Source organism: Schistocerca piceifrons, chromosome X (genome assembly GCF_021461385.2).
Source record: "Schistocerca piceifrons isolate TAMUIC-IGC-003096 chromosome X, iqSchPice1.1, whole genome shotgun sequence".
Taxonomy (NCBI): domain Eukaryota; kingdom Metazoa; phylum Arthropoda; class Insecta; order Orthoptera; family Acrididae; genus Schistocerca; species Schistocerca piceifrons.
In genome coordinates this window covers 183,818,485-183,890,573 of record NC_060149.1, presented here as the reverse complement: position 1 = coordinate 183,890,573, position 72,089 = coordinate 183,818,485, and positions in this window count along the sequence as shown.

The window sequence follows — 72,089 nt, the reverse complement described above, 5'->3', positions numbered from 1 at the left end:
TACGGTGATGCATGCGGATGTACAGGAGATGTATGGATAGATACATACCACGAAATGTGTTACGCATTCATTGCTGTGCACTTTTGTTTATCGAGATTAGGCGCTGCGAAATATTCTGAGAGGTCAAAAATCTAGGACATTTATCAAGAACTAAATCAACAAACATTAGTTAACTAACTGACAGTATATCCGAGGATTTTAATAAGATCCTTTCAGAATTGTGCGTGCATTATACACGTTTTGAACACAGTTCTGAAACACGTTTCGATCACAATTATTTGATACATGAGTTTGTAGAGGTTTATCCCACGACTGATGCTGCCAAAGATACTGTCCGTTTCATGAAGAAACTCAATACGTGAACTCGGTACAGAAAAGTTTTAAGCAATAAACGGAGACTGAAATAGCTTTCTAAGCATAGTATAGTATGTAGATAGGTTGAACGACAAAAATCACGGAAATGCTTGGACAACACAGAAAAGAACCCGTGACATTTTTAGAGCCATTCAAAGACGCAATGGAAGTGATGGAAGTTGAGAAGCTTCCTGCAATTTATTTTCTTTTTTCATGGGTGCACAAATTGAAAAGTCAGTCCAACAGGGTCCAGGAGATACAAAGGTACGTTTAAATTACAGTAGACCCCGTTTTCTGCACTTAGCTGCCATCGGTGTTTTGATGATACAGTACAGCTCTCACCGTCTATTAAATGTAGAAATTACGAGTGTTGAAAGAACGCTGTCTCCGTCTCACAGAGGAGAAAACCGAAATTCGGACGTTGCACATAATAGTCCCACTTCTATGGTCGCCCTTCCGATTTTTGAAAATTATTTCTGTCTCTGACAGAGTTAGGACCTTAAATACTGTGCGTCAAGTGTGTGATAAACTATCAGTTCCTGATAAGCTAGAGCAAAATTACAATGTGCCAGTAACATTTTACTGTATTTTTGTACTAGTTGTAAATAATATTTAGGGCCGTTGAGAGAACGTCAGCCGTGGCCAGCAGCCGAAACAGGAAATCTCTGTTTTCTGAGTGACTAGACTGTGGGCCGTTTCATACAATGATGATCCACTTGTGATGTAAGAGGGTAAAAGTAGTCTCTTTCCCAGGCTATCTAATTTAGTGAGATGGCTGTTTTGGGGATACAGCCTTAAATGTGACTAGTGAAAGAAATTTTAGTGCAGCAGGGAACATTATCACGGATGGACGAAGCAGAGAAGAAAGGAGTCGATTGATTGTAATTACGCTAACAAGGACTAATTTTGATACAATTAGGCTGTCAAGTTTACGTTATGAACATCTGGATCAATGTAGCAGAGGATGTTATAAGAAACACCAATGTCATCCTTCATTGAGAGACCAGCCATCGTTAAAAAAGTGGTTAGCTACATAGTTGTCCTGTGAAACTTTAAACTGTCCCTAATGTCCTTTACTGCACGAAAGTAGTTATACTGCTGGCCACCGTAAATGCAACACCCTGAAGGAAGCATCCGAATCAAGTGAAATTTACACCATGGGTTTGCAGCGATGAGATATGCAACTGATTAGAATTTCAGCGCAGACGCACATCACGCGCGCCTGTGGCGCCACCTCATAGCGCCATTTAAGGCTTGGCGATTTCGACGAGTGTACGTTCGGCACGTGTGTTTACCTTGTGGTTGTTTCACAAGACGATCAGTTATGCCTCGTAGACAACAGCGAACATCTTTTGATCAAGTATCCGAGTTCGACAGAGGAAGGATAGTGGCTTACCGAGATTGTAGATTATCATACAGAGAAATCGCTAGTCGTGTTGGACGAAACCAAACAACTGTAATGCGGATATGTGACCGTTGGATGCAGGAGGGTACGACGGACCGACGTGGTCGATCGCATTCACTTCGGTGCACCACTGCACGTGCTGATAGGGAAATTGTGCGCATGGTAGTGACAGATCGCTCAGTGACATCCCGAACCATAGCACAGCATATTGCGTCTGTAACGCATCATCCAGTGTCTGCGCGTACCATTCGACGCCGTTTACAGCAGAGTGGTCTGTCCGCAAGACGTCCATTGCTTCGTCTACCATTGACGCAGAACCACAGACGTCTCCGTCGCCAATGGTGTGATGACAGACGGATGTGGACGGCAGAATGGAATGACGTTGTCTTTACTGACGAGGCACGCTTCTGTCTGCAGCACCACGATGGTCGGATTCGAGTGTGGAGACACCGTGGAGAGAGGATGCTGGACAGCTGCATTATGCACCGCCACACTGGTTTTGCACCGGGTATTATGGTATGGGGCGGTATTGGATATTACTCTCGCATGCCTCTAGTACGCATTGCCGGTACTTTAAATAGCCGGCGCTACATATCCGAGGTGCTGGAGCCAGTTGTCCTTCCTTACCTTCAGGGCTCGGCCACAACCATATTTCAACAGGATAATGCGCGACCACACGTGGCACGCATTGTCCAAAGGTTCTTCGTCAATAACCAGATTGAATTGCATCCCTGGCCGGCTCGCTCTCTGGATCTTTCGCCGATAGAAAACATGTGGTCCATGGTTGCTCAACGAGTGACCCAGATTACATCCCCAGCTGCCACATCAGATGATCTTTGGCAACGTGTGGAAGCTGCTTGGGCTGCTGTACCCCAGGAACACATCCAACGTCTCTTTGACTCAATGCCGAGACGTGTGGCAGCGGTGATCTCCAACAATGGCGGCTACTCTGGCTACTGATTCTGGCAGGAACCACCTGTCACAGACGTCTGTAAACGTAATCAGTTGATACTTGGTCAACATGTTATCTACAAAATAAATCTTGTTGTGCTACCTTTTGTCTTTCTTGGTGTTGCATTTACGGTGGCCAGCAGTGTACTTTCTCGTGTGGATCACAATGACGTGGCCAGTAGGTACTACTGTACCACCAAATACATCTACACCGCAACTAAATTCATCTGAGTGTAGTTTCATCAGCTGGTGGAAGTATGAGTGAGGCGGAACCAGCCTGCAGACACACAAGCTGCTACTAAAACGATCGCAACACAAACGCGGCGAGTGCGCCGTTAGGGCGGCCTCTGACACCCCCTTCCCCTCCCCCGCCCCCTGCGTTCGGCCACAGGCTGCCCGCCTGCTTCGAGCATGCACGCGTACTCGGGCAAACCATGGCCGAGCGCGGTGGGCTGGAGCGCGTGTGAGTGAGCAAAACGCCCAATTAGCAGACTTCTAACAAGGGGATTGTACGAACTTTCCGCTACCGATTTCAGTCATTCTGACAGGACGAGTAGTGCACGAGTAGCAGTTGATCATTTGTAAACAGCAAGATGGAACTCTCAACTGTTTCCGAGAAAATCTGGTTAGAAAATTTTAGATTTGCTTGTATTCTCTGTAAGGTCACTGCTATTCAGGGGGTCCGCACCTGAGCGAGTAAGCGGTCAGTTTCGTAAGCGCAAGGTCCCTGGATCGAATCCGACTACTGGTATTTTGTTTTCATTGCCACGTTATTTTGCCAACGTACAGAGTTAAAATCTATGAAAAGATGCTGGAGAAGAGAATAAGAAGCAGTATTGAAAGTAGACTGCAAGAGGAGCAGTACGGTTTCAGACCGGGAAGATCAACAACGGACCTCATATTTGCGGTAAGGCAACTGCAGGAAAGGCACTATGAGTACGGGAAGGACTTAATCATGGCCTTTTTGGATATTGAGAAGGCGTATGACAGTATCTGTAGGGACAAGCTCTGGGATGTGCTGAACGCAAAAGGGATAGATGAAGAGATAACACGAAAAGTCAGAAAAATGTATGAGGGAAGTGAGAGTTGTGTGAAAGTTGGGAGGGAACGTACTGCATGGTTCAAGCTGGAAAATGGGCTGCGACAGGGAAGTGCACTTTCGCCTTTATTGTTTATTATTGTTATGGATGAAATCCTACAGCAAGTATCAGATGCAATTGGAGATCATAAAATGAAAGCAGTGCTTTTTGCCGATGACCTGATGTTATGGGGAAATTGCGTGAAGGAGGTGCAAGAGCAGTTAGATGCATGGGAGGCAACGGCAGCACAGTATGGAATGCATTTCTCTGCAAAGAAAAGTGAAATAATCGTCACAACAAGGAAGAAGAATAGGCCAAATGTGGATATAACTTGTGGAGGGGAAAAACTACAAGTGGTAGAGAACTTCAAGTACCTGGGAAGCGTGATTGAAAGTAAGGGGGGAAACGCAATGGAAATAAATGAAAGGTGCAGAAAAGCAGGGCAGTTCTACAAATGCATTAGGGGGCTTATTTGGAGCAAGGAGGTGCCACAGAAATCCAAGGGAATTATATACCGAACCTACTTTGTCCCCATATTGACATACGGAAGTGAGACATGGGTAATGCACAAAAGCGACAAAAGTAGAATACAGGCTAGTGAAATGAAGTTCCAGAGGAGCAGATTGGGTGTAACAAGACGAGACAGATTGCGAAATTTGTATGTGAGGGAAAGACTAAAGGAGGAACCAGTACAGGACAGGATAGAAAAATCAAGACTGCAGTGGTATGGACACATGAAGAGAATGGATGAGGGAAGAATTCCAAAGAGGATGTTTGATCTGCAACTGGAGGGGAAGAGGCCCAGAGGAAGGCCAAGAGATAGATGGGTGAAGGGAGTGAAGGAATGTGTGATGAGAAGAGGAGAGAACTGGACGAAGGTGGAAGAAGGGGAATGGTGGAAAGACAGAACACGATGGAGAGGCTTGTGTTCCCGACAGACCCAGCCAGTGGCTGGAAACTGTCCAAGATGATGATGATGACAGAGTTAAAGCAATTCCTCGCAAATGTTCTCCACTTGTGCAGCCTTGAGGCGTTTATTTTTACATGCAGGCGAAGTGTGGCGTAATGGGACTGCGACGTGACGCGCTCTTTCACACATCGACGGCGGTTCTGCTACATAAATTGTCCACCTACCTCGATACTGCTGCAGATCTGCACACGTAACTCCTGACTGCAGCTACGTAAGAAATCTCAGAAAAGCAGTGTTGAAGAAACTGAGATTTCATAACTATACGTCGGAGGCCTCTATAAGTCCAAAAAGCTGGAAATAGTCTTGTGAACTCTAAATAATAAATCGGAAATGGGTTTCTGTTCAAATTTCTAAGTTCAAAGGTCTTTTTAAACTTGCATTAGGATTTTTTTATTGCTATTAAGCAGGATCATCAAACCATATGTGTTCAAATCATTAAAGTTCCTGTTCACAGTCCTCGTCACACTCAAACAGCGAGAACTTTTCATATCCAAATCCGAAATCATTTACGAGAATAACGCAGTCAATAAACTGCTATGTACTTTAGCACTCTTCATTCAGTGGTTGTCTTTAAATAAAGTTTTTGCTCGCCATAAATACTCATTAAAAAAAAATAACTTAGTACCGCCACGCCTTTAGTTCAAAGTTTACACACGCGATTTTCTCCAGAACAAAATGTCTCTTGACTCTTAAAATTTCACACATAGTTAATGGTATACACCAGCTACCTTTTTCACTGTACCGAAACGCGAAAGTAACAATAACACTTCAGCATGACCAGCTCCTTCGAAAGCTAGTCCACCACTTCCTTCTTCTATCTCTGCCTCTACAAGCCCCTCTGTCTCAAGCGTTAAGTGGAAAACCGTCTCAATTCTTATTGGCTGTACAGAATTCATGCCAATCCGAACTGATTTTCAGGGAGCGGCTCGCGCCAAAATCTAGCAAGAACCAACCACTGCTCTCAGATCATTGACGTCATTACAATAAGCAACTCAAAACTCTCTTGTCAAACAAATAAAATGAAATAAACTTTAAGCTTTACTTTACGTCTGGAATTTAACTATATAGTCGCGAACGTTCTGGCTCTCTCTTACATAGTCGAACATGCTTTGACATCCGTCATCCACTAGTAGGGGAACCACTGGTGGATTCCTTCCCACGATACAAAGCTGGAACACTTGCAAGTTCCTATAGAGAATTACAAACTGAAAATTAAATATTGGCGAATGTCCCACATACACTCACACAAGTACTCTCTTTCACAATCACCCTAAAACAAAACATAAATATCTACTTGAAATTCTTAAAGTTATTACTACAGCAAAATTACGAAAGGTTTTCTAAAATGAGAACTTTCCAAATTTGACTCTAAACACTGAAGGTGTTATCATATCTTTTCAAATAGTCACAGTTGGTAAACTATTAGCAAATATATATATATATATATATATATATATATATATATATATATAGTTTTTAAGTGTCGGATAATAACGTTTTTTACTGACTGTCCTTTTTTTTGTAACTTCCAAATTGTGACAGTTATTGAATTCAGATTTTGGCAGATTGTTCCTTTACACAACAGAAGGTTATGTACCTAATATGAAGTTCCTCAGGCTGTTTCTAGATCAGTTATTAATTTTTATAGTTCCAGATACTAACTACTCTGTAAGCGCCTGTCCGCTACTTTCACACGCTGCAGTTACGCCATATGGTCATGACGCACGTCTGCAGGACACAGCTCGCCGTTGCAGATCGTATAAGATTCTGACTGCTTACACTGGAGCCCACGTACATTCATACAAAAAAGCTTTAATAGACAAATTGGCGATCGCCCCCTAACTGCGACACCTCCGGACTATGGAATTGTGCGTACATCATTGAAGGGATTACAGCAATAGCTTCTAGAAAGATTGCATAAAAATTATACTTATCGTACACCGTCAGTCGTATGCGTGGCACGCCGCTAAATTTTCTGATGAGCGAGAACCGTTCATGAATTTAATCCAAGTTTATTTTGTAATATACACATAAAAATCACCTACATGCAAAATTCTGTGTTGATCACACGTGCTGCATGTCGTAATAATTATTGTTTTACATGTTTCTGCGATCAGTATCATTCTGATTGGCGCAGTGCTTCACCTCCTTACGAAAAGAGTTTTCTCTCCTCTTTTGAACACAAATATTATGCACAGTCTTGTATAGCAAGTAAGCAAGGCAGAGGATGTTGTTATAGATGGTCGTTATCCTCTTTCTACAACACAAATGCACACTTGGATTAATACGGTTCTTTATTTACATGAACAGTTACTTAACTGGAAAAGAATCCATGTGTTCTGGTGCAAGCTCATCAGTAATATTCCTCTTGTAGACAGTATCGGTGATCTTGTTATTGCAACTTTAGTCTCACAGCTAGTCCTGCTATAGTCTCTAATCTGGTCGCTACGCATTGCCGTAGCCTATCATGAACTCAGCCCGCTCTGCAGATGTACTGACAGACGCCGAACTGGAAGAGTGAGTCAGTGAGTGAGGCCCTCTGGTCAGCGGCGGCGGCCTAAATATTTGCTGTCGAGATATAGTTGGTGGCCTGTTGCTTGCGGTGTGTCTCTGGCCTCCCTCGTGATAGGCACACTTGATCCAGCACCTACCATCGATCTTAGCTTCATCTTTGCCAACCGGTGTGCTGGCGACAGCTTACGCCAGCGTATATTAAATGAATCATTACATACTGATAATTTTCACAGTTATAATAAATCTGTTTTTATAATTATGTGGGAAGGAAGAAAAGTACCAGAAGCGAGATTCGTTCCAGAGACTTCACGTTTATTAAACTTCGCAATTACCCGCTTGGCTGCGGACTGTTTGAGTATTTGAGACCACACAAAATATTTAAGCAAGTACAAAGTTTTCAAACTGAATCTTCTCGGAAGGGCTGAGAGTTGCGTCTTCCAGTATACATACGTTGACGTCCTAGTCGTGTCCGACACATCCTGTCAATATGTATCAAACCGGTGGGGGTAAGTTCATACAGTGCCCTTCTAAGCCGAGGACCTGCGTACCGCTCGCGATTAGGCAGCCGCTTTTTGCCCTCTCAGAGAGCAGCTCACCAAGTACGAGCAGTGTTTGTAAGTGAGGGTTGTTCCCTGAAAGCTGTGCCTTAAAAGGTGCCCAAACAGCGGTTACCCGAAGAAATTGTGGAACTGATAGCAATTTATTAAGCTAATGAATGCTTGTGGAATATGAAATGTGTCGAATACAGCACCAAAGAAGAAACACAAGCTTTTCGAGCCCCAAACGGGAGTGACTTATTTTCAGTTACTGTACCTGTGTGGTTACCAGTTTAATTCTTAAATTTCTTACTTGTTTGTGTGCTTACTGGCCACAGTCTATCGTTTTAATAAATGTGTAGTGTAAAGTTCCGCCGTGTTTAGTAGGGATTAGGATTGGCATTTCTGTGTTCGGATGCAGTCTGAGTTGGTGACCCTTCACTTACACCTCCAGGGAATTCTGGCTTCGGTCACGCAGTTTAACGCTGTCGTCAATGCTCATCACTATGGGGGTCCAGATTTCGGACTCCGAGTGAGTCCAGAGCATCCCACGTGTACCCCCATCGGTCGGCTGTTGTTGATGTCCCATTAAAAAATGGTTGAAATGGCTCTGAGGACTATGGGACTTACCATCAATGGTCATCAGTCCCATAGAACTTCGAACTACTTAAACCTAACTAACCTAAGGACATCATACAACACCCGGTCATCACGAGGCAGAGAAAATCCCTGACCCCGCCGGGAATCGAAACCGGGAACCCGGGTGCGGGAAGCGAGAACGCTACCGCACGACCACGAGCTGCGGACTGCCCCATTAAAACCCGCACTGATATTGACCCTCCTCTGATAACCGACCTTCTCTAGGACTTGCTGTTCAAGTTATAAATTTATTGTGCCATTCAAATTATGTGTGCTTATACTGATTTCTGCGTTCTGTCTAAGCATCTACTTGTTCATCGGCACCAACATGTGGCGGATCCAACACAAACCCACGTAAAATATTTCTACTTAAAAAAAAGCAGATAAAAATTCGCTTGACGTACCCTAAGAGACAGCCAGCCTCCATTCCTTCCGAACTAACTACGAAAGTGTAGACCAGCTGTGGCTTGAATTCGACCGCAGTTAAGAAATTTACACCACATATATTAATAGGAGACAGAACTGACTTCCCATGATATACAAAAGTGGTCAGAATATTGTTGCAGAAGCAACGAAAGAGAAAGCCAAATTAAAAAAAAAAGAGACGCAAAATCCCCAAGATGGGCATAGTTTTACAGAAGCTCGAATTTTATCGCAAACTTCGGTGCAAGATGGTTTTAATAGTTTCCTCAACGAAATTTTGCCTCGACATGTGGCAGAAAATCCAAAGTTGTATGTGAAAAACGGCAGTGACAACAGACAATCGATTGCTTCAATGCGGCATAGCGACGGTAATGTTACTGATGACAGTGAAACGGAAGTGGAGTCACTTAATGAGGTTTTTCTGAAATCCCTTCACGAAAGATCATGAAGGAAGTAATTTATAATTCGAATCAATAACATCTGTCAACATTAGTAACTTAGAAGTGGATATCCTAGGTGTAGCAAAGAAGCTTAAATAACTTAATAAAGGCAAGTCATTCAGTCCAGATTGTGTAACAGTTAGATTCCTTTCAGAATATGCCGATATATCATTCATATACGACCGATTGCTCGACTGAAAACCCATACCTAGAGACTGGAAAGCTGCACAGGTCACACAAACACTCAAGAAAGGATGTAGAAGTACTCTGATCAATTACAGACAAACGTCGAATTGCAGTAGGATTCTGGAACATGTACTGAGTTCGAATATTATGAACTACCTCGAGGAAAACGATCTACTGACATACAGTAATCACGGATTCAGAAAATGTCGTTCTTGTGAAACGCAACTAGCTCTTAACGTATTATCACAAAGTAATGAGTGCTATGGAAAGGGATCTAAAATTATTCAATATTTCTAGATTTCCAGGAGGCTTTTGATACCGATCCTCAAAAGCAGTTTCAAATTAAATTTCAAACTTCCCCTTTGAATGTAAAGAATGACTGTGCTGGTAAAACTTCTACGTTACTTGATTTTCAAACTCCCGAGTGAAACGTACTGAGACTGTTTTCTCTTTACTTATTCTCAGCATTTCTAAACTGATACACAATATTTTAGCGCAACGCAATCTGACTTTAAATAATCCCTACAAAAGAATAGCCCTGACTAACAATAACCTATACCCTTTATGAATCACTTACCTCACAAAAATCTTAGTTACTCGAACTACCGCAATACAGCGGACGCCAGTATTGCCAGCTAAATAAAAGATTCTAACTACTGAAGGCACTAACTACTGATACTCGTATAGTTAGCAATAGAAGATTTTGCTAGAGAAGAAATATGTATTTACCTTAATAGTGTTGTACGGTGATTATATATATTCTTGACATCCAGTTTAACAGATTTCCTTTTTCTGACGGACACACGTCCAGATCGTCCGCTCATATTAACATCTCAAAACTCTGGGATTTCTCTACCCACATCCATCAGTCCTGGCGGCTCACCTGCAACTGCCCAACACAACACTGGTGAATAACTTCCATCAACGATTCCAACCAGCCACAGACTGCACACAGCGCAGTCAGCGATTTGAATAGAGAGCGCTACGTGGCGTTACCAATATAAAAACCTAAACAGCCTACTTACAAATTGAATTCCAATGGAGTATCATGTTAGTTGATCGAATGGATTCGTGATTTCCTGCCGGAAAGGTCACAGTTCGAAGTAACTGACGGAAATTTATCGAATAGCACAGAAGTAATGAAGGGTCTTCTCGCTGGGAAGAACACAGGCCCATTGCTGTTCGTAATCCATTTAAACGATGTAGGAGACAAGGTGAGCAGCCATTTAAATTGTTTTCAGATGATGCTGTCAGTTTCTATCTTATAAAGTCATCAAAAGATCAAAACCTAATGCAAAATCATTTAGGCAAGATACACTCCTGGAAATGGAAAAAAGAACACATTGACACCGGTATGTCAGACCCACCATACTTGCTCCGGGCACTGCGAGAGGGCTGTACAAGCAATGATCACACGCACGGCACAGCGGACACACCAGGAACCGCGGTGTTGGCCGTCGAATGGCGCTAGCTGCGCAGCATTTGTGCACCGCCGCCGTCAGTGTCAGCCAGTTTGCCGTGGCATACGGAGCTCCATCGCAGTCTTTAACACTGGTAGCATGCCGCGACAGCGTGGACGTGAACCGTATGTGCAGTTGACGGACTTTGAGCGAGGGCGTATAGTGGGCATGCGGGAGGCTGGGTGGACGTACCGCCGAATTGCTCAACACGTGGGGCGTGAGGTCTCCACAGCACATCGATGTTGTCGCCAGTGGTCGGCGGAAGGTGCACGTGCCCGTCGACCTGGGACCGGACCGAAGCGACGCACGGATGCACGCCAAGACCGTAGGATCCTACGCAGTGCCGTAGGGGACCGCACCGCCACTTCCCAGCAAATTAGGGACACTGTTGCTCCTGGGGTATCGGCGAGGACCATTCGCAACCGTCTCCATGAAGCTGGGCTACGGTCCCGCACACCGTTAGGCCGTCTTCCGCTCACGCCCCAACATCGTGCAGCCCGCCTCCAGTGGTGTCGCGACAGGCGTGAATGGAGGGACGAATGGAGACGTGTCGTCTTCAGCGATGAGAGTCGCTTCTGCCTTGGTGCCAATGATGGTCGTATGCGTGTTTGGCGCCGTGCAGGTGAGCGCCACAATCAGGACTGCATACGACCGAGACACACAGGGCCAACACCCGGCATCATGGTGTGGGGAGCGATCTCCTACATTGGCCGTACACCACTGGTGATCGTCGAGGGGACACTGAATAGTGTACGGTACATCCAAACCGTCATCGAACCCATCGTTCTACCATTCCTAGACCGGCAAGGGAACTTGCTGTTCCAACAGGACAATGCACGTCCGCATGTATCCCGTGCCACCCAACGTGCTCTAGAAGGTGTAAGTCAACTACCCTGGCCAGCAAGATCTCCGGATCTGTCCCCCATTGAGCATGTTTGGGACTGGATGAAGCGTCGTCTCACGCGGTCTGCACGTCCAGCACGAACGCTGGTCCAACTGAGGCGCCAGGTGGAAATGGCATGGCAAGCCGTTCCACAGGACTACATCCAGCATCTCTACGATCGTCTCCATGGGAGAATAGCAGCCTGCATTGCTGCGAAAGGTGGATATACACTGTACTAGTGCCGACATTGTGCATGCTCTGTTGCCTGTGTCTATGTGCCTGTGGTTCTGTCAGTGTGATCATGTGATTTATCTGACCCCAGGAATGTGTCAATAAAGTTTCCTCTTCCTGGGACAATGAATTCACGGTGTTCTTATTTCAATTTCCAGGAGTGTATATGAATTGTGCGATAAGTACCAGTCGCCCCTAACTAATGGAATGTCGAGGTCATCCAGATGAGTACTAAAAGGACTCCGTTAAATTGCGGCTACACAATAAATCAAACAATTCTAAAGGCTATCAATTGTACAAAATACCTAGCTATTATAATTACGAACACCTTTAATGGAAACTATCACATAGATAATATTTTGTGGAAGGAAAATCAAAGATTGCGTTTTGTTGACAGAACGCTTACCATAGAAGATTCAGCAGGTATACTAAAGACTGCCTACACTATGCTTGTCCGTACTCTGCCAGAATATTGTTGTGCAGTATGGGATCCTTACCAGAAGGATTGACGGAGGACATCGAAATAGTTGAAACAAATGGCAATTCGTTTTGTATTATGTCAAAATAGTGGAGAATGTGCCATGGATAAGACATGCGAGTTGAGGTGGCAATCACTGAAGCAAAGGCGTTTTTCGTTGCGGTGATATATTTTCGCGAAAGTTCAGACTCCAGCGTTTTCCACTGAATGCGAAAATATTTTGTTGAGACTTACCTACATGGGCAGGAATGATCACTGTAATAAAATAACAGAAATTAGAACTCCCACGGAAAGCATTCAGTGTTCATTCATCCCACACTTACAGAGAGGAACGGTAGAAAAAACAGTGTAAAATTGGTTCGCCGAACCCAGTTCCAGACATTTAAGTGTAATATGCAGAGTAGTCATGTAGATATAGATGTTCAAGGAACCCGAAATAATTTTTCGTCTTCGGGCGAAGAGGTTCAGAGGATACTTTACATTTGAAGCAATCAGGTAAGAAAGCTTAACCTTGACAGAATTTGAATTTAATGTAAATGACATATATTGCACCCTTTGTAAACATCCTGATATACTAAAATAGTTACCTGCTGCTGTTATTGCTAACTTCTGTGAGAGTAAAATCTTTTGTTCCACTTTATTGGTTTTGAATTTTACAGTCAGTTGAGAACGAAAATATTAATATCAAACTGCAATAAGACTGCCTGAAATAATAACAGTGACATATAAGTCTTAGGAAGGCTATTGGTTTGGTGTGACATCCGAAAGTAGCACAATGACAATGAAACGATCACTTATCGGGATCGGTGTGCTAAGTTCTCAGGGCTCGAATTTTTTTTTTTTTATGACGTGCTATTTCTTTTGTGAATATTACATGAATCAAATTATTTACATAGCTTCTGACATGCCTTTCTGTTAATATTTTCTCCCCCCCCCCCCTGTCAACCGTATCATCTTCGATAGCTGGGCGTCACTAGATCCAGATATGAAGTGCCAACCACTCTCTTGGCATAGTGTTCTCGTGGCCGGAGCTGCTAATTTTCAGTCAAGTAGCTCCTCAATGGGACTCACAAGGGCTGAGTGCACCCCGCTCTCCAACAGTGCTCGGCAGAGCCGGACACTCACCCATCCAATTTCTAGCCAAGCCGGACAGCGCTTAACTTCGGTGATCCAACGTGAACCGGCGTTACCACTGCAGTAAGGCCACTGGCAAACATTGTCGAACCTTCTCGTTTATTTATCCTACAAATAGTGCTTACAATGATGCCTGCTGTACAAATCAGCTGAAAAAGTAGTAACTCAGTATGATAAGGAGGTAGGATTCGAAGCTGCGACCGTAGCGGTCGCACGGTTGCAGACTGAAGCGCCTAGAACCGCTCAGCCACACCGGCCGGCAGCCTTGGTTACATCACCTCATACATTGCATATGATAAACAGCTGAGAATTATTGTAGAGATTTACTGAAGATTGAACGTCTTCGTCATTCGACAGCAAACCTAAATTATATGCTTTCCATTGCCCTGGAGGAATAATATCGATCTGGACATGTCCGACTGACCAGTTTCGGTTCGTATTCTTTCACTTGCTTAATATTGCTGCACTATCGAAAAAGCATCGCAAAACGTGCGCATGCTCGCAGTGTTGCGTGCGAGACTACATTCGGAAGCGCGGAGCGTACGAAGCGCTCGTTAATACGAGTCCCCGTGCGTGTCTGGGCAGGAGCAGCTATCGAACAGGCAGCTGCAGCTCCTTAATGATGTGGCCTGCGGCGGGGCACCGAGCCTCGCCTCGCACCTCTAACTAAACCCTCCCCAGGGCTACCTCAGACACCCAAGTCTCATCTCCCTAATGACCTTCTAGGTCACTTGCATTACTGTCTTCGAGGTGGTTTGCCATTGCCTACTTTCGTCGCTAGGTGATGAGGTTTATCGAACAGGATAATCACCACCATGGCGGTCAGCGTCGACTCCGAAAACATCGAACATTCGAAAAAAGAACTCTAGTTCTTCTCTCATGACACACCGTGCGCCATAAATCAAGGCAATCAGGAAGATGAAGCACTTCTTGACTTCCGGAAGACCTTTGACTCAGTACCACACCAACACTTACTAATGGAAGTCCGATCAAACAAAATTTGTTATTAGATTGAAGACCTCTTGATTGGGGAGCCACAACGTGTTATCTTGAATGGTGTTATCGATAAGCATAAAAGTAGCTCCCCAACTGCACCAGGGAACTGTGTTGAGACCCTTGCTGTTCGTGTTGAATATTAATAAGCTGGAAGACACTAGTCATAATAATATCAGACTTTTTGTAGACGTTGCAGTCTTCTACAATAAAGCACTATCTGGAAAAATCAGTCGTTGGAATTACTTTAAAGTGGAATGATGTCTGTCTACTTGCCTTAAATGTTCGGAGCCGTCAAACTGTGAATTTCACGAAGTGAACAAACGGAGTATCGTACGACTATATTTTCAATGAGCAACAACTGGAATCAGTTAACTCATACAATATGTAGGTCTAACAATTTGTGAGGATATGAAATGGCACGACCACATAGTCCTAACCGCAAATAAGACAGGTGGGTATCTTCTGTTCATTGGAAGAATATCGAAATTGAACTAGCTGGAAATATTGAAAGTTCACAAAGCAGCGCACCAAAAAACGTCACGGATTCGTTTGATTACAGAAACACTATAAGTCTGAAATGGGAAATATCGGTCAGTTATCTCTCAAAAGACTACTCAGAAAGTTTTATGAACCAGTGTTAAGCAAGTAGTAGTACAGTCAACTACTTACCTTTCTCGTAGGGAGGACGAAGATGAGACTAATTACAGCGCACAAAGAGGTATTTAAGCAGTCATTGTTCCCATACATTGGGAAATACACTCTTTCATCCTCGTCACAGTGGTTTGCAAAGGTGGGATGTAGATGTCGATGGGTGCTGCATGCTGTGAGGTTCACATGTAGGTATGAGGCGCTCACGTTAAAATGGTTCAATATGGGCCACCGCCACAGCCGAATGACTTATAAATCAGGATATTGCACAATTTCATCCGCCGCCCAAATGAAGGCCCATAGTGAGACCTATTTCCAAATGTCTTAGGGGCTGATAACGCAGACTCATACGAGTGTGTGGCATCTCTATGTCCTTCCCAGTGATCACTCAAAATCTGACTCCGTGTACGCCTCTTATACATTCTGCGGGCCTGGTAATAACACTGACCACTAACAACGCTAATGCCCTCTGGTGGCCATTCTACCTATCACAGAGAATTGCAGTGCTTATCATTTACATACCCACCGATGTTTTGTACGAGTACGAAGTTATACTGACACTCGAGCATATTCTCTGGGTGCTTAACTGTTTCTGTTAGGTAGTGTACAACAGTGGTGGACGACATGCGCCATGGTAGGAGCTTGTAGCCAATGTAGAATTATAAATAATATGTTTAAAATTATATCCTGATGCACGTAAATACGAATGTTCAAGTCTCCCTGTCACCATCAGAAGATGTTAACTTAAATTTCAATGAATAATAGTATTCTTCTGGAAAAACGTAAGAAAAGGTGGAATGGAGAAAGAATACTCGCTGGTTGGCCAATTGTAAGCGACTTTATGCGGCTCACGGAGAAAGAAGTCTGTACTCGAAATTAGTTGGTCTGGATGAGTACAGGTGCAATCTCCAAGGTCGCTAATAAGATAAGGACTTCTGGTGAACAGATTTCAGGAAACTCTGCCCGCCGTCCGGATTGGCCAAGCGGTTCTAGGCGCTACAGTCTGGAGCCGCGTGACCGCTACGGTCGCAGGTTCGAATCCTGTCTCGGGCATGGGTGTGTTATATCCTTAGGTTAGTTAGGTTTAAGTAGTTCTAAGTTCTAGGGGACTGGTGACCACAGCAGTCCCATAGTGCTCAGAGCCATTTGAACCATTTTAAACCAAACTCTGCCCACGCACATGAGGCAATTGGTCTCGTTATCTTCAAGGTCACGACGCAACCAAATACCTTGCCCACGTCTGTAGGGAAAATATGTCTGGTACAGCCAAGGTCAGTACGAAGGTCACCGCTCCCTCTCCCCCTCTTCACTTTCTCTCTGTCCCAATTTCATGGCTCAAAATGGTGGTAAACACTCCTCCTCCTCCTCCTCCTCTTCTTTTTCTCACCTGTTGAATTGCATGGTCCTCGACATTCGAAGTCAGTTTACAGTAGTGCGAGGATCAAATCTGGGCCTTATGCAAGCAGTTTTTCAGCTTGAAATTGATTGATGCCGTCAGCGGTGGCCGAGTGGTTCTAGGCGCTTCAGCCCGGAACCGTGCGACTGCTACGGTCGCAGGTTTGAATCCTGCCTCGGACATGGACGTGTGCGATGTCCTTAGCTTAGTTAGGTTTAAGTAGTTCTAAGTTCTAGGGGACTGATGACATCAGATGTTAAGTCCCATAGTGCTCAGAGCCATTTTTTAAATTGATTCCTGTATGTCCTCCTAAGGCATATCGAGCCAAATTATGTCCAACTGTTGCGTTAGATCTTCAGAATCCCGAGCTGATTGTAGGGCCCTGCCCATAATGCTGCAAACGTTCTCCACTGGTAGAGAAGGTTGGGTTCAGCAAACTCGAATGTTATCAATAGAAAAACTCGATGTGTGTGAGCAGGCAATATCTTGCTGAAATATGAGCCCAGGATGGTTTGTCACGAATGGAGCAAAATGGGGAGTAGAATATCGTCCACATATCGCTGTGCTGTAAGAGAGCCATGGATGACAATCAAAGTGGTCCTGTTCTAAATGAAATCGAACTTCAGATCATCACTCCTGGTTGTCGAGCTGTACGGCGGGCGACAGTCAGGCTGGCATCACACTGCTGTCCGTTGTGTCTCCAGACACGTCTTCGACCTAGTATCTGAATGACTGGAGTAAAATTATCTTCAGTGAAGAGTACTGCTTCGAACTGAGCCCTGATGAACAGCAAAGACGTGTCTGGAGACTCCGCGAATAGCAGCTGGATACCAACATGATTGTCGCCAGCCATACATCACGATAAACATGAGTGATGGTATGGGGTGCCTTTTCATTTCATAGCAGGGCCCCTTTGGTTGTCATGCGTGGATCTCTTACACCACAGCAGTACGTAGACGATTTTCTGCATCCCATTTTGTTCCATTCATGATATGCCATCCTGGGCTTACATTTCAGCAAGAGTATGTCCACCTGCAAACAGTAAGAGCTTTTACTGCTTCTCTTCGCGCCTGCGAAATACTGTCTAGTCCAGAAAGGTGGCTGGATCTTTCCTCATTTGAGAACATTTGGGGTATTATGTGCAGGTCCCTCCGATCAGCTCTGGGTTTTGACTATATATCTTGCCAATGAGTTTGTTCGAAAATAACTTTTTCTGCTAGCAGGCACAGTTTCTTGTTTTTAAATATGGTGCAAGTTTCGGTGGTTGTCACATCCCATATTAATGTCTGATAGAATGTTTCTAGATAATAATGTGGAGCATTGTATGGTATTTTATGATAAAAAAATGCTAAGAATATGAAAAAATCTAATGAAGGTCTTTGTCTCTATGACAGTGAACCTGAGAATACAAAAAACAGCTATAGATCTGCATTAAATAGGACTGAACTGAATCTCCTGTTGGCAAGAGAACATCTCATGCTAACTGCTAGCTCACTCAGAATGATTGGTAAATAATACCATGTAATAGGAGTTGTCAGCTTGAGACCACTTACAAATGAGCATATGCATTTTTTCGTTCCCAACTGGGAAGCACCTTTGCCCACTTCCAACAGTCTGTGATGTAGGAAATTCTCAATGATCCGACCTCTCGGCATGCGTATGACATGAGAGATGGATAAAAAAGCTACTCCGAGGGAACACAATATTATGACAGATGCACAGGAGGCCTTGCCCTTATGTCTAAAGTAAATAACACTTCCTTTCGGGAACTGTGAGGGACATTTAAAAAAGTATTGGGTCGCATGCATAATATGTCGTCTGGCTACTCTGACAGTATGCAACTTTCCAGCGTTATCATGGCTGTTAACCGTCGGCAGAATCTGTATGTGTGCGTTTTAGAAATATATATACAGGGTTGTCAGAAACCACCTGAAAAGCTTGTAAGTATGTTGCAAGGAAGATTGTTGTGGGAAATAATTGTTATTAAAATAATTCGATATGTTGCGCCGTTTCTGAAGTATTAGAAAATTGCCAATCAGGTCACTGTGCTCGAAAATTGCAGCACTCGCTTAAATACGGTAATGCACAGAAATCTGCTGAAATACGGTAACGCTCACACACCTGTGGATACGTAAGTTTTCCACTTTTTGAAATGCTCATTGCCAGTTAAAATGTGCCTTCTTCTGAAGTAATACATTTAAGCTACGTGATGAAAAGATAGGTTTGTTCTTTTTAAGCAGAGGAAACGAAGAAAACGTTTGGCGACACCGCCTTTGGCAGGATGCTTGAATTCGCATGTCTAACGACCAGAAAGGCTAAATCCATTGCTAAATAACTTGGAATGGCGTAATGTATCGAATATATGCATGTGGTAAGTACCAAGTCTACACTCTACCCACATTATTAGTGTGTATGACGTCACTATAAGTGTGTACATAGTAGATTTATGGGTACCAACGAAAGATTTCACTCATGACATCACTAAATTCACTCTGTAAAAAAGCAGTATCCTTCACAACCTGAATCATGGAAGGATGCGATCATTTAGAAACAATGTCACATTTGAAATGAATATATTGGATAGTTTCTTGAATGGTCTTCCCCATTTTTGCAGAATATTCCGTGAAGTCGTAAAATTATTGAAATTCAGCCATACATTCTAATGTCAAAGTCTTTTCCTCTTAAGTTATGTTAATATTACATGTTATTTTGGATAATATATCGAAAATATCCGATAATTTGCTGCTAATAGCGTTAATTAAGAGAAAAAAAACTTGAAACTGGCCATTTTGGATCATTAATTATCGCAATATTGGCTATCATTTTTATGTAGGATAACACACTGTCACAGACCTTTCACATAAAGGACTAATATTCTCTGACATTTTGCACAGTATGTGATGACGTCATTAATTTATACACATACTGAAATGTAGAAGAATCTTTCATCATAAATTATGGTAATATTCGCCCCATATTTCAGCTGCAAAACTCTGGTGCTGACGTTCCTTCCACTACAGCATAGAGGTTTTGAATGACGAAACTCACATAACTGACTTAATAACAAATTTAATTTGTTATTATTATTATTACTTTTTATAACAAATACTCTTTCCCTGATCCAAGACAAACCTGGTCCACTCACTATGGTGAACTGACCTCTAAATGACATCGCCCACTATGGTGAAGTGGCCTCTAATATCGCTCATACAATTGAACTACAGGGAAAATGAACAAGGGAGAGGGTTTTTCTGCCTACTGTAAGGCGTCCCATTGGCCGAGAGAGAAAAAGGCTAGGGGGAGGAGTAAGAGTAACCGTCACTTTGTCATCAATTTTATGTCATGCTGTCGCTACGATGCATGTGTGGGGTTGCAGATTACATATTGACTTTGTCCGTTCCAAACGCAGGTGCCCTATAGGTGTGGGAAGGGTATCGAGTTACATCCTGACCTTGAAGATAACAAGCCAAATTGCCTCAGGTGCGAGGGCAGAGTTCAAGTAAACGTTATCATATAGCCAGAAGCCCTTGAAAAACACGCTAGTACGTGCTTTGCCCTACTACCCCCGCTGTCTGTCAGTTGGTTCCCATGCTGCGGAGATTAAAGATGTGCTTCAGAAGCAGTTCAAGAATTCGATGTATTTTTTGTCTAGTTGCAATGAGAATTTTGCTGTGATATAGTTTGAGTTCATATAGTAACATGATATTTAACAATGTTGTTGACTTTTTTGTTGCTCTTTTTTGCGCTGTAATGTTGTCACACTTTCGTAATTGCATTCGACCACTCGAAAATATGTATTTACACGAGATGATACATAAATATACTTCATGTTCATCACAAATCATCGTTAGATTATTTTGACTGTGACCAGGAGGCGACCCTGTATGTTTATTCAGTTTACAGAATAGCATTTCTCGTCTCCAGGGGCCATTACTGCCAGCCCTATTACAACCGACAACAAAGGGCATATTTCTCGTTATGCAACTGAATGATGCTGCAGAGGGGCCGAACAGATGACGCCTCTTCACGGAGTCAGGAATCGTCTGGAAGCGCTCGTGGCGCTAAGAAAACATTATTATTCAGTGAATAGCTTATTGTGACAACTTTACAAAGGGTGGTGCTCTTTTGGCTGTAATTACCTTCTGCCCTTGTCACGGACAGACTCTCGGTGTCAGACGCTGCCCCAGTCCTTGCGCCTGCGTCCTAGCGAGACGTCGTTCCTCTTCCGTCGATACGGATGCTTACCCTGCATGGTACAGCATGGATGGCTGCTACTGGCTGAGGGAGTGTACTCCGAAGGCATTGAATCCAGTACTGCCGGCGCACCCAGACGCTCTCATGCGTACCGGACGGTGGTCCGTCAGGAACCCTGGTCGCCGTCTTCCGTCCCACACTCAGAGAATACAGCACTTGATACTTTACTGCTGCTGGTAGTTCATCAGCTCTCCCATCAGTAGTGGTTGGTGTGACACAGCATGAAGTTCGTCAATGGAGTTCATCCCTGAGGCACTCCATGGCTGGCTGGTACTGCTCTGGTTGATCTGCGACAAGACTTACTAAAAGTACATGGTCACGGAACGGAATGTAGTCGACACGGACTCTATTGTTCCCATTGACCAGAACCGTTCTTCTCTACTTATAGCTGGGGCTCTGCTACTTAAAGAGCTCTCCGTAGTTCTGTGACGTGCAGTTTACTAGTGATGACCGCATATGGCCTCGTTATTCTGCTACCCTTACCTTAATGCTCTCTTAACAGCTAGTTAAATTGGTCTATGAGTGTTTTCCCTAGCCATGTCTATTGCTTCTGCGGTATCCAGCCAGGCGAAAGAGCGTGCGTGTTATTTTGCTTAGTCACTGTCCTTTTCTGTTTTCCCGCTGCGTGTGCTCTCTCTCACTCAGCTACTGCAGAGTTGCTGACTGTGCTGCCAATCTGTCTTGTATCACCGTGCTTCCTGGTCCGCTGCTACTCGTGGCGTAACCATGTTCAAATGGTTCTAATGGCTCTAAGCACTATGAGACTTAACATCTGAGGTCATGTCTCCTAGACTTAGAACTACTTAACCCTAACTAACCTAAGGACGTCACACAAAACCACGCCCGAGGCAGGATTCGAACCTGCGACCGTAGCAGCCGCGCGGTTCCGGACTCAAGCGCCTAGAACCGCTCTGCCACCGCGGCCGGCAGCCTATGTTACGTCAAGGTGGTTGAACTCCGTTAAAAATTTTATGACTTGGAACCGATGTTACTCTGTGCCGTAACAACGCAGTTAACGATAAGCAACGACTGGGCTCTGTGTCGTCGTCGTCCTGTTGTGGCCAATGAAGCCGAACTGGTGTCCAGCCACAACGCGTATGCTTTCGATTAATGTTCCTGCACAACTGTGTTCAGTATTCAGTTTATGATCTAGCTGCCTAAGAAAATGTGGAGCGTTTTAGAAATTATTTTCAAAGAAATTCAGTGTGTTACCGGTAAATGTGGCGTAAACTGATTGATTTCCAGGAACTGCTATCGAATAAACGCCTGTCATCTGCGACAGTTCGAAGATAAAATCGGAAAAGTATTATACCTCGTACTTTTTAGGATGTATAGTTGATGCTGCAACCAAAGTACTGAAATAGTGCAATATAAAAATTACAGTGGATGTTTCTTGCCATTCGTTCCAAGTATAAGAGCGGAAACAACATTTGGGGAGAAAAGTGTCCGACAGTCCTGCTGTTCTACATATTTAAGTAATGCCATGTATTAACAAATGTAAGTAAGATATAGTTAGAATGAAAAATTTACAACACTGTCCAGTGACGGCCGAGTTAGGATGGAGGCGGCATGTGCGCACCTCGGTGTGGCAGGAGATTTCTTGAAATAAAAACCATGACCGGAAAATAAACAGTCAAATCTGGAATTAATCGTCTCCAAGTCTTACAGTTAAGGCCGGTTTAACACTATCATATTTTTTGACAAAGAAATATTATCAAATATTTGTCAAATTTCTTTGACAAAGAACTTTGACGTGGAGATGAAAAAGAATATTACACTGTCGACATAGTTTTCGTCAAATTACAAGACGGCGGACAACAACGACTTGTTATTGTGCCATGCAGTTGCTTGTGCCACAATGACATTGTGTGTGCATTTGGAAGGAAAGCGGCGGTAAAAAATTAAACATACCTTATGAAACGTCCCCTTAGAACAATTATACATGACTGTGCTTAAACTGACACACAATATTTTCTTTAGCGCAACGCAATCTGACTTTCAATAATCCCTACAAAAGAATGGCCCTGACTAACATTAACCTATACCTTTCACAAATCACTTACCTCACAAAAATCTTCGTTACTCGAACTACTGCAATACAGCGAGCGCCACTACTGCCAGCTAAATAAAAGATTCAAACTACGGAAGGCACTAACTACTGATAGGCATAGTTAGCAAATGAAAGATTTTAATAGGGAACATACAATGTATTTACCTTAATAGAGTTGAAAAATCATAATATACATAGCAGTTCATGACATCCAGTGTTACAAATTTCAAAACTCCGCTATCTCTCTCCCCACATCCACCACTGCTGGCGGCTCACCTCCAACTGCACACCGCTATGTGCTGTTCACATCCAGCTGCCCAACACTACAATGGCAGACAACAATGCAAACTAGCCACAGACTGCACACAGCATGGCCAGTGATTTTCATACAGAGCGCTATGTAACGTTGCCAATAAGAAAACATAAACAGCCTACTTGCATAGCCCCCATGCTCCCCACAAAAAATTTTACAAATGGCTTTGGGCAGTGGCCAATAGAGAGTTGATAAAATTTTTCATAATCACAATAACAAAGATATCAAATGCACACAGTTATTGATACAATGTTGGTCAAAAGCTAAAATCTTCTCACAGTCCATAAAGACAGTCCTGATCATTCATCACAGTAAAATTGTAATGTTTTTCTCAAAGTCTGAGCAGTAAAAGAAAATGCACACGGAAGTAGTGGATTTCCATGCAGTCTTGAAGAAGTAGTGTTGTCCTTCCAACGAAAAGACAGTGCTCACTCTCGACATGCAGACAGGTAACGGGCCACAACAGAGGAAACCCACAGCAGAGTCATTCGACGTTTTGAAGAATACTGGTAGGTAGGTCATCACAGAGCAGACCCACTATAGTCTTGGTAGAGAGTATGGTATTGGTGGGCCACCAAAGGTGCAGACCCACTGCAGTCCTTGTAGAAATAATCTTACTGATAGATCATCAAGGGTGTAGACCCACTGTAGTCCTTGTAGAGATGGCCAGCAGCCATCTGCTGCGACTGTGCAGGTGCACAATCACCATCTAAGAGTCTTGCAGAGAATATAGAAAGTCCATAAACCACCATCTGTGCACTCACAAAGTTTTTGGAATTGTCCTTAGAACCAGCAATGCTGCTAACCAGTCCCTTGCTGAATTATTAACGCACGTGCAAGCACTAACAGTCCCAACTTCTCACAAATTGTGCACATACTATGACCAACAGAAACGTGTGCATTGAAATGTAACTTACAAGTTACTTAATTTGAAGAACTGGTGTCAATTACAATTTTATAACATAAGAATACAATAAGAAAGGTTCCAAATACATCATTAAAGAACATAACAATACAGATAACATTTGTAGTAATATAGGCTTTACAAAAGAATCGAAATAACATATACATCAGTGTTACAGGAATTATGACATAAGTGCATACATAAAAGATCAGAATAACTTTCAAAATATCAACGTCACACATGAGCATTAAAACAGAACAGAATAAATAATGTCTAAACATCTTTATGAAGTAAATAACATATTATTAATGCAAATTATATTTGAGGGTAACAGTATTCCTCATCATAGTGAATGTAGCTTAGTATTAGAAGAGTAAAAAGTTCTATGAAGCAGTACACAGAGACAGGAAGAAAACAAATACACAAGGGTACACAAACACATAGCAGGATAACACAAAAAGAAAGGACAGGGTTTGTTTTCAGTGCAACATTTGATACTGCAGTCCAACCCAAAACTTCATTCCATAGATCGTCCTTCCTATTTCAACATTTGCTCCAGCCAAAAAAAAATCCTATCCCAGCATGCTTTCTGTATTCTGTTCACATCCTCTTTCAAAATTAGTTTTTCTCCACTGTACACTACTTTTTTGGCCCAACCATTTTCTTATAGATTCTCAATGCATTTCTTCCCAGTCATTATAGTTAGTTTCTTATATAGTCTATCCACTCTTAAGCTAACTTAAATCTACTGAGCTCAGATGCTAAACTAAGGGATGAGGCAATGCAGCAGCACAAAACAATTAACACAAACAGCAATGACAAAAAAATGGAAATTGGCAAAGCAAGCAGGAGTAAATATAATAACTTACATCTAAACATGACAAACCCACAAGCAAAAAAAAAATATTACAGTAAAGATGGCCATGTCTAATACCTATGTCAGATCTTAACAATAGAGTGATGCATCACAAAATCTTACTCTGCAAGAAAGTTACCAAGTTGTTAAAAATTATTTATACAATTCCTGTGAAGGGAAATGTCTATTTGTCCTCTCTTTTCTAAGAAAGTTCATCTAAAACGTATTCTTTACTGGGTCTGTAGACAGAAAATAGTGATATTAGTACATCTATTAAATTTTATTTTAACCAATGCTGCTGCAGCTAGAAACTTGATATTAAACAAAATGAGCAAATATATATATAAAGCAACATATGAAATGTCATTCACTAGGCAAATGGCGTCTCCAAAGGCAAAAACATTCTCTCAACTATAAAGACAATAGATGTAAAATGTTTCTCATCATTTCATTAGGCATTTTAGTAAATATCATAAATTACGAGCTCCACAGTGTAATCATATGTTTTCTAGTTTGAGCATGTCGTATTTAGTATGCTTTCAACAAAGAAATGTCAATAGCGAGGATAATGGCCTCCTTTTTTCTCCACCTGTGCCTCTGAAAGGCACACACTAATGGCTGTTTTCCAGGCGACTGACACGCAGCTGGGTGCCCACGACGCATTACGTGAAGGTCATTTAACTTTCTTACCGAAATATTTACAACACCAGTTTGCACTACAGTGACAGTCTCATATTAAAAATATCACAGGTCGAGAATTAGCGTTGCAAATCTGTAGAAACAAAATCCTGTAAATATAACAGTGTCCAAAAAACTTTCGCCGGCATTGTGACACATTAACGCTTTTACACACATTTCATAACTCTTAAAGTACGATTCTTGGTTTCCAACATCCTTTTTCACAAATCAGAGTCCATAACCACTACTCATTATTCCTTACCTTATTACACATGTACATATTCATCGACACATCAATCTTGCGGCGCACTTCAATATTTCATCATAATAAATACATAGCATAATCAAATTCCTCATATAGCATTAGCTTATTGATCATAAACATACCTCAAAAGCATAATACACATCGTCGTCATAATAATAACACCATAACACCTCAGCCAAATCTCAAAAACGTCGTAGCTTTCTGCAATAATTTCAAAACCCAAAAAAAATTCTCTGCTCATTTAAATATGTCATCTACCTCAAACGTACTTTAAAATCATGGTCCCTTACCAAATACATCATTCAAAGCCCTCATAGTATCGCAATGGTTCTGAAAAAATATGAACAGTTCACAAAGTACAGACGAAATACAATTTCATAAGTGTGAAGTTACCCAACAGTGTAATTGCGTAAACATGTCACTGATGTAGTAAAAAAAAATGTTTATCTCTCAGTTAAATGATCAGATAGCTGTGTAATTTGTGTGTTAGAGAAATATCGTACCGATGTGTAAAGTTGTATAAGCAAATACCATATTAGCTAGGGCTCCTTGTGCTTGCCAAACACATGGTACACAAAGTAGGCGTGTACCCCCTTGAGGATTACTGTAATTATACCCTCAGGTGTTACAGATTACAGCAATGGAATGAAATGTATCACAGAAAACTTTCTTTGTAATTCAAAAATCTTTAAAAAATAAATGTTTTAAGTACAAAATTAATCACTCAAATACGTGTACTGTAGCGCTAAACTGTGCGTCTTGTTGTAAGATAATCTCTGTAGAAGTGTCGTACTTATCGTCCTCCGAAAGCTAAGTTCTGCAGAAGTCAATGTAGTTACCTCATGATAAACAAAAGTGAAATGCTTTGCGTATAGATATCTTAGTTATTACGCTTATTGTTGTGATGAAGAAAGTACTGTGCTGTAACGTTTTGTTGTGCTACGGAAAAGGCTGTCTCATTGTAGCTATACCACAAAAGTTACGACTAAAACATGTTTTACTTTCCAGAAGAATTCAGAAAACCTGTGCAGATATAAAACAGATACACCGCAAAAGCAACATTGTAAATTGTCACTCATTAGTAGCGTCGTGATAAAATCGTGTAGCTGTCTAAGAAACCAAGTGCTAAGTCATCTTTACTCCCACAGAAAGTACTTCAAATAAAGAATGTCTTTCCAAGTAAACCAAAATGTTGCATGAAAATCTCATTAGCAGTACCAGTATATGTTCTAAGTATGTGAGCCTTATAGTCGTCACGTCATCGTGCAACTAACAAGCAAGAATGTACACCCACAATAACACTGTGACGTCTGTTCACTATAACAATGCATTCGTAATTTCTGTTTAAATAAGTTCTCTTGGTTCTTGACTGGATATTTAACTTCAAACATTGTTGCATGTTAACAGATTCTAAGTCTGACAAAGCATACTAGTAATGTAAAGTGAAAAGTTTTATGGCAAAGACAAAGTTAAAAAGCAGATTATCTTTCAATAAACGGTTTTACATGTGAAATGTGGTGTAAACCTTTATTATTCCTAGTACGCAGAGTTTCAACTTCAACGCAATTATCATACGGTATACGTCGGTAAAGAATACTGGAATTTTTCTCAATGTTAGCATCTATGTAATTTTTCCCTGAGCCAGCCGGCGCACGTGGCTGCCTGCGGTGCGAGTCATTCATTGTCTGTCTCTTTGTTGGCGTGCGTTATTATTGGGATTAGGAGACCTAACTTCTACAAATTCACCTTGTCGAGAGTGCCCTGCTCTGTTTGAATCCCGCCAGTTCTGATGGAATTCAGGTCTGTAGTTTTGTCAGTAGTTTACATAGTTTCTTGTTTGTCGGTCATGTGTTGGAGAATTTCTCCCAGAATCGTAACTGCGCGCTGAACTGTTGCGTCTGAAATTATTCTGTCTCCCTTGATAATAATTGTTTTTGTTCCCATATTGTCTGTTTCTATGGTAATCTCTGTCATATTCATTACTACGGAAATGCAATCTTTCTCTGTAACTATTATCACTCTGCCAGTGGTTGTCATATGGGTGGTGTCTGTTTTGGTCACGATTTACGTTGTAAGAATAGCCGTGATGTGTATTATTTCTGTCATTGCGGAATTGTGACAGATGTGACCTGTAATTGTTGTGCTCCTGTTTTCGCGTTCCGCGATTGTCAGTGTCAATTTCTAATTCTTGTAACAGTCCCTGAAAAGCTTCAATGTTGTCTTTGCAACGTCCGGCCAAAATAATATGTCGTAAAAGTTCAGGTAATTTGATTAAGCAAATGCGGATGAGTTCTGAGGGGCTGTATGGGTTTGACAGGCACTGATTCTTGTGCAACATGTCTTCAAAATATTTCACAAGACTGGAAAATTCAGATTGTTCGAAATGTTTCATCATTATGATGCTATGTTTTACTCGGTCTTGTGTAGCTTGAGACCAATATGCTGAGAGGAAGGCATGGTAAAATTCTCCTTCACTGTGACAATCGTGAATGACCAATCGCATTCTTACAGCTGGTTCATTCTCTAAATAGCCACACATAAATTCTAATCTGTGCTCTAATGACCAGTTGGGAGGAAAACAATGAGAGAATTGATGGAGCCACGCTTGTGGCTGAATGTCGTTGCCAGAATTCTTAAATGTTTTAAATTTACGTGTAGTAATGAACAGCTTATAGTCAAAATCATCACATTGGCGAGTCGCATATCGGTCATTGTTACGTCGTTTCGGCGGTTCCATTTCAAAATTCGGTGCACCTTGCCAATTTCTTTCATGATTTCCGAAATGTCCTGTGTTATTATTTTGTGGTTGTTCCGTATTTCTATGTCCCTCTTCCCATACTGGGGCACAAGTGTCCTCTGAAATACGTAATTCTTGTATTACCTGTGTCAGCTGATCTTGTACTTCCCGGATTTCTCTTTGGTGTTGCATATTAATTTGATTCGGATTTTGTTTGAATTTCCTAATTTGTTCGCACTCTTCTGTGTCATTAAAGACTACCGGTTTTGTGTCGTTCAGATTATCATCTACCTTCGTAGCTAAATTATTTAGCTGATCCGAAAGTTCTACTACTTTCTCTGATAATGAATTAATTTCCTCTATGTGTCTTTCTGAACCAATTTTCAGAGTATCTACTGTGTCCTTTAAGTTTTCCTGAGTTTTTGCAAGTTGCGTAACCAAATCGGTAGATGCAACTGAGTCAACTTTAGCTTGCAAGGTCTCATGATTTTCATGAACAATAGTTTGCAGTTCTTTTATGGCTGCTTCGTGATTCTGTAATGCATTTTCATGCCGCGAAAAAATAGGTTGGAAATGCTCACAAATTTGTGTTTTTACGTCGTTACAGACTTTTTGACATTTCGATTCGATTTTATGTAACTCAGTAGTTAAATCTTCACATGTTTATTCAAGTGTGGTATGAAGAGTTTGTTCCATTGCGTCTAACTTTTGAGGATTTTGTCTCATTTGTTTCTGATTTTGTTCAAGCGTTGTGTCTAACTTTTGAAGATTTTATTCCATTGTGTCTAACTTTTGTAGCCTTTGTCCCATTTGTTGCATTAACTGTAACAACAACGCACTGGTGTCTAAAACATGTTCTTCAGTGCTTTTCGGCAGTGAATTTGCACCGGCAACATTCACATTTTGACAAGCAGAAAATGTGTCTTGACTCATTTGAGAAAACGGTGAGAACCCAAAACCTGAGTCTACAGTATTTGCAATATTGTGTCCTGTCATATCGGAATCCTGAGGCGAGCTGTTGCCGACCGATCGATCGATAATGCTTCCCTGTTCACCAATGGTTTCACTGTCTACACCATTATTTGCCGCCCACTCCATTTCCCTATGCACAATTACCAAATTACTACTTTGAATGTCTGTTAATTCATTACAGTGGTGCTGATAAGCTACGCTCGTTGTCACTATTATTTCTCAGTTTACTTTGGAGCCTAGTGTTACGTTTTTCACACGCCATTATTGTCACAATATTTCATACGATAACACAGAAAAGCACAATTTGAAGAGCAAAAATAAGAGAACACATTAACACAGCACTGAAAAAAATATCTAGTTAATTGGAAGCGCAGCTGCGAAATACTTGGTGCAAATTTACATGTATGCCACAACTGGTTTACTTTACAGCAATGAAAGACTGCAACTACAAAGGAGATTTTCTCTACATTTATGCTCTAGCAATAAACAAAAGCTACACTAATTACACAAACTACAAGAAAAAATCAGAAGATTCCAGTGAGGTATTCCGGCAGGGTCGCCTTATGAAACGTCACCTTAGAACAATTATACATGACTGTGCTTAAACTGACACACAATTTTTTTTTAGCGCAACGCAATCTGACTTTCAATAATCCCTACAAAAGAATGGCCCTGACTAACATTAACCTATACCTTTCACAAATCACTTACCTCACAAAAATCTTCGTTACTCGAACTACTGCAATACAGCGAGCGCCACTACTGCCAGCTAAATAAAAGATTCAAACTGCGGAAGGCACTAACTACTGATAGGCATAGTTAGCAAATGAAAGATTTTAATAGAGAACAAACAATGTGTCTACCTTAATAGTGTTGAAAAATCATAATATACATAGCAGTTCATGACATCCAGTGTTACAAATTTAAAACTCAGCTATCTCTCTCCCCACATCCACCACTGCTGGCGGCTCACCTCCAACTGCACACCGCTATGTGCTGTTCACATCCAGCTGCCCAACACTACAATGGCAGACAACAATGCAAACTAGCCACAGACTGCACACAGCATGGCCAGTGATTTTCATACAGAGCGCTATGTAACGTTGCCAATAAGAAAACATAAACAGCCTACTTACAACCTATGTGAAGCCATGGATATTACGTCGAGATACATAAACATCTAGCAAAATTTGTTAAGAAAGCTGCAAATGGAGGACATCAAGTTATATCTAAATTACTTACGAGTGGATGAGAATGCATTTCAGTATTGGCTCAGTAAAGTGGCTTCTCATGTTACAAAGCAGAATACTCACTAGAGAAACGCTATATGTAAAGAGGACAGACTACTGTGACACTGGAATTTCTTTATACAGGAGAGTACTGCTCTAGTTTACATTACAGCTACACGGAAGCCACAGTGCACATTAACAAAAATAATTCCAGAAACGCGTGAAGCGATTCATAAAGCACTGAAGGGGGAATATCTGAAGATAAATAAATGTTTAGTACACTATATGGGCAGTAAGAACTATATTTATTTTAGAATAATTTAATAATAGATTTAGCGATCCAACAACTAGAAAATTAATAAAAAGTACGAAACAGATGAAACGCTTTTTAGCTTGTGGCATCCAGAGTTAAAAAATAGACAAAGTAGAATGGAAAGCTAAGAAAAAATTTTTATTTTAGAGTTGGACCATCTATATTCTGGCTTGGTGAAAATCTGCTTGGATGTTTCAACATGTAGAGGTGGATGGCTGTAGCTGTGATTGTGGGCAGCACAGTCCACCTGCCCATCGGCTCACGATAAATAGCGTGCATTGAGCCCCTTGTTCAGCCCCTATCCTGATTGAAACATTGTTATTACAAAAAAAAAAAAAAAAAAAAGAATTGAAGAGACACGCCAACTTTGAAGAGGTGTTTACAAACGCACTACAGAGACGTAAAATAGCTCTCGCGATGCCGGCGCTCCAAGCGGCTACATTTCACACTGCAGTGAACAGAAGACGAACGACTTTTATGATCATATCTACGGCGAGGCTCTATATCTTTGACGAAAGACGAGATTTGACGAAGTTCCCTATTACACTGTCAAACTTCTTTCACCTAAATATTTGACATATCAACTCTTAACAAAGAGGGACACAAGTGGCGTGTTTTATGGCGTCAGAAGGCTGCCACAGCCAGACTGAGGGCATGATGCCCTAAGAGAGGAGCTATCAAACATGGAGGAGATCTGGTAGGCGAGAAGGCGGCCCTGCGGCCGGTGCAGATGCTTGTCTGTCCACTTCGTGTCCCCCATATGACGTTTTCCAGCTTTCCCATTGGCTGGCAGGCAGTGACATTGGAATAGCAATACCTGCTGTGGGAACGCATTCCGCGTGAACTGAGCGTGTTTAGGTGCGCATCGAGTAACATCTGGAACGACAGCATTGCGGGTCCAGCCACTGTTTCAACATAGGGAGGAAGGTTTATCCGTTTAGCAACAGTAATAGAAGGCAGATTTGAGACTACCTAACAGATCAAAACGAAAATTTCTGTTCCGACACTGACAATGTTGAGTGTTTATGGAAAAAGTTCAAGGCAATCGTAAAATGCGTTTTAGACAGGTACGTGCCGAGTAAAACTGTGAGGGACGGGAAAAATCCACCGTGGTACAACAACAAATTTAGGAAACTACTGCGAAAGCAAAGAGAGCTCCACTCCAAGTTTAAACGCAGCCAAAACCTCTCAGACAAACAGAAGCTAAACGATGTCAAAGTTAGCGTAAGGAGGGCTATGCGTGAAGCGTTCATTGAATTCGAAAGTGAAATTCTATGTACCGACTTGACAGAAAATCCTAGGAAGTTCTGGTCTTACGTTAAATCAGTAAGTGGCTCGAAACAGCATATCCAGACACTACGGGATGATGATGGCATTGAAACAGAGGATGACACGCGTAAAGCTGAAATACTAAACACCTTTTTCCAAAGCTGTTTCACAGAGGAAGACCGCACTGCAGTTCCTTCTCTAAATCCTCGCACAAACGAAAAAATGGCTGACATCGAAATAAGTGTCCAAGGAATAGAAAAGCAACTGGAATCACTCAATAGAGGAAAGTCCACTGGACCTGACGGGATACCAATTCGATTCTACACAGAGTACGCGAAAGAACTTGCCCCCCTTCTAACAGCCGTGTACCGCAAGTCTCTAGAGGAACGGAGGGTTCCAAATGATTGGAAAAGAGCACAGATAGTCCCAGTCTTCAAGAAGGGTCGTCGAGCAGATGCGCAAAACTATAGACCTATATCTCTTACGTCGATCTCTTGTAGAATTTTAGAACATGTTTTTTGCTCGCGTATCATGTCATTTCTGGAAACCCAGAATCTACTATGTAGGAATCAACATGGATTCCGGAAACAGCGATCGTGTGAGACCCAAGTCGCCTTATTTGTTCATGAAACCCAGAAAATATTAGATACAGGATCCCAGGTAGATGCTATTTTTCTTGACTTCCGGAAGGCGTTCGATACAGTTCCGCACTGTCGCGTGATAAACAAAGTAAGAGCCTACGGAATATCAGACCAGCTGTGTGGCTGGATTGAAGAGTTTTTAGCAAACAGAACACAGCATGTTGTTATCAATGGAGAGACGTCTACAGACGTTAAAGTAACCTCTGGCGTGCCACAGGGGAGTGTTATGGGACCATTGCTTTTCACAATATATATAAATGACTTAGTAGATAGTGTCGGAAGTTCCATGCGGCTTTTCGCGGATGATGCTGTAGTATACAGAGAAGTTGCAGCATTAGAAAATTGTAGCGAAATGCAGGAAGATCTGCAGCGGATAGGCACTTGGTGCAGGGAGTGGCAACTGACCCTTAACATAGACAAATGTAATGTATTGCGAATACATAGAAAGAAGGATCCTTTATTGTATGATTATATGATAGCGGAACAAACACTGGTAGCAGTTACTTCTGTAAAATATCTGGGAGTATGCGTGGGGAACGATTTGAAGTGGAATGATCATTTAAAATTAATTGTTGGTAAGGCGGGTACCAGGTTGAGATTCATTGGGAGAGTGCTTAGAAAATGTAGTCCATCAACAAAGGAGGTGGCTTACAAAACACTCGTTCGACCTATACTTGAGTATTGCTCATCAGTGTGGGATCCGTACCAGATCGGTCTGACGGAGGAGATAGAGAAGATCCAAAGAAGAGCGGCGCGTTTCGTCACAGGGTTATTTGGTAACCGTGATAGCGTTACGGAGATGTTTAGCAAACTCAAGTGGCAGACTCTGCAAGAGAGGCGCTCTGCATCGCTGTGTAGCTTGCTCGCCAGGTTTCGAGAGAGGGCGTTTCTGGATGAGGTATCGAATATATTGCTTCCCCCTACTTATACCTCCCGAGGAGATCACGAATGTAAAATTAGAGAGATTAGAGCGCGCACGGAGGCTTTCAGACAGTCGTTCTTCCCGCGAACCATACGCGACTGGAACAGGAAAGGGAGGTAATGACAGTGGCACATAAAGTGCCCTCCGCCACACACCGTTGGGTGGCTTGCGGAGTATCAATGTAGAATGTAGATGTAGATGTAGGATGAAAAACCAGAACCGTAAAATCGAATGGAATAATAATTTTAATTCCCTAAAAATCTTTTGGTAGTCCACTCAATCTGACATCTCAACACACACACCCCTCCGTCTACCACAGTAGCCGTTTTACGGATCAGAATGAAAGTAGTAATCGTCCAGTGGGAGCTAAAGGTTAAGGGCTCGCTTGGATAGGTTTCGCGAGATTTACCTAGGGACTTATTCTGTTGGAGTGTGATCGAAACAAAATTATGGCAGAACAGGTCGTCTTCACAAAATTGCATACATAAATTGTAGTCCCATTGAGCCATGTAGGTGTAGACACACATGTTTTACAAAATAGAGAAGAAGTGGTTTTTTGAGCTGTCGTGCCGGAGCGACGCCGTCGAAATGGAAGTAATGCCAGGGCGGCGACTGTGGACAACACCAGTGCCGGCCGCGGTGGTCTAGTGGTTCTAGGCGCGCAGTCCGGAACCGCGGGGCTGCTACGGTCGCAGGTTCGAATCCTGCCTCGGCCATGGATGTGTGTGATGTCCTTAAGTTAGTTAGGTTTAATTAGTTCTAAGTTCTAGGGGACTTATGACCACAGCAGTTGAGTCCCATAGTGCTCAGAGCCATTTGAACCATTTTGACAACACCAGTGGAGGGCTGTGACTGAGTTGGTGCGCTGGCAATGCCTGGGCGCAGAGATGGGGCTATGGTTGAAACCAACAGCGTTGAGGGCTGGCAGGCATCGTGGTCTTGCCTCGCATGTAACAGGAGGCTGCAACATTCCATCCCGGTGGCACATCAGTGGAGGCTCATGGGGAGGTGCTATCATAAGAGGGGTTTGCATGTAAATCGTGTCACAAAGTGTTCATAGTAGAAGTTTTCGAATAACAAGTTAGGAGATACGTGACGAACCTAGACTAGTTAATAGTTGATGAGGTACAGATCAGTACTCTTGTATTACTATATCCCATTACGTTTAGTTAACACAATTCTTCAGCATAAAGCACATAAGAATGCAAATATTTAATTTTGGAGAGAAACAAAGAACTAAAATGTAAATATTTCATTTAAGAGAAAAATACTTTTGGGAACACTTCGCTTTTAAATCTTAAACTGTGAATGACAGAGGGGGTACGTCACTTAAAGGTACGATGTTCGTCAGTGCTTTACCCACGATATTCACCAGACGGCTGCTGCTCGGGTCTTGCTTGAGGTTGTGCTTTACAACACATAAAGTAACACTGGGTGCACAGAATCCATATAACAAAACACACAGTGATCAATGTTAGAGGAACACATGTAGCACTAGATATAACTACTGGGTGTAAGTGATCCTTAGTGCTCTAGTCATAAATATGACCTGTTACACGGCAAAGGGAAATCTGTCCTCGTTCTCGAGATAACAAATTATTGATAGGCTTCAAGATTTAACTCTTGGTATTATTTCGCAATTCGGGCAGGTTTTAGGGTGAGAAAACACCGTCGGGGCTTCAGATAGGTAATGTAAAAAGGTGTTGTACTAGTGCTATGTGCATATGTTAGACGGGTGGACTAGTTCACAGGCTGAAATGTTATAAAGGAGCCCACTATTAGTCAAAGGGACCCGACAGGCCTGTGACTTAAATGCAAGATCTTGGAAATGTAGCGCCACTACAGTGGGTTGTGGCACATAATATCGTAAACTGTTAGCGACAATAACAAACCAGGGTCCGTGTATTGCGATAAGCGTACGGGGGCTAGCATGTACTTTAGTTTCCCGTAGAACTAGCGCGATTTCACAGTTGCTTACCCAAATGCTAAGGGATAAAGTAAGGCACACGTAATAATTGGTGGGAATGCAGACTGAATGGCATCAAGTGGCATAGTCGAGTGCGTTTGGCAGTCCTTACTGATAGGAACGTCCTTCGTTTGCTGAAGAGGTGTTTCTGGGCAGTTGCCCATGCAAGTGGGAAATAGGTGGAGACTGTAGCATTCGAATTAATAGTCTGCACATATGACAGGCAACGAGGTTTGCACATTTGATGTTTGTAGGGACCGTGGCAGTTGTACCCTGGAAGCTGTCTAGTAGTATGCCAGACCTCATTTCCAATTGTGGTAGATCACCTGCATAGGAGCCGATAAAGGAAATGAAATGTTTGTTAATGTTTGCAGAAAGGCCTCGGCAGATAACTGGTTGGGGCTGAGCCTCTGTGACAATCTAGTCTGAATGGCAGAGTGTAGAGTGTTGACATGTAATGTGGTTGCATGTATATTGTACAGCAGAATTTCTAGCGCTTTGGTTACTTCTACGGTAGCAGCTATTTTTGATACCTACCTGTATACAGTGACTATTTAGCGTCGGATGGAGGTTTTATGAATTTCATATTGTTGTGCTGTACGGTAGCCATACTCCGGCTCTGTGTGGTAGCGGTCAGGAGATTAGCCTTAATATCTGAAAGTCACACATGCTGGTGGATCGGGGATCATGATTTTCAGCAACAAAAAAGTATCCTGCAGGAGAGGTTTGTTTCAATGATCAGCATGTGCTTGGTCTGGGGTACTGAACACTGTCTTTAGCACGGCTTCGCCTGCATCGAAACAGGCTCGCTTGGCGTAATGGAGCGGTACTGCTCCCGAAATAGTTCGCATTTGCCATTTGGTAATGACAAGTACCTGATTGATATCCCACTGAGTATGAAGCTTTCCACTTTGGCCCCGTCACCTTGTAAGAGGTTCAAACGGAAAGAAGGTTCTGCTATCAGGAAGTTCATATGGCAGAGGTGTAGGCCAGCATTGTGAGGCGTAGAGCTGGGTTGGCACAAGTGACTGTTAACTTACGGGAATTATGTAGGAATTTTACGAAAGTGTCTCAGGTAGAGTCTCAGCTGCTCCAGAAGTTGCATCATTATGGAATACAAGGAAGAGGGGCACGGTTGAGTTGGGGGGGGGGGGGGGGGGGAGGGGGTCCCCCCGATATCTGTCCTGGGGCTGTTACTGTTCCTAATTTACATAAATGATACACCTTCTAGCATTACAGGTGATTGTAAAATATTTCTGTCTGCTGATGACATTATGTTGGTAGTAAAGGATGTTGTGTGCAATACTGGTACTGTTCCGAATATTGTAGTTCAGGACATAAGTTCATGGCTTGTAGGAAACGAACTAACGCTAAATCACAGTAAGATTCTACGATGTCTATCGCACAAGTCAACGAAACCTGACGTCCTGATTACACAGAGTGGGCGTATGATCAGTGAGACTGAGCAGTTCAGATACCTATGTGTTGAAATAGACAGTAAACTGTCATGGGAAGCCCATGTTCAGGGTCCTGTTCAAAGACTTAATACTGCCGTGATTACTATTTGAACAGTGTCTGAGGTAAGTGAGACTTCGATACGAAACGTAGTCTACTTTACTTATACTCATTCGCTTATGACGTATGGTGTTATATTTTGGGGTAACTCTATTGCCTAAGGACATATCTGGCTCAGAAACTGGGGGTTCGAACAATAAGCGGTGTAAGTTCACGAACTTCTTGTCGACTCCTGTTCATTAGTCAGGGTATTCTGACATTGTCATCTCAACATATATATATTTTTAATATCGTTCCTAGTTAACAGTTTCAGCTTATTCTCAAGAATTAGCAGCTTTCACTCAGTTAATACTAGGCAGAAAGCTAGCATTAGCATCGCACCTCCTTGACTCTTGCGCAGAAAGCCGTGCAGTATTCTGCTGCATCCATTTTCAGTAAACTACCATAAAAACTCAAAAATCTTAGCAGTACTCCAGGCACTTTCAAACCTAAAGTGAAGAGTTTGCTCATGGATCGCTCCTTCTCTTCTGTCGAGAAGTTCCTTGAAAAATTAAGCTAACTACTGTGTTGCATTGTTGATTGCGTTTATATAAACTTACAGCTTGTCGTCTGTTTAGCATACGTAAGCGTTATACTTCATCAATTATTACTTTTCTGTTGTAATATCATGTACTGACTCGTCCCATTACCATGGAGATATCCTCCTCAACTTTGTTCTACGGATCTAGACGTGTAAAACAAGAAATTAAAAATGAACCGACTAATAATCCGCCGCAACGCTACTTTTTCTTCTGTCAGTGTGCCCAAGCTTGCAATAGCCCGCCTGGTTAGCCGTGCGGTCTAACGCACGGCTTTCCGGAGTGGGAAGGGGCGCCTGGTCCCCGGCACGAATCCGCCAGGCGTACTTGTGTCGAGGTCTGGTGAGCTGGCCAGTCTGTGGATGGTTTTTAGGCGGTTTTCCATCAGCCTCGGCGAATGCGGGCAGGTTCCCCTTATTCCGCCTCAGCTACACTATGTCGGCGACTGCTGCGCAAACAAGTTCTCCAAGTACGCATACACCACCATTACTCTACCACGCAAACGAAGGGGCTACACTCGTCTTGTGTGAGACATTCCCTCCTGGGAGGGGAGGGACCGAATCGCAGAATAACCCTGAAAGAGTGATTTGGTGTGGGGTGGTGGAGGGGTGAAGTGGACTGCGGTAGTCGTCCTGGGGTTATGGAACACTGCGGCTGCTGCGGGGACGGAGTCTCTCTGTCGTTCTAGGCCCCCGGGTTAACATACAATACAAGCTTACAAAGAGATAACAAAAGCCATGAGATACCTCCTGAAATCTTGTCGGACTTCATTTTACCAGTCGTAGTACAGCAACTCGACATGGCATGGACTCAACAAGTCGTTGGAAGTACCCTGCAGAAATATCGAGCCATCCTGCCTATATAGCTATTCATACCCACTCGCACGAACTGTCGAGAACATTCTTCAAGCCAATCGCGAACCACTGCAGCCCGGTGACAAAGCACACTGTCATCCATAAAAATTCCACTGTTGTTTGGGTACATGACGTTATGACTTGTTGCGAACGGTCTCCAAGAAGCCGAACATCCAGAGAAGCTAGTCAACTGCATTTAAACACAGCACACGCCATTGTGGAGCCGCTACCAGCTTACACAGTGCCTTGTTGACAACATGGATCCGGGGCTTCGTTGAGTCTGTGCCACACTCGAACTCCATCATTATCTCCTACCAACTGAAGTCGGGACTCATATGACCAGGCTACGGTTTTCCAGTCGTCTAGGGTCCTACTGATATGGTCACGACCCCAGGAAAGGCGCTGTAGGCGATATCATGCTCTTAGCAAGGCATTCACGACGGTCGTCTGCTGCCATAGCCCATTAACGTCAAATTTCGCGGCTGTATCCTAACAGACACGTTTGTTGTAGATACAGTATGTACGATAATGCGGTTTCTGTGTTATTCTGATTACAATGTAATCCCTTTCCGGCACAAAATTTCCATTGTCGTCAGTTCATTCTACAGCTGACATTCGTTCTCATTCGCACTTGCAAATTCATTTAATGTACGCTCGTTGTACGTCCCACATTGATTTCCGCGGTAATTTCACGCAGTGCTGCTTGTCTGTTAGCACTAAGCAAACGCCGCTACTCTCTGTCGTTAAGAGATGTCCGTCGGCCCACTGCGTTGTCTGTGGTGAGAGTTAATTCCTGAAATTTGGTATTCCCGGCAAATTCTTGACATTGTGGATCCTGGGTTATTGAATTCCCTAACGATATCCGAAACAGAATGACCCATGCTTCTAGCTCCAACTCCCATTCCGCCTTCAAAGTCGGTTAATTTCAGTGGTGTGGCCATAACAATGCCGTAAACCTTTTCACATGAATCACATGAGTACAAATTACAGCTCCGCCAATGCACTGCCCTTGTATGCCTAGTGTACACGGTATTACCGCCATCTATATTTGTGCATAGCGATGTCCCATGACTTCTCTCACCTCAGCGTATTCCAGCTGATATGATGATCTGGTGAATAGCGTGCAAGAAGTTTTCAAACCGTTCTAACATTTTACCTGATGACGAGAGATGGTTCTGAAAGGTGTAGCAAAGTAACATAAATAACGAAGCAAAAGTATTACAGCACTCCATTTCAGTTTGTGGCGGTGGTTGATGACGGTACAACATCTCGGAGTATTTCTGCGAATATGATTATCACCACTCTGCAGTACCCCAGCGGTGGTGCTAGTTATTACAAGACAGTCTACCTAAAAAAAAAGTAGTAACACAATGCACTGCAACAGAGCAAACAAATTTTACTACTGTTTTAAATTCAAACAATGACACGACGATCTAAAGGCGTATTCCACACAAGGAAGCTGGCAGTAGACAACAGTGTTGGTTGTGACGTGCAGTTTGGTAACTGAACCGCTCAAGTAGCGATGTTCCCACAGGGTACCAGTGTGGTACTTAGAGGTCTGTATTAGGAACTTTATGTTCGCAAGTAAAACTATGTTCATAGTATAGTGATGGCGAATTACGTTGTCATGAGAGAGCGGATTGAATTAGCAAGGGTGATCATTCACGGCGAGCAAATGCAACAGGATGCTAAGATTCGATTGACTTGTGGCCAAAACGATCGACTAGCAGAATTTACAGGATATTGGCAAAAGCTAGCAATTTCGAACGTCGTGCAAATTTACAAATTTTTTCCTCAATTACAAGTAAAATAGTATAGATTTGTAATGAATGGGTTAAATTATGAGGTTGTGGTTTAAAATGAATTACCAATAGATTCAGACATGAATAAAGAAAAAGATGTGATAAAGATTTGAGGTGAGCTAGTAAGGCGATCGTCATAAGCTCTTCAAGCTCGTAGCGGTTCTGGCAATCCGTTATATTGTACTTCTACACTGGATGGCTCACTACACGACGAATTGGAAACAGGAGTTCACAATAGGGGAATGAGGTGTAGGAGATTACAGTGGATTAGCCACATTTTTTCTTTTTTTCCTTTTTTTTTTTTTTTTTTTTTTTTTTTTTAGAAAGCAATTGCGCAGCTAATCAGTGACCTACTCGGTCTGCCGTTCTGAGTCAGTATATACCAATCAGGCTATATCCAGTTGGTGAAACACAACGGTATTCTTCTGAAAAGGCGGTAACCATAGGAACAGATAAAGATAATTCTGAACACTACTGCCGAACTTGTGTTCTAACAGAACGTCATAAGGTCTTCATGTTGAGAATATATAGAGGCACGCAATATTTGACAAGTAAAATCGAAGTTTACTTCGAAAATGTTAAGCACGAGAATTCCAACATGTTATAAGTCAAAGAGAGGGTGCGATTGTTGTCTTCATAAGAACGAGGATGTACTCAGTCGACCAAAAGTTATTATATTTGTACCGCGGAATCATAGGTAGTTATTCTGTAGCTCGGAGGGAACATATAAAGGACATATAAAAATTGTGTGCACTCGTAAGAGGTAACTACAGCCAGACCTAACGAAACAACTGGTCCCTATCGCACCTATGTATTTGAAAGTCTGCAAAGCAATCGCAATTAATGCGCGACGTCATGCATCGCAGTGCACGCATTTTCGGCGCCTCAACGCAATAAGTGGAGTTACAGATACCACTGTATTGTGCGTAGAATGCACTTTCTTAACAGCTACGGGGGTAGCCTCGCAGTCTTAGGCATCTTGCCACGGTTCGCGCGGTTGCCCCGTCGGAGGTTCTAGTCCTCCCTCGGGCATGGGTGTACGTGTTGTCCTTAGCGTAATTTAGTTTAAGTTAGATTACGTAGTGCGTAAGCATAGGTTCCGATGACCTCAGCAGCTTCGTCCCATAGGAACTTACCACCACTTCCTTAATAGACACGTGGTCAGCACACCGCTCTCCCAGCCGTTGTCAGTTTTCGCGACCACAGCCGCTACTTCTCAGTCAAGAAGCTCCTCAATTGACCTCACAGGAAATGAGAGTATCCCGCTTGCCAACAGCACTCGGCAGACCTGGACGGTGACATAAGTACTAACCAAGCCCGACAGCGCTTAACTTCGGTGATCTGACAGGTACCGGCGTTACCACTGTGGCAGGGTCGTTGGAAAAATGCGTAAAATACAGTATACAAAATAAAAATGTAGCAGTTTGGAGCTCAACAACTATACGCTAGAACAGGTAAAATGTTTAAAAATAAGAGGTACTACCAGTAACAACAACAGAAGTAGAAGCAGTCAGCTCACCATTATTATTTCAGAACAACCTTTTCTTACTTACTGTTTTTACAAACAGAGTGACGGAACCATGAATGTTTGGGCCACTTATGTGAGACGAGTTGTGGTTTAATAAAATTCCATGTTACTTCTTGCATGTTGCTACTAAGACATTGTGTTTAGTTACCTATCCCTTTTCAGTGACTCACTCAAGTGCTTCCTCTTGAGAATTGACTGCGTCATTGATGTTACCGAAATGATGCATAGCACATTTCCTACAGAAGTGGTTTGTGTTCTGTACCTCAACTCTCAATCATTCATTTTCTTCTGACTTAACTAACAGGCCGTATTTTTAGTTGTGCTGCAACAGCAACAGCAGTGTCCTCTGCGTCGAACTTACCTTGGATGTTCATAGTTCCAGATACAGTGCAGAAGCTTGTAATTACGCGTCAACAACATTCGAAAGATGTGGTATCTTCGTCAGAAAGCTGTTCTACAAAACTGGTTATGAATTGTATTGGTTTCCTATTGCTGATTGGAAACTCTTTCCTTGAAGGGCCGTAGTTGTGTTTCAGTAAGCGGTGCTTGTAGCCACGTACGATAGGAGCAGCCAGTTTTCCTGCTCAGCTAACTGACCGAAGTCCACTCTCCAACAATGTCACAGGCTCTCCTCGTGGAGGTGGCATGCTAGCTCACTAACTGACTTCCACGTCTACTTGAGCTACGCAAATTCTTAGACACTACCTTGCACTGTGTTGTAAGGAATGGATACGTAAATGCAAACATTTCACGTCTAGCGTATAGTGGGGAATCGTTCCACCTTGAGTATGCTGTTAAAATTTGTTGTTAGGTACGAAGGTTTTCCTTGCGTTGCTAAGCTTGTCTGCGAGTCTTATGACACGTGCCGTACCGGGTCTTGGGGAGATCTGCCTTGGCTAGAGGTCTCTCACAAGGAGAGGCATCTGGTAAGTTTCACGTCCGCATCTGCGCGGACCGTAACGACGTCTCAACAAATAACAGATGGCCTGCTAGGGTAGGCGTTTAGGCAAGGGAAATTGCAATGGTCGTTATTAAGTTATGCGCACCGTTTTTTAGTAGCGGGAGTTTTTTTAATGAGAAGTGTACGTCCCTACAGCGACAGGCGGGGAGCAGCTGTGGTGCAGTACGCGGCCTTACCGTATCTCCGGTTTGCATGGCTCAGCAAAGCGTCTACAATAGGAGGTGCAGTTGATAGACAGCGACGCTACGCCGATTAACTACGAAAAAAACGTTTGTGACAGCCTAAACGTCAGAAAATGCTAATCTGATATTCGAGTGTCCGAAATATTTTACGGAAACACGTGAAAGTCGGTTACCAAATTCGCAAGTATAATTGTGCAACTGCATACGGGATCATATTCGATAACTCAGAAATAGTTATTAATGGTGACTGTGGCAATATGGTAGGTTTACAGGGATTCCTTTTGGATGTTCATTGCGTAATAAGCTGATATCGGAATTGGATTGCTGACAGTTATATTGTTTTCCTATTGGAAATACATCATTCACAGTCTGCGGTACTTCCAGTGAAACTGGTGGTTAACCTGTGTCTCTGTCCGTGCTATGACAAACTTCTTCCTTGGGCAACCAGTGAAATGAAAATCACTGAACGGTATTAAATTGCAAGTATTGCATCAGGCTTCACTCAAATGTGAAGATGGACAGCATGCAAAAGTAACCATAATTTTTCCTAGGAAATTCGTATGGCGTCAACATTTCTACACAAGATTCAGAGATTAGCCTCTGTTCACGCATAATAGGCGAATCACGAATCACGCAAAAGTTCATCAGGTAGCTTTCGGATTCATTAATATATGGACCTCTGCTAAACTCCTACTATGGCTGATAAATAAAACATTTCGTAACTGCAGGACTGTCGACAGCTTATGGTCGAAAAAATGGTTGACAAAAGGGTCAACATTGATATGAAAACGCTGTGGACAATATTTTACGTAACCGAAATCAATTGGTGTTCCACGAACCCGTTAACCGAATAAAATCAAATGGCTCTGAGCACTAGGGGACTTAACAGCTGAGGTCATCAGTCCCCTAGAACTTAGAACCACTTAAACCTCACTAACCTAAGGAAAACACACGCATCCATGCCCGAGGCAGGATTCGAACCTGCGACCGTAGCGGTCGCGCGGTTCCAGACTCTAGCGCCTAGAACCGCTCGGCCACACCGGCCGGCCGTTCACCGAATAACTTGACATTTTGCAAAGATATGTATTACTCATAGCATCTGTGTTATTATTTGAACCTTTATTAGTAGTTTGTAACCAGGGTGAAGCAAATAGTAATCAAAGAGGGAATTACGCAACAGTGTAGCAAGGAGTCGATTAGTTTACTCCATTGTAAAGCAAACGATAACTGTTGCCATTAAGCATATTTTCGGTAACTGTATAGCACTAGAACCACTGTCAGCATTGAACTATCCATAAACTGTGGGTAAAGGCTTATTTGGCAGGCGGGTAGTAGCACCTAATATCACGTTAACGTTTGTGGATAAACAGAATGATGCCAGCATTTATTTTAAAAATGATTATTCTCACGACATGTATTACGCTCAGGTGATCTTCGACGCAAATAACAACGGGATCGGAAACTATGTTTTCCTAGGTGGGTCAGTACCAGAAAGATTGCACAGCAGTTGAAATGATAGCGTTACGCAAGTATTCCCTCACCAAGATTGTTGCGGGCGGTGGTAGTGATAACCGAACTTATCTTAGTTGGCTCCCTGATTCACAAACACAGGTATCAGCCCTATAGAAAATTGATACTTACTGTCTGTGTGAGACTCGGACTAATACTAAATAGTTGCAGTGCACATTGTTCACTTGCGATAAAAATATTGGAAGTTGTATCAACTCTTGCCAAGCTATATGACATAAGCGTTGAGTCTTATCAGTTAATGTTTCATAACCTGATTTCCAACCGTTTCGCCGCCCGGGGTAGCCGTGCGGTCTAAGGGCGCCTTGTCACAGTTCGCGAGGCTGCCACCGTCGGAAGTTCGAGTCCTCCCTCGGCTATGGGTGTATGTGTTTCCTTAGCGTGAGTTAGTTTCAGTTGGATTAAGTAGTTTGTAAGCTTAGGGACCGATGACCTGAGTAGTTTCGTCCCATAGAACTTATAACAAATTAACTAATCTAGCCGTTTCAGATGAGCGCCATTAATCTAAATAATTTAATCTCTGTGATACGACGGTACTGGGCACTACGCACTGTAAACAGAATAGTTATCTCGGGGCCCCATGTGCTATGGCACGAATATATATATATATATATATTTGTTACACTCAACACTCAGCTTAATTGAGCGGCCCAGAAATGTGGGTGGTCCCAATGTTTGGCTACGATCTTCGTCATAGGGTGCCAGCTCACAGCTGTCGTACAGTCAATTTTCAAGCTGAAATAAAATATAAAAAACCAGTTAAGGCAGGTATTGCAGTGAAATTTTAAAATATTGAGTCACGTTGATTTATAATTTGAACAAGTAGTTTATTTCTATTTTTCCACAAATAGTCTTCAGTATATTGACTAAACACTTACAATGCAGTCTGAGAGCTTTTACGTAAGGGCTGCCATTAATAACTGCTGCTACAACAATTCACTATAAATTTCATATGTAACGACCACGGCACTTGACAGTCTGTTCGCACTTGACAGTCAGTTCGCAAAATACGATGTTGTTTGCTGTCCTAAATCACTATACTGCGCTCAACTTGATCGTTTTCGAACGTCGCTACATACATTCTTGTCGCCAATCGTGGCAACCAACACAATACTATCACCAGATGGGCGGCATGTCCGGCTCTTAGCGTCGCTCCAACTCAATTGTCCAAAGAAGGCCACCCTATACGCAATTTTTATGGCAGTAATAACTTTTAAGCTATTATATATTTTAGTGGCACGTCTACATAATTTAGCTTTGCATATTTTTCTGTTCATGAGTGCCAGCTCGCACATCCGTGCCACTCTTAGTCCTGTTTTTATTAATTTTTCTCTGGCATATAAATTCCTCCAAGCGCTCCAACACGGCCATATGCTCCCCTACCAAGGTTCCGGTCAGGTCTTCCAGGACCGCGTAATCGCTAGCCGCTCGTCGCGGCCCCGTAGCAACCGCCAGCCACGTGCTCTGTGGCGGAAAACTGCCGCTCTAATCTCCCCCTCCCCCAAAAAAAGTGTTCAAATGTGTGTGAAATCTTACGAGACTTAACTGCTAAGGTCATGAGTCCCTAAGCTTACACACTACTTAACCTGAATTATCCTAAGGACAAACACACACCCATGCCCGAGGGAGGACTCGAACCTCCGCCGGGACGAGCCGCACAGTCCATGAACCATGAATCCCGCGTGGCGCCCGCTGCCCCCCCCCCCCCCCTTCCAACTTGTACGCTCACTGTGGCTATGCCGAACAACTGTTCTCTTCCTTTTTAGTAGTTATAAATGAACGTGCTCCTCTATCTTTTAGACATTTTCTCAACAATCTAATATTTATCAGTAGGATTTATTTAACTCTATAATACAGTTTCTGAAAGGAAGTACTACTGTGGTCTAATAAGGCTTCACAAATGCCATATAGACAAGTAAAAGGGGCAACAATTTAGCCCTCTGTCTCACTAAAACAATTTTGTGTTCAGCTAGTACTTCTTTGACTTATCACACAAATTATAACACTGTGGTTCCTGTTTATTCCGAACGTTGTCAGAGAGGGGCAAACTTCGGTAAAGTGTTTGGCAGTGGTCAACACACAGTGTTAATGTATAGGTAAATACTTACGTGAAACTTCAGCTGAATATGCGTATACTTGTGTAATGTTTAGTTTCGCTCAACACTTGACAAGCACTTGGTAACAGATTTAAAAAACTACCCTTCCTTAAGGTTGTACATAAACTACAACCGCAATGTGTTTTTCTGCTTCAGAGTTACTATCTGTGCCACACATTAATCAATAAATTAGTTAAACTCGAACGGTAGTAATTCAAGTGGTCTTTGAGAACCTACTTTAAATGGCATACAAGCTTTGCTGCGGGCAACCTAATTTGATCAGTGCCTAGCATATCACACAAGTGTGTTCCTTGTCCCAGCCTCATTATAATTTCACCAGATTACTTCTACTCATGTTAGTGTAATTCTGGTAGTACTTTCACACCTTTTCCTCAACGGAACGATGTTGATGTAATGCGACTGTTCAACCTTTACTGCCTCACTGTTCATTGCTTAAAAAGTTACCACCATTTCACTTCGCAAAGAATTACATTGACAATTACCACCGCTTCGCTTACTGAGGCTTAGCAGTAGAACTTATGGTATAGGAATGCGCACTGTGTGCTTTGTGAAAGGAGCCAATGATATACAAGACAATATTTTGGAATGGTTTAGTAGCTTCAGGGAGTGTCTCTGGAGAAATTATGGTTCCTGGTGGAGGTTCCCTTTCAGCACATGGCAACCTAATATACCGGGTGATCAAAAAGTCAGTATAAATTTGAAAACTGAATAAATCAAGGAATAATGTAGATAAAGAGGTACAAATTGACACACATGCTTGGAATGACATGGGGTTTTATTAGAACCAAAAAATACCAAAGTTCAAAAAATGTCCGACAGATGGCGCTTCATCTGATCGGAATAGCAATAATTAGCATAACAAAGTAAGACAAAGCAAAGATGATGTTCTTTACAGGAAATGCTCAATATGTCCACCATCATTCCTCAACAATAACTGTAGTCGAGGAATAATGTTGTGAGCGGCACTGTAAAGCATGTCCGGAGTTATGGAGAGGCATTGGCGTCGGATGTTGTGTTTCAGCATCCCTAGAGATGTCGGTCGATCACGACTTGCGACACACACACTTGCGACTTCAGGTAAACCCAAAGCCAATAATCGCACGGACTGAGGTCTGGGGACCTGGGAGGCCAAGCTTCTTTTGTGGTGTCACCGCCAGACACCACACTTGCTAGGTGGTAGCCTTTAAATCGGCCGCGGTCCGATAGTATACGTCGGACCCGCGTGTCGCCACTGTCAGTGATTGCAGACCGAGCGCCGCCACACGGCAGGTCTAGAGAGACGTCCTAGCACTCGCCCCAGTTGTACAGCCGACTTTGCTAGCGATGGTTCACTGACTAATTACGCTCTCATTTGCCGAGACGATAGTTACCATAGCCTTCAGCTACGTCATTTGCTACGACCTAGCAAGGCGCCATTGTCATTTGCTATTTATCTTGTGATGCATGTACCGTCAGACCGATGTTCACCAATTATGGATTAAAGTAAAGTATTCCAGAAGCTACGTACTATTTTTGCTACTATAAAGACCTTGTCATTTTCCAGATCTCACGCCATCCTGCGTGAGCTTAAACGCGTGCCTTTCGGCTATCTCATAGTGGCTTGGCTGTCTTGCCAAGTCACAACATCTTTTATACACGATTGTCATGAGTAGTCACTGAGGTTTTGCTGTCCAGCGTCATCCGTCGGACATTTTGTGGACTTTGTTTTTTTTTTTGTTCTAATAAAACCCCATGTCATTCCAAGCATGTGTGTCAATTTTTACCTCTCTATCTACATTATTCCGTAGTTTATTAAGTTTTCAAATTTATACTGACTTTTGATTACCCGGTATATTTGCACTGTCTCCCTTTCTATCATTTGCGGCATAACGCCCATTGTGGCACACTTGAAAACTATCATGACATTGCGCCATGATGCGCTGTTGCAGATCTTTAGGTATTGCTACTCTGCTGCCAAGTGGGGTCTTACAGTGTATAAGATACCATCCTGTGTGGCGAAATATGAATGGTAAGTTTTCTGGTGATATCATAGATTTCTTTCCTGGGCTTCTTTTAGTTCTACTGAAACATCAAAACCCTGACTATGCGGCTAAGTCCATCAGCATTCTGATGTGAATGACCTGGCTTCCGGCAGTCATCATAATGGTATTCTGACAGTTTCAGTGCCCACCCAGTTTAGCGATTACTGGTGTCTATCAAGCATAACGTCCACACGAGAGCCGTGTGGTCAGTGACCATAGTGTATTTTTACCAGTAGAAATAGCGTTTAAAATAGTTGATTCCAAAAACAAGGGCTAAGAACTCCTTTTCAGTAGTACTGTAGTTTATTTCTGCTGGGCACATCTGTGTAGAAGCATAACCTATATGTCTTTCTTCTTCATCATACTACTAAGGACAGCTTCTGTTGAAGGAATAAAGGGCTTTTCAAAATCTGGTTCGATCAGCTAAGGCAAACTTATCAAAACACCCTTTATTTGCGCCGGCCGGTGTGGCCGAGCAGTTATAGGCACTTCAGTCCAGAACCGCGCGACAGCTTCGGTCGCAGGTTCGAATCCTGCCTCGGGCATCGGTGTGCGCGATGTCCTTAGGTTAGTTAGGTTTAAGTAGTTCTAAGTTCTAGGGGACTGATGACCTCATTCGTTGAGTCCTATAGTGCTCAGAGCCATTTGAACCAAACCTTCATTTGCTCATAGGTATCTTGTATTCTTCTGTCCACTCAAACACAGCATCTTTCGTCAGTAACTTCGGCAAAGGTTTAGGCACCATGGCATAATGCTTCACAAAACAATGACAGAAGTTAGCTAGACCACGAAATGATAATAGCTGCTTAAAGTAAGTGGGGACTGGAAAATACTTAACTGCTTCTGATAGTGTTGGGTCTGCCTTAACGTCCTCTACACTAATAGTATGTTCTAGGTACTACGCCTGTGACTTTATAGAACAACACTTCCCTATGTCCAAGCTTAAAGACCGAACGAGGTAGTGCAGTGGTTAGCATACAGGACTTGCATTCGGGGTGAGTATGCTTCAAACCCGAATCCAGCCATCTGGATTTAGGTTTTCCGTGTTTTCCCGTAAATTTTTACAGGCAAATGTCAGGATAGTCCCATTGAAAGGGCACGGCAAATTTCCTTCCTCATTCTTGATACAATCTGAGCTTGTGCTCTGTCTCTAATAACCTCGATGTCGACTGGACGTTAAACCCAATCTTCCTTCCCTCCTTCCTTCTCCCAAACTTAAATGTGCTCTTTGCAATCTGGAAATCACAATTCTTAACTTCTTGCACGTGTTCTTCAGCTGTTCATTGAAACGTGGCAATGTGCTGTGCACAAATGACCACGCTTCAGATAAGCAATAGTTTTAAAAACTTCGATCGATATCTAAGAATATGTGGTGACTTCAGAAAGAAAACCAGTTGTTGTACGGGCAATCAGACTAAAGTTATAGCCTTTTTAATTAAGCGAGCGCCTATTAGAGTGCAGCGGGATAGTAGACAGGCGAACGGCCAGAGCGGAGGTAGCGTGCCGAAGGGTTACCATAAGAGCCGAGTCGGGCGCGGTAGGCCAGCACGGTAACTTGCAAGAACGTGAAGGCGGAAGGACACAGAAAAGCCAGGGGTAGCTTAGACATAACGCAGCATCCACAGGCGGACAGCCCTTGGGGATGGAGAAAGCAGACTGGTCCGTGCCGAGGCTGTCAAAGGGTAAAAAAGTAAACCTTTTGGAAAAACTTTAAATAAAGCAGAGGGCGAGAGTAAAATTTGCTGAAGAGTGTAAATCAGAAGGGTATATGTGCAGCAACATGGAAAGTATAAGGTAAAATGTGTCTGCTTAAGGAAAAATATAGTGGCTGATGTCAAATCAGTTACGGTGGGCGGGGCGGGGGGGGGGGGGGGGGGGGGGGGAGAGAAGGGCGCAGAGCACGCAATTGTTGAGGACTAGCTGTTTGACCTGGGAGCAGTACAGATGGCCGACAGTTGCGCTCACGGAAGATTACAAACTAAGATTTGTTTTTGGGTTCGATCTGAATAAGACCGTGATAAAGTAACGTTTGTGTAGGTGGTGAAGTTATTTTGACTGTGGATGAGTGTTTATCTTAATAGGTGACAATTACTGAGACATAGACGCAAATAGGTAACTAAGAAAAGCTTGTTGTGTGCAAAAACACGAAAGTCATTGAAAACGGTAAGTCAGCTGCTGTGCTCGCTCTCCAAATCTTAGTTCTACGTATTTGCGAAGTCCAGAACCCACAGGGTGCCGAATAACGTACGAGCGGCTGAACTGCAGCTAAGGGCAGATGAGATTACAGGTCGAGAAAGTGCGGAGGCTGACTACGCTACCACAGCGCAGGTAAGTCACAAACAGGATCTGACACGTACCCCTGTAAATCTACCGCTTAACGTACCAGACAGTCCAAGGGGTCCAGTATGTTGTAAGTTAGGGTTTGTCATTCCACAGAGAAGATATTACAAAGTGGTACATCGGCCAAAGGGAATGTTACGTCTTGAAGAAAATTATATCATCTAAATACCTCTCAATATCGGGTCGTCGGATCACTGGTGAGTGGCAACCTCATTCCTTGGACCAAATGGCATGCGGAAGAATTCATACAGTTCGGAAGGCACTACAAAAGCCGTCTTTGGTTAATTGTGTGGTGCAATCAGAATTTGGTGGTATCCATAGCACACATGAAGAGTGGTAAAATAACGAAAATATCCCAATCTATTCTGTATTTCGTCGAGACAGCGTAGAGTGTAAGTGTCAGGGAATGTGACTTTATTTATCACTCTCATGTCGATGCATTGGCGATAGGTTGTTTCTCTATAGACTGATCATGATAATCGGTGACGACCATGAGCTTGCAGAAATTTGAATTGTCCCTGCATCCAGTTGCTGAACAGCTTCCTCAAAAACAGGTTGTAAATGAAATGATAGGCTGTGTGGTTTCTGAGAAATCGGTGTAGCGCCTCCCATAGGGATTTCATGCTGAACGATGTCAGATGTGAGCAAATACTGCCATTCCTAGAAAAGCCATGCATGTTCCTCCAGAACCGTGTCTCATTGGCAACTGCTTCATCATACTTCCTCTCCACTAGTCAATATAGTGCCACATGGAATCTCTATATCTCTCTGACCCTTATTATCAACACAAACCGGTACAGTAATCTTCTTTCATACTGCTTCTGCTTTACTTATGGTTCATTTGACATGGATCAGCTGAAAAAGTTGTTCTGACTGAGCAGATCAACCAGAAAGTCTGATTTTCATCAGTATCCGTGTTTTGACGTGAATTCACATAACTTCTATGGTACCTCCTCTAATTCTGACCGAGGTGCTGGTATTTAACATCCGTGTATGCGGTTTTATCAGGGCCTGCAAAGGTGGCCTCACATCACAGGTTCGTCACGACGGAGGCGCGCGCTTTCTGTTAAAACAGTGAGTCGTCACACTGAACTACACAGTGCGCATCTTATAACCACCATCTGAAAACCTGTTAGGAAATCGTTTCCTAAAATGATATAGAAATCCTGTTTGCGAGTCCTCACTACTTCTACGTCAAATTCGCACCGTTTCCGATTAATTCACGAATCTACCAAACATGTTTCTGCATGAATGATTATCTCCTAAACTAAAACAGCGGCTTGAACGCACACTTGTCATGGTGCGAAACAAACGAAACAGTAATCTAATGACTGATCGTGATGATCGGTGACGACCATGAGCTTTCAGAAATTTGAATTATCCATACATTCAGTTGTTGAACAGTTTCCTCAAAAACAGATTGTAGATGAAATGGTAGTCTGTATGGCTTCTGAGAAATCGGTGTAGCGCCTCCCAAAGGGATTTCATGCTGAACGATGTCAGCTCCAAAAACGTTCGTCCATATATGATGTATCACGTAATAAGATTGCTATGCATTAATGTGACAGTGCGAGAGAGATAGAGACAAAGATATTCTTTATTACTCTGTGGCGTAGTGCGCTTAGATAATTATTCTTAGATTGTAAGCTTTTGTTCTTGTTAAGATTTAATTTCATGAGAGAGGAGTCTTCTCTTCATTGTGTAGCACAAATCGGCGCCATTGCGAGATTTTGAAGGAAATTTGTATATACTTCTGTATACTCGTATATGATAGAGAATCGCTAATTCACGTGCGAGATGAATATCATTGACACTAAGGTCAATAAAATTTTCTTAATTTCAAAAAAAGTACGTGTAATTTCCACAAACGACGTATACTCAAGTGTGGTCTATTAATGTATACCAGCTCGAGAACAATTCCGACGGGAGCGTTCAGTTCTAATTAAATAATTTGATGCTTTCTTCAGAAAAGAAGTGATTCCACGGAATTTTTTTTTTTTTTTGCCAGCAGTGTTTCTAAGAACTGAAGGCAAATGTGATTGCTATGCAACAGAGCCCCGACGAATATTTCTCCGCAGCTTTGATTAACACTTTCTCCTCAGATCTTGCTTTCTGAGTCTACGTTTGCCACCTCATTAATTTCTCCTTCTCTTACTGGGTTCATTGTTCTTGTAGTGGCATTCGGCGAGTGTCAGGGCCTGGGCCACGGTCGTTTCCCACCGTGCATTTGCATTTCCTTATTGCAGCCTCTCGTTTTACTACTTTGCGGCACGTTTCAGTGTAGAAAGCTCCGCCTCTGATTTTGTAGGCATACCGTATCGTACGACATTTCGTACAACAAGAAGCGCGACAGCGGATAGTGGGTTTCGGTTTTCCACACCGCTGAAAGTCTGTATCGTTCACAAAAACACGGCGCTGCTCATTGCTACGCACAGGGACTGAAACATATCCACCCACTTCCATACGTAACATTGCCAATCTCACGGCTTTGTCTAATGCGGTAGGTGTCTAAGGCGATGGGAGCGACCACCTTATTTACAGTCTGCAGAATTATACCGCCAACGATTATCTCAATATCTCTTGCTTCGGCTTCTCCAATTACAACCTCATTGCACGTGACGTCTTCGCCCAGCGAGACGCAGTTCGTATTCTATCTGCAAAAGCCTCGAAAGCTTCGCCCTTTTTCTGGCGCAAAGTGGACCACCAATCTCGGTAGTAACTGACGCCTCTTTTATCGGAGTAGCGCTCTGCTAACTCCTTCGCCAGGACATCAAAGGCAGACGCATCACGCAAGGCATCTACAAAGCAGCAGCCACCTCCCGAGAGTTTCAATTTGGTTACTTTTAGGAGAGAACTTTGCGGCCAGGAGTAAGTGCGCCTCACATCGCGGACGTCCTGCAAAAAAGTGCTGTTACTTTCACCGGGTTCTCCAAGAAGCAAGGAAAAAATGAACCTGCAGGAAGACTACTCGCACCATTTGGTACGTATGCTGCGGTTTCCACTGCAGTGGCTGTAGAAGCGTCTGGGGTAATTTGACTTGCAGTCTGTCCAGTTTCGCGTTCGTGTACTAGATTAGCAATCTCTTCCTTTAGCTTTATTTTCTGTAATAACAATTCATTAACCTGTTCTTGGATGAGGGCTTCGTTATCTATCCCAGCATTACCGGAAGCAGCGGCTCCTTGTGTTTCCTGCGGTCCATTCGGCACAGAGCGTGTGTCGAGCACGGTTACAAAATTTTAGACCAAAACGTCTAGAGATCAAAGGCGTTATAAAAGAAAAGAAGGTCTCGACATTTAACTACCAAAAAAAAAAAAAACCTAAGGGAGTCAGAGTCCAGCGGTGGCAGCTCGCTGAAGAGCTGCAGTACGAGGGAAGTGCGCACAGCAGCGGGATTCACATTTGTCTCTCCAGCGTCTGGTGGAGAGATGCAGCGGCGAGATCAGAATCACGGCCCGTGGCGTCAGCAACGGCAGAGTCGTCGTCGTTGATACGACACTCGGAGGGCGGCTCAGCGACATTGGCATTAGGCCCCATTGCGTGTGAAGTTTGCGAGGAGTGCGCTGGACCGGTCGGTGCAGCAGCACGGCTTGTGGAGCTGACGGCACGCAGGCAGCGACTGCTGGACCTAAGAGACTGCCGTTGAGGCAACTAAGCCCCGGATGCGGACGAACACTTGGTTGTGCCAGTGGCGCGTATCAACCGCGCCCACACGTGTGCCAAGGCGCAGAAGATAGCGTCGAATGCTAAGTATTGGAAATTGCGCAGTATACCTACTGGCTCTCCATTTGAATTAATAAGTGGCCACTATCTGCAAAAAATGTGCTACCCCGGGGCGAACTGTAAGCTCCGTCCCACACCTAACAGCAGTTCGCGCAGTGACGGCCGAGTTTAAGAGAGAAGCTAGCGAACATGTGTAACCGGGAGGAGACTGGTAGGCGAGAGAGCGGCCTTGTGGCCGGTGTGCTCCGCGTCCCCAACGTGACGATTTCCAGCTTTCCTATTGGCTATCAGAGAGGCGTCTTATGCTGTACCTGCTGTGGGAATGCTACCCACGTGAGCTAAGCGTGGGTAAGTGCACATCGAGTAACATACGGTACGACAATATTCGCAGGTTCAAAATGGTTCAAATGTCTCTGAGCACTATGGGACTTAACATCTGAGGTCATCAGACCCCTAGAACTAAGAACTACTTAAACCTAACTAACCTAAGGGCATCACACACATCCGTGCCCGAGGCAGAATTCGAACCTGCGACCGTAGCGGTCGTGCGGTTCCAAACTGAAGCGCTGGCTATTCGCAGATCCAGCCACTGTTTCAACATAAGACGCAATACCAGAACAATAAGATGGAATTAAAATTTTGAAATAATTCCCTGAAACCTCAGTCTAACTGCTCACCTCGCACAACACTACGACAAGCAATTAAGGTCGGAATATGTAGGTATACAGCATGCGCGAAACATGGAGAGAGCAACATGCAGATGGGCAAAAACCAACTGATTAACATTCACAGTCTATAATTACCCATATGACAACTAAATTTGTAGATACATATCCAACATATCCATCCTGAAACGTACCATGTCATCAAAACAGTTTACAAATTAACCAATGCATTGTTACTAGTTTATTGAAACTGCTTAGTTCTGTTTCGTCTGCGCTTACAATTAAAATATTAGATGAGATTACTTAAGGGGGCGTGGAGGGGGGGGGGGGACGGAAGGCAAATAGGCTAAAAAATCTATTTTTAGATTTTTGCGTATTTGAAATGCCCGCTATTTCCTGCTTGAAACAGTTTTTCCTTCGTGTAAATATGACAATTTTTTCGTGTTATGATGATTTTTCTGGCGCTCAGTGCGATCTGGCATTTAAATGCTACGCCTGTTTTACACCATGCAGAAATAACGCACATGTACGTTATTTCCCGCTCCTATTTTTTTATTGTGTCAAAATTTCCTGCCCTGTATCTTGCCCTGTATCTACTATCAAACTCATAGTTTCGATCGTGTTTGTTATAGTTTCTGAGCGCTATTGTTTTAACTTTGTGAAGTTTGTTGCGAGTAAAGTAAGAGTTGATTCATATTTTCTTCTGGTTTCGCACGGTTTCATAGAAATGCCACAAGTAAAAGATTATAATCGTCCAAGTGGATGGAAGCAGCAGGAGTTCTCAGGACTTTTATACGTTCAGTGGCAAACAGAGCTGTCAGCTCCACACAGTATTTAGGGGACGGTGACAGCAAGGCGATGACTGGATACGTGCAGAGCCACCCTATGGTCCTAGTGTCACAGTTTGTAAATTAGAATGCATTGGACATGTCCAGAACAGAATGGGGTCTAGCTTGAGAAGATTATTAAAAGGGAAGTAAAAACTTGTTCTGGAGGGTGGTAAGTAGATAGGTGGTAAAGGTCGGCTGGCAAATGTTGAAATACACTCCTGGAAATGGAAAAATGAACACATTGACACCGGTGTGTCAGACCCACCATACTTGCTCCGGACACTGCGAGAGGGCTGTACAAGCAATGATCACACGCACGGCACAGCGGACACACCAGGAACCGCGGTGTTGGCCGTCGAATGGCGCTAGCTGCGCAGCATTTGTGCACCGCCGCCGTCAGTGTCGGACAGTTTGCCGTGGCATACGGAGCTCCATCGCAGTCTTTAACACTGGTAGCATGCCGCGACAGCGTGGACGTGAACCGTATGTGCAGCTGACGGACTTTGAGCGAGGGCGTATAGTGGGCATGCGGGAGGCCGGGTGGACGTACCGCCGAATTGCTCAACACGTGGGGCGTGAGGTCTCCACAGTACATCGATGTTGTCGCCAGTGGTCGGCGGAAGGTGCACGTGCCCGTCGACCTGGGACCGGACCGCAGCGACGCACGGATGCACGCCAAGACCGTGGGATCCTACGCAGTGCCGTAGGGGACCGCACCGCCACTTCCCAGCAAATTAGGGACACTGTTGCTCCTGGGGTATCGGCGAGGACCATACGCAACCGTCTCCATGAAGCTGGGCTACGGTCCCGCACACCGTTAGGCCGTCTTCCGCTCACGCCCCAACATCGTGCAGCCCGCCTCCAGTGGTGTCGCGACAGGCGTGAATGGAGGGACGAATGGAGACGTGTCGTCTTCAGCGATGAGAGTCGCTTCTGCCTTGGTGCCAATGATAGTCGTATGCGTGTTTGGCGCCGTGCACGTGAGCGCCACAATCAGGACTGCATACGACCGAGGCACACAGGGCCAACACCCGGCATCATGGTGTGGGGAGCGATCTCCTACACTGGCCGTACACCACTGGTGATCGTCGAGGGGACACTGAATAGTGCACGGTACATCCAAACCGTCATCGAACCATTCCTAGACCGGCAAGGGAACTTGCTGTTCCAACAGGACAATGCACGTCCGCATGTATCCCGTGCCACCCAACGTGCTCTAGAAGGTGTAAGTCAACTACCCTGGCCAGCAAGATCTCCGGATCTGTCCCCCATTGAGCATGTTTGGGACTGGATGAAGCGTCGTCTCACGCGGTCTGCACGTCCAGCACGAACGCTGGTCCAACTGAGGCGCCAGGTGGAAATGGCATGGCAAGCCGTTCCACAGGACTACATCCAGCATCTCTACGATCGTCTCCATGGGAGAATAGCAGCCTGCATTGCTGCGAAAGGTGGATATACACTGTACTAGTGCCGACATTGTGCATGCTCTGTTGCCTGTGTCTATGTGCCTGTGGTTCTGTCAGTGTGATCATGTGATGTATCTGACCCCAGGAATGTGTCAATAAAGTTTCCCCTTCCTGGGACAATGAATTCACGGTGTTCTTATTTCAATTTCCAGGAGTGTAGATACATTACTGGCCATTAAAATTGCTACACCAAGAATAAATGCAGATGATAAATGGGTATTCATTGGACATATATATTATATTGGAACTGAGATGTGATTACATTTTCACGCAATTTGGGTGCATAGATCCTGAGAAATCAGTACCCAGAACAACCACCTCTGACCGTAATAACGGCCTTGATACGCCTCGGCATTGAGTCAAACAGAGCTTGGATTGCGTGTACAGGTACAGCTGCCCATGCAGCTTCAACACGATACCACAGTTCATTAAGAATAGTGACTGGCGTATTGTGGCGAGCCAGTTGCTCGGCCACCATTGACCAGACGTTTCCAATTGGTGAGAGATCTGGAGAATGTGCTGGCCAGGGCAGCAGTCTAACATTATCTGTATCCAGAAAGGCCCGTACAGGACCTGCAACATGCGGTCGTGCCTTATCCTGCTGAAATGTAGGGTTTTGCAGGGATCGAATGAAGGGTAGAGGCACGGGTCGTAACACATCTGAAATGTAACGTCCAATGTTCAAAGTGCCCTCAATGCGTACAAGAGGTGATCGAGACGTGTAACCGATGGCACCCCATACCATTCTGTTGACTCAGGGATGGAGACGTGGCTGCACGATCCGTTACAGCCATGCGGATAAGATGCCTGTCATCTCGACTGCTAGTGATACGAGGCTGTTGGGATCCAGCACGGAATTCCATATTACCCTCCTGAACCCACCGATTCAATATTCTGCTAGCAGTCATTAGATCTCGACCAACGCGAGCAGCAATGTCGCGATACGATAAACCGCAATCGCGATAGGCTACAATCCACCCTTTATCAAACTCGGAAACGTGATAGTACGCATTTCTCCTCTTTACACGAGGAATCACAACAACGTTTCACCAGGCAACGCCGGTCAACTGCTGTTAGTGTATGAGAAATCGGTTGGAAACTTTCCTCATGTCAGCACAATGTAGGTTCCGCCACCGGCGCCAACCTTGTGTGAATGCTCTGAAAAGCTAATCATTTGCATATCACAGCATCTTCATCTTGTCGGTTAAATTTCGCGTCTCTAGCACGTCATCTTCGTGGAGTAGCAATTTTAATGGTCAGTAGTGTAGATTACAGAATTATTATGGTTTGGCCATAAGAAGAAATGTTGGGAATTTAGAAACCGTGAAAAAACTTGTATGGGCTATGTTCTTCCATGAGCTTTCCACAAATGAAAATCCTCAGCACTGTTTTTCGCCGATGATCCTGACACTTGGTGCAAGCACAGAAGAAGTGCAACATATGACTACAAACATTCCTTACCAGCCGGCCGCGGTGGCCGTGTGGTTCTAGGCGCTCCAGTCCGGAGCCGCGCTGCTGCTACGTTCGCAGGTTCGAATCCTGCCTCGGGCATGGGTGTATGTGATGTCCTTAGGTTAGTTAGGTTTAAGTAGTTCTAAGTTCTAGGGGACTGTTGACCACAGCAGTTGAGTCCCATAGTGCTCAGAGCCATTTGAACCATTCCTTACCTACAGCTATAACGAATGAAATGAAATCTATATTTAGAGATCTTTGTGAAAATACTTTCTTGAAGAAATATCACGGAAAAACTCAAAATTTAAATGAATGTGTGAATTGTGTCCTTTGAACCAGGTTACCGAAAACTATATTTGTTCAGATTAGAATCCTCAAATTTGGTCTTTATGATACTATTTTATGCTTCAATGATGGTGTGACAAGAAAACTTGATGTTTTAGAAGTATTGTACATATAGTCTAGTGGAACTACTGCAAAACTCTAGTTAGAAATAGGTAATGAGAGAATCCGCAAGGAAGAAATTGCTGATTTAAAATGCACGAATGAAGCTAGACAGAAAAGAAGAGGGACCAAGGGAAGAAAAGAAGATGAGTAAGATTGAGATCATGCTCAGTATGGTACAGGAAAATATCAGTGACTAATAATTCTCTTCAATAACTATTCTGAAACATTAAACAAATTTTTTCAAAACTACATTTTTTGACTTGCAGGTACCATTGTTTTCTAAACTGATTGGGTCAGAAATATGAAAATTGGTCAGTTTGTACTAAGGATGATAATAAGTATTACAAGTAAATTGAGAACCAACACCCCATCAGAAACTGATATGTAATAATTAACGTATTTAAAAAGGTGAAATTTTATTAGTGAAGGAATCAAAAAATTCTTCACATCCATCAGAGATATTTTGTTCATTTCACTCGTAACTGGTGACATGCAGGAAAAATTTCACTATTTTAACATTTATACTTATTTTCAAAAGTGTACCTATTCAAAGGGTGAAATAGCATAGGCACACGAGTGCTGATCTTGGATGGGAACCACTTCTTCACCCTTCACATTCACTAGCCTGCTCTGATTAACTTCTTGTCTGGTCTCTCTGACTACATTTATTGGCAAGTGTTTCATTACGTATCTTCTCTTAGCAACTGGCTAACAAATTTCTTCAACTCTAAACCACAACTTTTATAAAGAAGGGACATAAAATTCGTACCTAAATTCTGACAGGTGGTCATTTACAAAGATGTGATTACATCATTGAGTACTGTATCAATCACGTTATTGCCTATTTTATTGCAATGTCATGTAGTTTATTTTATTCTAATAAAATAAAATCACTGCAGTCTAAAAACGGCACGCACTTATGCTACGATGTTGGAAAAGGGGTCGCTTATCTCCCGTCTTCCAAATATGCCTTGTTGTGACCACTGGAATTCCTCTCTATAGGTCACAGATTTTGACGGAGTTATTTTAGACAGTGAAAGTAAGTGTTGTTTTGAGGATCGGTACTACTGTCACTAGAATAACGTTCACCGTTCGTTTTAAGAAAACTGGTTGTCACTTTACTTGTTTCCCCTTTTGTGTTAAATAAGGAAACCATGTATACCTTGGTAAGTGATGAAATCAGCGCTACATGAAACGCACTAAAAACCAATAAGTTAACGTTAGGGTCGCATGTCTAACCACGATATCGATCACCACACCTATTATATCAGATGAACCTGTATTTTCTTGAAAGTCATTTGATATCGCATGAAACGTTGCGCGAGATACTTTTAACATTAATATCAGTTTTACCTATAAAATCATAACTTTGTCGTTGCATAATTAGTATAGTTCTATCGTCACCAAGCCAGACAGAATAATGACCACTACTAACCTTTACATTTCCGTCAAAGTTCGACCATCTCTGCTGACATTCCTCAGGTGAATTTGATTCATTTGTGTATCTTCCGCTAGTTTTTACTAACAAATATCGTTGAAAACTGGAAAGCTCACTACGACTAAGGGTCTCAGTACAGTCTCCATAGTTTTATAATAAATTATTTATTAACTTTTATCATTTGAAGTTATGTATATTGCTGCCAGTTTTGAATGGGAGTTTCTACGGCCTGATGTAGTTCAAGGACAATGTCTCCTACCTACTGAAACCTTCCCACACTCCAGGTGTGAAGTGGGTAACCTCGAAAGTTCACTGTTATGTTGCGACTTTCGTATTTCAGTTTGCTATTTTCTACATTTCAATTGTTTCGTGTACTAGTAGTTGGAGACTTGTCGCAAAGATGCTATTCTGTAGCTAGTATCGATCGCGAATAACTTCGTTATGTGGGGTAGTGTGTGAGTTTTACTGGAAGTTTGCTTTCAGTTCCGTGTGGTATCGATCAGGTCACTACCCACAACGCTAGGAATGCTGGACTTTGAATGGTTACTGTCGTGGGTTCCACAGTGTTGAGAAAGGACTTGTTTGCTCTTGATAGTCGTTGGTGAAATGAGGTTAGGCTGTGTGCAGGAAGTGTACGCTTGTTAACAAAGTATCTTGTTAATAATTCACGACGAACGTGTGACTCATGCTTAACCGTTTCTTATATTCATATAGCCCAAAGTTGTTGTAAATTTCATGTGCTGAACACCCATCTCACATGTCGATACCTGTTCTTCTGGTCTGTGTGAGGTGAGTTCATGTCGAGGCTGGGTACAGAATCTGCTTGTTTCAAGTCATGCGAACCATAGTACAATCAGTTTGTTCACACTACCTATCATATGCCTTACGACTTATAATGAAGTTAGTTTATTTTTTCTTACGCATTGTAATTTTGTGTGCCAAGTGTTACTTGTGAACCAGTAGAACATGAGAGTATTGGAACAACAGCACTATGAGCGCCAAGTACCGTTATCCAAGATGGCAGCGTTGACGTCATCCAAGATGGCGGCGATGACTTCAATCCAGTTGGCGGATTTTGGCGGGAAGTTTGAATTTTGGCGGGAAAGTGCAACACAACCCTCACCCAAAAAATGGTATGAAGTTCAAATTCCAACATGATTATGCATCACACCACTCTTATCTCTACTAAGCACAGAAAATTGCGGGAAAAGAGGACTTGTCTTTATTACTTAACCAATTTCGATCAGTTGAGTTCTCCACTGGGTCTGGATTCCAGCTGAATTAAGTCATATCATCGCCACCAGAGGACACCACCGTGACGTCAGCTGATGACGCAAGTGCCGTTATTCAAGATGGCCATACTCAGTGTGTTCACCACGAGCTCCAGAGCCCAACTGGCTTAGTTCATATCGGTGCCACCAGAGGGCGCTCTCCTGACATCAGATCATGACGCAAGTACTGGTATTCAAGATGACGGCACCCAGTATGTTAACACGAGCTCCAGAGTCCAGCTGACTTGATCATATCGTGGCCACCAGAGGGCGCTACCATGAAGTCAGGTGATGACACAAGATCGTCTGCCCTCTCTCTCTCTCTCTCTCTCTCTCTCTCTCTCTTTCTCTCGCACGAGCTATAACCGGACATCATGAACCGCGTCAGCGCCCTGCGAGCAACCGCTTACATAACAGCCTCAAGCCCTCACCTTTATACTCGCACCGGACATAGTCTTCTGTAAATATCTTAACCAATTTAACTGAACACATGTGACACCAACATTGCTCATCTAACCTATCAATTACCTAAGTACTTAACTCCATTTCAATTTTGATCATATTCATTAAGTCAATTCACAAGTTCAATATTCAATGATCAAATGAGAAGTTCCACATGTTCACACTATTAGCACAATGTTCATTAATGACCTAACACACCCCACCCCTAGAATGCTGCACTCCTATTGGCTACTGCATTCGACTTCATAGAACCTAGGATTTGGAATCAATTTTCACCAATGCCACACCCACCTGGACTTGGAATCAAATAGTTAAATTCTCCACCACGATCTTCAATCAAGCACCACGCCCCCTTACTGACCCATGTTGGCGGGTGAACGTGCACTAACGTGTACTAACGTGCACAGCGCATGACGTCATCCAAGATGGTGTGGTGAAATGGCGGGAAAACAGATCTGAACCCAAGTCTTTATTTTGCAGGCGTTATCCCCACCCCGAGATTTACTGTCCAACTGACATAGTACACATTACTGCCATCAGATCGTACTGTCATCCCTCTTATGACATAATCAGAGATAGTGGTCTGGAAGGGCGAGAATTATTCTAAAATCACTCAGGGTGTGCTAGGCTGCTGGGGAGAGTAACGAAGGATTCCACTCTACTTACTTTCGAGCGTTTTATTTATAGGTCGAATATATTTATCACACTGAGGGAAAACTCCATCATATGCATGCGCTCACAGTACACAGTCTGCAGACACCCAAACAACTCCTAATTTACGGAAATAATTTAATTACAGATATTCAGACTCATCCTAAATAATGCCTCACACTCACGTGTAGACACACTCAGCACTCGTAAACTGTCCAAATAGCTCATAGCACGTCCTACAGACCTGCTCGCGAAACAATGCAATCAACACATGCAAGCACAGTCCGCCGCCCCCTGTCCAGCAGAGTACACAGGAGGTAGCGATAAGTGACGCATCCATCAGCTGTCAAACCACGCAAAGGCTCCCGACCGGGTCCCGCAAGCGGAGACATCCCTTTCATACTTCATTTCTGAGAAATTGCTATCGCAATACGTGTTCACCTAGACGCCGATGATGACGGGAGCCGACGGGAGCGAAGACATATTTACAGAGCGCAAACGCTAGAAGCTAGTCTGTGCGCTAGCGGTCGGCGCGGCCGTCAGCTGTCAAAGCGTACAGAGACATCCATTCAGGAGCGGGCTCCTCCACAGCCCGGAGGCGCGGTCGCCGAATATAGGTGAAAGTCGGGTCTATACAGTCACCGTTATATCAACGTCGCAGAACTGCAAGGCGCAGGCTCCATACGCGAGACACCTCCTAGCAGTAGATGTCTTTACCGCCTATGACACAATAGCACAAAGCGCATTGCTCCTAGCGCGACATGACACATGCGTTTAACCATACTTAACTACCCAGCGTGTCAGACGCAACACTGCCAAGTACACGCACATACTTACAAACGCATCTAACAACGTTCCCAATGTTATTCTTACATCACATCTCCTTGTAAAAAAGTAACAGCCAAGTCAACCTCTCGAGAATTGTATACTGTTCCAGAAATAGTTAACCCTCCCTTTCCTCATGCCTCAGCTTGTATGCACGGAAATTCTTACCCTAACAGAACCTGTTTACGAAAATAACATCGAATGCACCCACCCCAGCGATGCTAACGTGCTACCCTTCCTGCTCTCATACGCAAATGTTCCCTAGGCTACGTAGAGGCTCCTATATCCCAGCACAAACGATGCAACATTATGATTAGCTCTTATAGAGTTTACCCGACGAATTACTGATGCCGCCGTTATCGAAGCACCATCCACCTATTCTTTCGGGACCTTCCAGAGTTAAAATTATTTTCCCCACATCTCTAAATTGCAATGACTGTTAAACCCGCAAACTTGTCTACAGTTCATAAAATACCGGGTGATCAAAAAGTCAGTATAAATTTGAAAACTGAATAAATCAAGGAATAATGTAGAGAAGTACAAATTGACACACATGCTTGGAATGACAGGGGGTGTCTTAGAACCAAAAAATTCAAAAGTTCAAAAAATGTTCGACAGATGGCGCTTCATCTGATCAGAATAGCAATAATTAGCATAACAAAGTAAGACAAAGCAAAGATTATGTTCTTTACAGGAAATGCTCAATATGTCCACCATAATTCCTCAACAACATCTGTAGTCGAAGAATAATGTAGTGAACAGCACTGTAAAGCATGTCAGGAGCTATGGTGAGGATTTGGCGTCGGATGTTGTCTTTCAGCATCCCTAGAGATGTCGGTCGATCACGATACACTTGCGACTTCAGCTAACCCCAAAGTCAATAATCGCACGGACTGAGGTCTGGGGACCTGGGAGGCCAAGCATGACGAAAGTGGCGGCTGAGCACACGATCATCATCAAACGACACGCGCAAGAGATCTTTCATGTGCCATCTGTCGGACATTTTGTGAACATTGTTTTTTTGTTCTAATAAAACCCCATGTCGTTCGAAGCATGTGTGTCAATTTTTACCTCTCTATCTACATTATTCCGTGGATTATTAAGTTTTAAAATTTATACTGACTTTTTGATCACCCTGTACATACTAGACTAACAATAATATTCGAAGCCAGGAAGATATTTACCATTATAACTACAATTAAATATTAAAATTGCTGCTACAGTCCGACACCAATAGGAAAGCACCGTCAGCCTTTTTTCATTCTACAGACTCGACATTCAGCGGTAATAAACTATTTTACACTGATTACCATATTGCACCGACAACAAAACCTCGGAAAGTTGTCTACAGATCATCAAATATATAGGAGACTCGCAAGGATGTTGGACCGGAAAACCTACCTCCATCCCGGCAATATGTCACCGAGCACCGTCTCTATCTAGTAAACATGCCATTCATATCCCCCACCATACAAAATCATCCCTTTTACATCACGAACCGAAGTCACCCTCAGAACTGATGTGCAAAGACAGGCTCCTTTCCCCATCGATACAAACGCCCTAATGTTTCTAGTCCGGACCTGTCTGCTTGCTTGCCTTTCTATACACATCTCCATACTGGTCGATTACAAGAATACACTTATTTTCACGATAATATTATTTCATTATCGCCGTACTTCTCGATATCAAGCACACAGCAGTTGCCTCCCGACCGCTCACGAAACATAATTCCCAAGATATAGACTCGAAATTATTTCTCTACAAAGCCGAAACTTTAGCTATGTGGAGCGTCCTCTAGACAACTGAGTAACTAGAAACAAATAGAGGGAACTGATATTTCCACTCTCGAATACCGAAGTCTATCATGTAACAGATCCCAAATCATCCATATAGTTTACAAGTCAACCAAGGTCTTTCTCATGTCTAGCGAACAGGCAAACGTGTCTTCCACACACCACATTCGATCTTGTCTCAACTAAATAAACACGCGAAATGTGCACAAACAGTCAACCGAACAATTTACTTCGGAGGGAATAACACTCCATCGCAATCATACCATCTTCTCAAAGTTTCACTTGATCACGAAAGCCGCCCAGCACATACTAAGTATTAGTTCGCTATCTGGTCGCCTAGACATGGGCAAAGATAACTCATATACAGGGTGTTTCAAAAATGACCGGTATATTTGAAACGGCAATAAAAACTAAACGAGCAGCGATAGAAATACACCGTTTGTTGCAATTTGCTTGGGACAACAGTACATTTTCAGGCGGACAAACTTTCGAAATTACAGTAGTTACAATGTTCAACAACAGATGGCGCTGCAAGTGATGTGAAAGATATAGATGACAACGCAGTCTGTGTGTGCGCCATTCTGTATGTCGTCTTTCTGCTGTAAGCGTGTGCTGTTCACAACGTGCAAGTGTGCTGTAGACAACATGGTTTATTCCTTAGAACAGAGGATTTTTCTGGGGTTGAAATTCCACCGCCTAGAACACAGTGTTGTTGCAACAAGACGAAGTTTTCACGGAGGTTTAATGTAACCAAAGGACCGAAAAGCGATACAATAAAGGATCTGTTTGAAAAATTTCAACGGACTGGGAACGTGCTGGAAAGGTAGGGCGACCGCGTACGGCAACCACAGAGGGCAACGCGCAGCTAGTGCAGCAGGTGATCCAACAGCGGCCTTGGGTTTCCGTTCGCCGTGTTGCAGCTGCGGCCCAAATGACGCCAACGTCCACGTATCGTCTCATGCGCCAGAGTTTACACCTCTATCCATACAAAATTCAAACGCGGCAACCCCTCAGCGCCGCTACCATTGCTGCACGAGAGTCATTCGCTAACGATATAGTGCACAGGATTGATGACGGCGATATGCATGTGGGCAGCATTTGGTTTACTGACGAAGCTTATTTTTACCTGGAGGGCTTCGTCAATAAACAGAACTGGCGCATATGGGATACCGAAAAGCCTCATGTTGCAGTCCCATCATCCCTGCATCCTCAAAAAGTACTGGTCTGGGCCGCCATTTCTTCCAAAGGAATCATTGGCCCATTTTTCAGATCCGAAACGATTACTGCATCACGCTATCTGGACATTCTTCGTGAATTTGTGGCGGTACAAACTGCCTTAGACGACACTGCAAACACCTCGTGGTTTATGCAAGATGGTGCCCGGCCACATCGCACGGCCGACGTCTTTAATTTCCTGAATGAATATTTCGATGATCGTGTGATTGCTTTGGGCTATCCGAAACATATAGGAGGCGGCGTGGATTGGCCTCCCTATTCGCCAGACATGAACCCCTGTGACTTCCTTCTGTGGGGACACTTGAAAGACCAGGTGTACCGCCAGAATCCAGAAACAATTGAACAGCTGAAGCAGTACATCTCATCTGCATGTGAAGCCATTCCGCCAGACACGTTGTCAAAGGTTTCGGGTAATTTCATTCTGAGACTACGCCATATTATTGCTACGCATGGTGGATATGTGGAAAATATCGTACTATAGAGTTTCCCAGACCGCAGCGCCATCTGTTGTTGAAAATTGTAACTATTGTAATTTCGAAAGTTTGTCTGCCTGAAAATGTACTGTTGTCCCAAGCATATTGCAACAAACGGTGTATTTCTATCGCTGCTCGTTTAGTTTTTATTGCCGTTTCAAATATACCGGTCATTTTTGAAACACCCTGTACATTCCTACAATCTAACAGGCCTCTGCATTCTCACGGATGCTGCTGTTAACAGCAAACGTGAATAATTACCACCACGGACTTTGCATACATGGAATCATTCCGGAAAACCGGTCATATATATGTTTATTATTATACTTAGAATGAAATGTTACGATCGCGCTCTCAATTGAACGGCATTCGAGAATGAGCGAAGTATCGGAAATACACCCTCTTGTCGGCAGTGGCTCTGGAAGTAGCTGTACCATCCTTACATTTGGACATACTTCCCCCCATTGCTATCACAGTACTCCAAGTCAAATCCTTACCTTCGCTACCACAGGGCATAGTCATCTCCTTTCCAAAAACACACATTCTTTATAAACCTGATGCTCAAATGCGAACATACCACGCACCCACCAATATTACTAACTATATTACTCCGTCAATAACTGTTTGCCTACGATACCGAATAATACTGACCGAAAATCAGCGATGGGCATATCTCTTAAGTTCTTCTAACGAGTCCTACCACTGTGTCCTAGAAAGAGACACGTAATAGGCGAAATGTTAAAGAAAAAACCGATCCCAGGCAATACAGTAACATGCAGTATGTGAATAGGAGAGGACATCTTTCTCAAATTAGATCGTATATCGTACGAATCTACTTTCACAGGTAACCCAAATCTCAACCCTGCTGTACACTTACAACCAGCATATCTCTTCTGATACTTACAGCTATAAACGTGAATTCAACTCTGTATTGAAATTATATAACGTTGCGTAACTGCCACAGACTGTGAGAATCAGGAAACTGTAGGGTAAACTGAGATGGCTACCATCAGACAGTACTGATATAATGTGTTAACTGACGTTTTATTCGCTGTATTTCCGTTTACCGAAGCCGATGCTTATGTTAAGACGATTATTTTGTTCGTAAAACTATTGAATTTTCAAGATACCATTCCCGAAAGACTTTATATTTAATAAATTACTATAATATCGATGTCAACAACTTGAGACGATGGACTGTACTAAACACGAGAAGGAGGCAAACCAGATAGACTCGTGGTCAGGATCAGGACGTGCTGGAGAGAGGACCATCACTAATGACCTCGTTGTCGACCGGATGTTACACCCTCATCCTGCTTCCTTCCGGTAAAACGTGCCCTGTAATTGTGAAAGACAATACATATGTCGAAATAGAATTTCACGTGAAGTAGAGTCTTATATTAATGATGCAAATAAAACGATAGGTCTGTGTTCAACGACTTGTCGACTACGAGAGACTATGCGCAAGCTCAGATAGGGAAGAAAATCGGCCGTGTCGTTTTCAAAGGAATCTTCCTGGCACTTTCCTTAAGTGATTAAGGAAAACCAAGGACAACTTAAATCTGATTGGCACGATACTCAGTACTCAGATTAAGACATTGACAATACTGCATTGTATTTCAGCAGCTCCAACGCTATTTAAGGAAACAGAATATTACATTTTAGCGCTGAGTCACGGTTTTGATTAAAACTTTACGTTTTACGTTAAGTAATATTATGATGTGAAAATTTCTGTGTTTCATTAAATTCTGACGTGTTGTACGACGCTCACCTTTGTGTAGCGGTTACAGTCACAGGTTGCCTTCTTGTGGGGCCTCATTTCGATTCCCACCTCCAGCAATTATCTAACATTTGTCGTGGCTAGAAAGCTCTGGGACTTACTTAACGGAACCACATCTAAGAGCGCGCAATTAAGGAATAATCATAAATACCTGGGTTATTATCAATAGAGAAAACAAAACCATTTTCGATTCATATTTATTAACACACAAAATCCACATGTTCAGAAAACTGCAGCAGCAGAGAAGTAATACTTTCACTGAACTTTTCAAAATTACAAAAAAAAAACGGGAAACGGCACTCTCATTCACCTGCGCTTAAGAGTACGCAAAACATGTCCAAAGAGCACGCATATGGAAATGTCAAAATGAGCGCAATATCACCCTCAAATGACTTCGTTCGTGCAACCATGGCCCACACTTAATGAACTGCATCCATTCTCCTGGAAACGCCAAAATCTATGATCTCTACTCGCAGATTTCAGTCTTTTCTTTAAAGCAGACTCCTTTGTACCAAGACCAGCGGCAATCTAAAATATTTGCTTTTTCCATTTTCAATTCGTTGTATGGGCTCATTGAGTAGCTCTTCAGCTTAGATGAGCTTCCTGCCCTATTTCCGTACTTAATTCGAATCTTTCGGACTCCTCAGCGCACTCAAGAGGTCCAAATTAGCAGCTGTGCCCTAAAGAGACCGAGTGAGATGGCGTAGTGCTTAGCATACTGGACTCGCATTCGGGAGGACGACGGTTCAAACCCGCGTCCCTCCATCCTGATTGAGGTTGTCGGTGAATTCCCTATATTGCTTCAAGCAAATGCCGTGATGATTCCTTCGAAAGGGCATGGCCGACTTCCTTCCCCTTCCTCCCCTAATCCGATAGTACCTATGACATCGCTGTTTGGCCCCTTCACCCAAATGAACCAACCAACCCCAAAGAGACCGCACACATTCTTTAGGGACGTTATATGCCACCTCTTTCGCACAGGAATAATGATTCCAAGAGAAGTCAGCAGATGGCAGCGCAGGTCACATTCGCAAAACATGTGGATACAGTGTGGTAGATCGCAAGCCAGTCTTTCAAAATGCAACCAAGATTTAAAGGCTATTGCTCGTGTATTCCGTGTATGTCTTATACAACAGAGTAACAAAACTACATTAAGGAAGTTGAAAAGTGATTCTTACATGTTCCACTTCCGAAACGCAGGATACCTTCACACAGCTTCTTCGAGATGTTCCTGATACCACTCTTGCCGGCCGAAGTGGCCGTGCGGTTGAAGACGCTGCAGTCTGGAACCGCAAGACCGCTACGGTCGCAGGTTCGAATCCTGCCTCGGGCATGGATGTTTGTGATGTCCTTAGGTTAGTTAGGTTTAACTAGTTCTAAGTTCTAGGGGACTAATGACCTCAGCAGTTGAGTCCCATAGTGCTCAGAGCCATTTGAACCATTTGAACCTGATACCACTCTGAACACAACTACGTCAGTGGCGAGCTGATCAGTTTAGTCAGCTGTCAGGAACACAAGCTCGGCTCTCTTTCGGACTGTGCACACTTTGGTACATTTACCCCACTTACCAAATATTAGAATTTGCTGCGAGATACCTAATGTGAAAGTAGTCCCTTATTCGGAGAATGAGAGAAGCAGACGCAGAATTAATGCTTACCATTCCAGGCAACATCCATGTGGAGATCGTTTACCATTGTCTTCCTCCAACCTGTTATGAAGTGTCCTACGTGTGTCTATGTTGCAGGGATGACTGTGATTAGTGTTGGTGCAGTGCAGTGTTGGGTAAGTGTTGTAATGGATGAAGGGAAGGGAGAGGATGAAACTGGTGCCGGTACCTAGCCTACACCTTCGAACAGCATCATGGGTACCGGCGAGCTTAGCATCCCAATTTGAGGGACAGACCGCCATCAACAGTGTCTCTTGCCCTCACTCCATGAAACACTGCATAGAGGCTCTTATGTATTACATTGATGTAAGGAGTGGTGACCAAGAACTTCGGGTCACTTCCACTCATCCCTTTGTTAGCACAGCACTGGGAGCGAAAACTCTTCACCACCATGATT